This window comes from Pseudophryne corroboree, chromosome 8, assembly GCF_028390025.1.
Source record: "Pseudophryne corroboree isolate aPseCor3 chromosome 8, aPseCor3.hap2, whole genome shotgun sequence".
Lineage (NCBI taxonomy): Eukaryota > Metazoa > Chordata > Amphibia > Anura > Myobatrachidae > Pseudophryne > Pseudophryne corroboree.
Genome location: NC_086451.1, coordinates 371,488,465 through 371,560,553, shown reverse-complemented (window position 1 = coordinate 371,560,553; position 72,089 = coordinate 371,488,465).

Genomic DNA, 72,089 nt, shown 5'->3' with positions numbered 1-72,089 from the left:
GCTCTCACCACAGCGTGGCCGTACAGCCTCATGTATCTATTTCCACCATTTCCGCTGCTTCCTTGGTTGCTAAAGCGGATCAAACGAGAGTCCACGACCGTCATACTAGTGGCGCTTCATTGGCCTCGGAGAGCGTGGTTCTTGGATCTCCGAGGTTTACTCGCAGAAGATCCATGGCCGCTTCCGCTACGTCCAGACCTACTACAACAGGGTCCGTTCCTTTACCCCGATTTAGCGCGGCTGCGTTTGACCGGGTAGTTGTTGAAACAGCTGTCTAAAGACGCCCATACCAACCATGTTACGTGCTAGAAAGCCAGTTACAGCAGCTCATTATCACAGGATTTGGTGAGCTTATATAGGTTGGTGTGAAGCTCTGAAGTTTCCGACATCTTTCAAGTTATCCAGTCGTTTGCTATTCTTACAGGCGGGGTTAGATGGAGGTCTACGTTTGGCTACACTAAAGGTACAGGTCTATGCCTTCTCCATTTTCTTTCAAAGGCGTTTGGCTCTTTTGCCAACAGTTCACACCTTCCTGCAAGGTGTCCCCAGAGTTCAACCTCCATTTATACCACCTACAGCGCCATGGGACGTTAATCTAGTTTGGATTTTTTGCAGTCTTTAATTTTTGATCCCTTGCAATACGTGGATGTTAAGTTTCTTGCTTGGAAAACAGTTTTTCTCCTAGCCTTAACTTTGCCAAGGCGTGTTCAGAATTGGGTGCCTTGTCATGCAAGCCACCGTATCTGGTGTTTCATGATGACAGAGCATAACTTCGGACAAATCCCGCTTTTCTACCAAAGGTAGTATCTTCTTTTCATGTTAATCAACCAATCGTAGTTCCTGTTTTTTTTTGAAGGTTCAGGAACTCCAGCTACTTTTGGATGTGGTACGCGCACTTTGCGTTTATGTAGCCTGAACATCAACAGTACGTAAAACAGATACATGGTTTGTTCTCTATGATGCAGTCACAATAGGTTGGCCAGCTTCCAAACAAACCTTGGCTAGATGGATTAAGCTGACTATTCGTCAGGCTTACTTTCATGCTAGTCTCCAACCGCCTGCATCCATTTCAGCATATTCCACACGTTCTGTGGGAACGTCATGGGCAGCAGTTCGTGGAGCTTCTACGACACAGCTTTGCCGTGCAGCTACATGGTCATCAGTGCACACGTTTGTGTGCTTTTACAAGTTTGATACGTTTGCAGCATCATCATCTAGCTTTGGCCATCTAGTGTTACAGGTGCCAAACAGCTCTCCTGCCCAAGGGGGAAACTTTGGTATGTCCCAAGAGTACTGCAGTGACCCCTAGTGGATGAAAAAGAAAAGAGGATTTTATCACTTACCAGATAAATTCTTTTATTTTAATCCACAGGGGCACTGGATGCCCACCCAGAGCAGTTTCGCTTGGCTTGTGGTAAGTTCAGTAGATATTATGGTAACACATTCTCACCGACTTGTTCAAATGTTAAGATGATTGTTATGTAGTGTCGTGTCATCTTTCTAGTTGTCCGTTATGTTATGTGTCAACTTTATAGTTGTCTGTTATGTTATACTTTTATATGTAATTCTCAATTGTTCATCCTCTCTAATGCTCCTATTCGGCTCAGTAAAAAACACTGAGGTACCTTTGGGAGTATGGAGGGGGTGGAGGGTTACTAATTTAAATATTTAAATGTGCCTATCCCTGCTAATGCCCCATCCATATCCCAAGAGTACTCCAGTGCATCCTGTGGATTCAAAGAAAAAGGATTTATCTGGTACTGTAAGTACCAAAATCCTATTTTTATTCATTTTCTGATCAGTTTTCATGTGTCCAAACTTTTGTACTGCACCTCTGAGGATAAATGCATTTTTCTTGTGCTAAGCATGACTCAATTCAGTTTAACTAACGGGATCTTACTTGACACATAACAGGAAATAAAAAAGATATAAAAAATAATAAATTTCTGCAGCAGTGTACACTGTATTCCACAGGAAATGCATCGGGGTGTAGAGTGGATCTTGATCTAGAGGCACTTGCAGGCTAAAGCTTTAGGTTGTCTCAGGATGCATTGGGGCCTCCTCTGTAACCCCGCCTCCAGGTACTGTAAGCTCAGTTTTTCAGTTTGTGCTGCAGCAGCAGGTCACCATAACAGGAGGGCTACACTGGGCAGCCCTGAAAAAGCTTTTTCTGACCGAAAACTTCTTCAAAACTGGGCTGTATGTCATTTTGACACTTCAGCGCTGCAGCTCCATCACCTCCCAAGCGGTGTTGCATACTCCCGCGGCCTGTTCCCGGGTACTTGTGGCGGAGACTCTCCGGCTTTAGGCACACGGTCGCAGATGCTCTCCTGGTTCGTGTGGCTGCTACGGATAGGAGGTAAGAGGGTTCCCCAGGCGTGACCCGCCATTTAATCGCTTTCCGATTGCATGTCTAGGGAGATGGACTGCGACGCTGGTGTGGACACTGTCACCGAGCAGGGACCCCACTATATCCGCCAGGGTATAGGAGTACAGGTTGGGTGTACTAACGCCCCTGTTAATAAGGCTCCGTAGTACCGGCGGTGAGGCCCTGGACCTGTAGCCCCTCCCTGGCCCAGGGTGACATCTACTGCAGATTTTCCCGCCCTGGAGCTTCCTCACACTCTCCCTCACTCCCTGACTGAGACACTGTGCGCCATCTTAGGTATAGCTGCGGCTGGTCTCTGGGACTGCAGGTCAAGGTCTCCCTTGTAAAGCCGCCTGTATACAGCGCTATGACTTTACAAACACTTGAGTATTCTACATGTCTTTATACAGACAGCGTCAGTTAACAAAAAGTGTACCGATTACAGAATATATTGTACGAGTATTCTGATATATAACTCCGGTCTAGGACCGCGCTGTGTTTTATATATATATATATATATATATATATATATATATATATAAGCTCAGTGCAGTTTTATTGTAATTGTCTGCATTGCTAATGTGACTGTGTGCCTGTATCTGCTGTGAGGTTTCACTTTCAGTGTTTCCCGGAGAATCATCACTATATTCTGTACCCTAAAGGGACTAGGTGCGTCAGGGTCGTTTATATACTGCGTCACAGTATTTACCTATTACATATATTCTACTGTATACTCAATCTTATAATTGCAGATTTATTTGCAGGTGTTGTGTACTGGGGACTCCGTCACATACTATAACCGGATTTATTCGCAGGTATTATACTCTGTCTGGCTTCATCGTACTAAACCGGTCTGTGTTGCATTTGTGTACAGTGTCTAACAGAAAGGGCAGTAAGCCTGTGGACGCTCCTGCATCATGCAGAGCATGCGCAAAGGATTTAGCAGAGGCGGAAGCTGTGTATGATGGTCTGTGTACTATGGGGGGCCATTCTGACCCGATCGCACATTGCAGTTTTTTGCAGTGTAGCGATCGGGTCAGAACTGCGTATGCACCGGCGCCGCAGTGCGCCGGCGCATGGCCGCCTGTCGCTGCACTACGATTGCCTCTGCCTGATTGACAGGCAGAGGCGGTCGATGGGCGGGAAGGGGCGAAACAGCTGCGTTTGGCCGGCGTTTCATGGGCGCGGTCCGGCCAACGCAGGCGTGGCCAGACTTTGCAGGGAGTGCCCTGCAGCGGCTGCGTGACGTCACATGCAGCCACTGAAGGCCGGGGAACGAAGAGTAGCTCCCGGCCAGCACGCTAAAGCTGCGCTGGCTGGGAGCTACTCTTGAAGTGCCTTGGGCTGACAAGCTGTCTAACCAGTTACAGCAGTTGACTCATTCCTTGATCAGACAAAAATCTACCCCAGGTCAATTTTGTGTCTCTTGGTCATCTAAGCAGGCTGCTTTCTCCTCACAATCCACAAATCTCTCAGATGTTTCATCTGAAGAGAAGGGGGAACATACTGTCCTGTCAGACACTGAATCAGGCATTTCTGACGAGGATTCTACATTGCAAGTTGACGTCCCTGCTCTGATGGTTGCTATTAAGCAAATCCTACAAATCACTGATGAGGATTCCACTGTCACCAAGAAAACTGACACGTTTAAACGGCAGAAGGTGGCTAAAAATCTATTACCCCATTCTGACCATTTTGGTAGACATCAGGCAGGAACCCTGGTCTAATCCAGGGAAGAAATTCCCTCTCTCCAAATGGGCCTTAGCTCGCTATCCTCTCCCGGAAGAGTTATGTAACAAGTGGGAAAATTCACCGCCGGTGGATTCTCATGTCACCTGCCTAGTGGTGTCATCCACTCTGTCCATCACCACTGTCACTTCACTGAAAGAACTGACAGATAAGCGGGTGGAGGGATGCCTGAAATCTATTTACTCCCTGACAGGTGCTGTACATAGACCTACTATTGCTGCCTCTTGGGCTGCTAAAGGTATTGAAGCATGGGTTCAGGCATTAGAGGGAGAGCTGCCCAAGGATATATCTGACAATGCAAGACAATACCTGTCTCACATCACCACTGCCTCTTATTATATTCAAGATGTGTCCTCTGAGGCAGGTATGTTGGCGGCCAAGGCGTCAACTACATCTGTCCTGGCTCGCCATATTCTGTGGTTTAGGTCATGGAAGGTGGACCTGGACTGCAAAAAGACCTTGGAGGTACTCCCTTTGGGGAAGACTTAAATAAAATTGTGTCTGGACTGGCGGCTGCTGAGATTGACTTTCTCCCAAATACTAATCCTTCTGCACAGAAGGCAAAATATACCACTTTTCGTTCCTTTCAAACTCAAGGGAAAGCAATAGGTCAGGCATACCCGAGACAATCTCGTGCTTCCAAAACCACTAAGCTCAAGGCAAAGCAGTCCTGGGCGACCCATCAACCTGCTTCTAAACAAGACAAGCCTGCCGCATGACGGGGCAGCCTCCCCCTGGGGGACCCCAGGGTGGGAGGCCGACTTCTGCAGTTCACCCAGGTCTGGTTAAAGACTACTTCAGACGCATGGGTGCGAGAAGTTGTCTCTCACGGGTACGCTGTCTCTTTCAAGAGAAGTCTCCCTCGCCAGCTTTGCACCATGGTCATACCTTCGGATCCACTAAAGGCGCAAACTCTACAACAGGTTGTGAGTTCCCTCTTGGATACTGGAGTGTTAGTAACGGTACCTTTGTCCCAAAGGGGCAGTGGTTACTACTCTACATGTTTCTAGTCCCGAAACCCAATGGATCATTCCGGCCTATACTCAACCTCAAATCACTAAACAAGTTTGTGAGAGTGTCCAAGTTTCGTATGGAGACGCTGCACTCAATTGTGCTGGCAATGGAACCCGGAGACTATATGGCATCCCTGGATATTCAGGATGCATATCTGCATATACCTATTGCCAAGTCACATCAGCAGTATCTGCGGTTTGCTATTGGCAACCTACACTATCAGTTCCAGGCTCCGCCATTTGGACTGGCTACGGCTCCTCTGCTCTTCACCAAGGTCATGGCCGTAATGACGGCATATCTCCGTCGCCAGGGAGACAGAATCCCGCCGTATCTTGCGACTTGCTGATCCTGGCAAACTCCCACAATGTCCTCCTTCGTCATCTACAACTGACGATTAGCTTCCTACAATCCCACGGATGCCTCATCAATTGGAAGAAGTCCTCGCTGGTCCCAGCTCAGAGCATGGTGCACCTGGGGGCACTCCTGGACACACAGTCAAGGGGGTTTATTTACTAATATTCGTGTTTTGACCGTTTTGAAGGGTGTTTGAACTCGAATAGTATCGGGTGCATTTTACTGCAACTTTTTGAATCCTGATACGATCATTCACTAAGCTGCCGGGTTTTGCACAATCGTTTTTTCCGATGTCGATGTGATTCGTAATATCAGGCAGTGTTTTACGGGAGTGATGAGTAAAACACTGCCTGAAAAAACGCAAGGAATCCCAGCCGGAGCTGTGAGATCCGTGCAGGGCTTCATTGTGTACCTTAAAAAGTTCATTAAAGTCTTTAAAATTCTGAAAAAAATTGCGTGGGGTCCCCCCTCCTAAGCATAACCAGCCTCGGGCTCTTTGAGCCGGCCCTGGTTGAAAAAATATGGGCAAAAAAATGACAGGGGTCCCCCCATATTTAATCAACCAGCACCGGCTCTGCGCCTGGTCCTGGTTCCAAAAATACGGGGGACAAAAAGCGTAGGGGTCCCCCGTACTTCTGAAACCAGCACCGGGCTCCACTAGCTGGGGAGATAATGCCACAGCCGGGGGACACTTTGATATCGGTCCCTGCGGCCGTGCCATTAAAACCCCAACTAGTCACCCCTGGCCGGGGTACCCTGGAGGAGTGGGGACCCCTTCAATCAAGGGGTCCCCCCCCTCCAGCCACCCAAGGGCCAGGGGTGAAGCTCGAGGCTGTCCCCCCCATCCAAGGGCGGCGGATGGGGGCTGATAGCCATGTGTAAAAAATGTGAATATTGTTTTTAGTAGCAGTACTACAAGTCCCAGCAAGCCTCCCCCGCAAGCTGGTACTTGGAGAAACACATGGGACCCCTTTCCCCGACTGCCAGGACCCCCCCTGACTCATGTCAAAGAGGTCCCTTCAGCCAATCAGGGAGCGCCACGTCGTGGCACCCTCCTGATTGGCTGTGTGCTCCTGTAGTGTCTGTCAGGCAGCACACGGCAGTGATACAATGTAGCGCCTATGCGCTCCATTGTAGCCAATGGTGGGAACTTTGCGGTCAGCGGTTGACCGAAAGTAACCTCACCGCTGACCGCAAAGTACAGGTACCAGCGGGCCCGGTTTTCCACCGCATGCTGGTACTTGTGGTTCTCCAAGTACCAGCTTGCGGGGAAGGCTTGCTGGGACTTGTAGTACTGCTACTAAAAACAATATTCACATTTTTTACACATGGCTATCAGCCCCCCATCCGCCGCCCTTGGATGGGGGGACAGCCTCGGGCTTCACCCCTGGCCCTTGGGTGGCTGGAGGGGGGGACCCCTTGATTGAAGGGGTCCCCACTCCTCCAGGGTACCCCGGCCAGGGGTGACTAGTTGGGGTTTTAATGGCACGGCCGCAGGGACCGATATCAAAGTGTCCCCCGGCTGTGGCATTATCTCCCCAGCTAGTGGAGCCCGGTGCTGGTTTCAGAAATACGGGGGACCCCTACGCTTTTTGTCCCCCGTATTTTTGGAACCAGGACCAGGCGCAGAGCCCGGTGCTGGTTGATTAAATATGGGGGGACCCCTGTCATTTTTTTCTCCCCATATTTTTTCAACCAGGACCGGCTCAAAGAGCCCGAGGCTGGTTATGCTTAGGAGGGGGACCCCACGCAATTTTTTTTTCTGATTTTACACTAAACAGACCCTTTCCCATAGATAACCATGCACAGATCTCACTGATCCGTGCATGGTTATCCAAACTCGACTGGAAAAAGCAGGTCTATTTTATTGCTGCTTTTTTTAATGAATCGAAAAAAAACAGACCCGCACTTGAGCACTCAGAAACTAACACCCAAATACGAATGAATAGTGAATGCCCGTATTCTATGAAATAACAGCCGCGTTTGACCGATGGTCTATTCATTCGTATTTCGGAAGGCTGTCATTCAAACCAATACGAATAGACCAGACACTGCCGAGATTGGTGCTTAGTAAATTCCCGGATTGGGACTTAGAAAAAAAAACACAAATCGGCCAAACTCGGATTTTTAGTAAATACTGGCCAAGGTCTGTTCCTGTCTCCAGAGAAAGTCCAGAAGCTTCAGGACAGGATAAGATTCTTCCTCTGTCGCTCCAGAGTGTCGATACACTCGGTGATGCAAGTACTTGGCCTGATGGTGTCGGCATTCGACATGGTAGAGGTTAATCCTTTCCAAGTGGGACGCCTACCTCATCGGATCAGATCTCATATGATTACCTTGACTCCGGAGGTTCGTCAGTCACTGACCTGGTGGCCCCAGGACCAGCAATTGAGCAGGGGCCATTCCTTTTGGATCCATGACTGGGTCCTGCTGACGACGGATGTCAGTCTGCAGGGATGTGGTGCGGTGTTGGAGCAACACTTTTTCCAGGGTCCCTCCTCCCAATAAACATTCTGGAACTGTGGGCGGTTTTCAATGCGTTAACTGCCTCTGGTACAGAACAGGTCTGTTCAAGTACGATCAGACAACGCCACCACAGTGGCATACATCAACCGTCAAGGTGGCACTCGAAGCCGCATGGCAATGGTGGAAGTGTCAAAAATCATTCAATGGGCGGAACGCCATCTGCCAGCAATATCAGCAGTGTTCATTCAGGGGGTCCTAAACTGGGAAGCGGACTTCCTCAGTCATCAGCACGTTCACGCCGGAGAGTGGAGTCTTCATCCGGAAGTTTTTCAACTCCTAGTGGACATGTGGGGCCTACCAGATGTACAGTAGACCTGATGTCGTCTCGACACAATCACAAAGTTCCGGGCTTCAGATCAAGGACCAGGGATCCTCAAGCAGTGTTCGTGAATGCACTAGCCATTCCATGGAACTTTCAGGTGCCTTACGTGCTCCCTCCAGTGTCACTCCTGCCCAGGGTCCTGCGGAAGTTCAAGCAAGAAAGTGAAATACTACTTCTAGTCGCTCTGGCGTGGCCCAGACGGCATTGGTTCTCAGACCCGCAGGGTCTATCGACAGAGCATCCTCTTCTACTTCCTCAATTTACTCGTACAGGGCCCTTGTCTCTATCCAGACTTGGCCAGACTGGCTTTGACAGTGTGGTTTTGAAGTATCACTCCTGAGAGCCAAAGAATTCTCTGAGGCGGTCATTCAAACTGTTGAAAGCCCATTAGCCGACATCTGCTCAGATCTATTATAGGGTATGTAATTCTTACTTCACTTGGTGTGCTGATGAGAACTATAATGTGTACAGATTCAAAACATCCAGATTCCTGGCTTTCTTGCAGCAAGGCTTGGTCTTAAGCCTTCGTCTGGCCTCCCTCAAGGTTCACATATCTGCCTTGTCGGTGTGGTGTCAGAGAAAAATTGCATCTATATCTGACATTCATACAATTCACTCAGGGTGTGTTGCGAATTCAGCCTCCCTATGTCCCTCCTGTGGCTCCATGGGATCTGTCTGTTGTCCTGAATGCCCTGCAAGAGTCTCCATTTGAAGCTCTTGAGTCAGTGGACCTTAAATGGCTCACAGCCAAGGTCCTGTTTCTGCTGGCTATTGCCTCTGCTAGAAGGGTGTTGGACTTAAGCGCTTTGTCCTGTCATCCACCCTTTCTAATATTCCTTCGTGACCAGGCAGTTCTGAGAACTCGCCCAGGTTACTTACCTAAGGTGGTGTCATCTTTTCACCTTAACCAAGAGATTCTGGTTCCAGCCTTTATCTCTTTTGACTTTTCCCCCAAAGAGCGGTCTTTGGATGTGGTAAGGGCTCTCCATATATATGTGGAGAGAACTGAATAAGCAAACCTTGGCCAGATGGAGTAGAATGGTGATTGCACAAGTTTATGCGCAGGCTGGACTTCCAGCTCTTGCTGCTATTAAAGCCCATTCTGTTCGGTCTGTTGTACCTTCTTGGATGGCCCGCCGTGTCGCGTGCGTAGAACAATTGTGCAAGGCGGCTATGTGGTCCTCAGTGAACATGTTTATTAGGTTCTATGCCTTTGATTTTTCCGCCTCCCAGGATGCTTCCTTTGGACACCAGGTTCCCATACCCGCTAAGGCACGTCTCCTCCTTTGAGGAACTGCTTTAGGAAATCCCCAATATATTTCTTTTTCATCCACTAGGGGTCACTGGAGTACTCTTGGGATATGGACGGTTCCACTGGAACTAGGCACTGAACAGTTAAACTTTGACTATATCTCCCCTCCATATCCCAGAGTACCTCAGTGTTTTTTCGGTGCTCACAGAGCAACTAGGCTTGTGGAAGTGGATCCACAATTATTGATTTTTTCTTTGATTATTTTTTGAAAACATCCCTTTCCCCCTTCCAAGAAGGCGAGTGTTTGGGATAGTGAAAGCTGCTGTTGCAGCTGTGGGTGTCGGACCTCTCTAAAAAGAGCTCCCTCACTACCACGTGCAGGACACCTGCAGTAAAAGGCTGACGGTGCTTACAGAGAAGCCCCGTCATTGCCCTCACCACAGGGTCCAGGTATGTTGTTTGGGACGGTCAGCTCATGCTGCCGCCCCGCTGTGTGGGATTACTGTGTGTGTATTTGTGCCGCGCCGCTGCACGCAGCCGCCCGCCGCCGCTTCCAGCGCCGCTGTGTTAATGTCTCTTCCACTGCGCTGAGCCACGCTGATCTTTGGAAGCCGCTCCACGCGGCATATCGTCTGCTCCGATGCACTTCCGGAGAGCGCACAAGGCCGGTCTCCGTGTACAGAGTAGTAGAGACACCATAGTGCTATTTACTGAGTCGCACAGGTTCTTTGTCTTTGTATTTGTATTGTTTTTTGGTTTTTTTGGGCATAATGAGTAAGACACCAGCAAAGTCCAAGAAGCAGGTTTACTGCAATGTCTGTAAGGGTGTATTACCTGATGGATTTACCACATGTAAAGTATGTGTTGTAAATTCTGAAACAAATACAATTCCTGCTCTGGTTTCAAATCCCATTTTAACCCCGGACCCGCCATGGGCTATATTAGCAGATGTTTTAGCTGGATTGCAATCAGAGTTGGCCGCCTCTCGGCAGGAACGAGAGGCGGCAAGATCTGAATCTAGGGTGAGACCGCTAGAACTTCCTGAGGGGTCTCAGCCTTACCAAAGGTCCAGATCTTCTTTGACTAAAGGGGATAAGTTTCATTTTTCCTATAAGCTACCGGCTGCTATGTTAATGTCTGATGATTCTTCGCCAGACCTCACTTTACAAGATATGGGTGAGGAGGGCGATGTAGACCAGCAGTCAGAGGGTGACGATTTTGACAGGCCAGGTATTGATAATCTCATCAGAGCAGTGCGTCAGTCTCTGAATTTTACAGAAACTGAGGAGCCTCTGACAAATGATGAGGTCGTTTTTACTAAACGACAAAGAACTCCGGTTTGTTTTCCTGTGTCAGAATCTCTTAATAAAATGTTACTAGAAACAAGGAAGAATCCGGATAAACGGTTTTCTGTACCTCACAGAGTTAGGTCTAGCTATCCGTTTCCAGAGTCTATGACAGCTACATGGGAGAATCCGCCGTTGGTGGATTAATCTGTGTCTAAACTTACAAAGAAATTAACCATACCAGTACCAGCTGCAACTACACTCAAGGACTCTTCGGACCGTAAAATAGAGGTTATGCTGAAGTCCATGTATACAGCGGCAGGAGTGCTGCTTAGACCTGGGTTGAGTGGCATTTGGGTAACTAAAGCACTAATGGTATGGATAACAGAACTCAGATCTGCCTTAACTGATGATCATCTTATACTTCTCGCTGATCAAATCTGGGAAGCGGCTGACTATTTATGTACAGCTTCTACTGACGTCTGTCAGCTTACTTCTCGCCTTTCTTCATCACTAGTCACAGCACGACGTGCGCTCTGGCTACGCTCTTGGCGAGCTGAGGCAGAGGTCAAAAAAGGAATAGAAGCATTACCTTATGAGGGCGAGAGGTTATTCGGTCCTGAATTGGACAAATGGATTTCTGAGGCCATGGGAGGAAAGTCGGTTTTCTTACCATTTCCTCCAACAGTGCCTAGAAAAAGATATTCTGGACCGGCGTTCAAATCTTTTACACCTCAGTCCTTTCGCGGGCGTGGCAGGGGAACGGCCACACCAGGTAGACGAGGTCGGGGACGTAGTTTCCAAAGAGCCAATACCACTCGTCAGGATACTAAAGTCACCGGTAAGCCAGTGGCATGACGGGCTCCCAGCCCATCTCGGATCTCCTATTGTAGGAGCACGTCTTCAGTCATTCCAGTTGGCGTGGCTTCAGACGTCCACAGATGGGTGGATCCGCAATCTAGTTTTAACAGGTTACAAAATAGAGTTCGACTGTCTCCCGCCAATGCGGTTTTTCAGGACAGGACTGCCTCGGTCGGACGACAAGAGGGCGATTCTGCAGACTGCCATTCAGTCTTTGCTGGACGCAGCAGTTTTGGTTCCGGTCCCTGTGCACCAACAGGGTCAGGGTTATTATTCCAGTCTGTTTGTAGTACCGAAGCCGGATGGCTCGGTCAGGCCAATATTGAACTTAAAGGGCCTCAACCAGTACGTCACTTACTACAGATTCAAGATGGAATCTCTACGATCAGTAATTGCAGGTCTAGAGCCACAGGAGTTTATGATTGCGCTGGATCTCAAGGATGCGTACTTACACATTCCGATTTGGCCTCCTCATCAAAGGTTTTTGCGGTTTGCAATACGACAGAACCATTATCAGTTTCAGGCTCTACCGTTTGGCCTCTCGTCAGCACCTCGGGTATTCACCAAGGTGATGTCTGTGTTGATAGCTCATCTCAGATCTCTAGGAGTGATAATAGTTCCATACTTGGACAATCTGCTCATCAAAGCTCCGTCTCAACAAATACTCCTTCAACAGGCATTACTGACATACAATGTTCTGGTTCACCACGGTTGGATTGTCAACTTCAAGAAGTCACATCTAGTTCCGTCCCAACGACTTCAATTCCTAGGTATGATTCTCGATACGGTAGACCAAAGGATTTACCTACCCGAACAGAAGGTACAGGTCATTCGTCATCTGGTACAATTAGTGCTCAAGCCACACACAGTCTCGGTTCATTTGTGCATTTGCCTCTTTCGAAGCACTTCAGTTCGGGAGATTTCACTCACGTCCTTTTCAACTGGATGTGCTCGCCCAGTGGTCGGGCTCACACTTACAGATTCACCACAGGGTAAGGTTGTTTCCAAGGACCAGAGTGTCTCTACTCTGGTGGCTCAGGGTACAGAATCTAACCGCAGGGAAACAGTGCGGCACCTGGAATTGGATAATTCTCACGGCAGACGCAAGTCTCAGAGGTTGGGGAGCTGTAGTTCAGAATCTTCACCTCCAGGGTCTCTGGGCGGATCACGAAAGATTGCTGTCCATAAATGTCCTGGAACTCCGGGCAATTTACAATGCATTGCAACAGGCAGTGCACATCCTGCAGGCGGTTCAGGTGCAATCAGACAATGCGACGGCGGTCGCATACATCAACAAACAAGGCGGAACGAGAAGCCGCATGGCAATGCGGGAAGTAGCTCGAATCCTCAATTGGGCAGAATACCACCAGGTCATATTGTCGGCAGTGTTCATTCCGGGAGTGGACAACTGGGAGGCGGATTATCTCAGTCGTCGGGATTTTCATCCAGGAGAATGGGCATTAAATCCAGAAGTATTTCTCATGCTGGTCCAGAGGTGGGGTTACCTGCAGGTGGACTTGATGGCATCTCGCCACAATCATCAAATGCCCCAGTATGTATCCAGAATGAGAGATCCAGAGGCAGTGGCGGTGGATGCTCTCACAGTCCGGTGGCCATACAGTCTAGTGTATCTGTTTCCACCGTTTCCGCTGCTCCCGCTATTGCTAAAACGGATCAAAAGAGAGTTCGTCACAGTCATACTAGTGGCGCCTCATTGGCCACGGAGAGCTTGGTTCTCGGATCTTCGTGGATTACTCGCAGACGATCCTTGGCCGCTCCCACTATGTCCGGACCTGTTACAACAGGGTCCGTTTCTTTACCCCGATTTAGTGCAGCTGCGTTTGACGGGGTGGCTGTTGAGACCGCCCTCTTAAGAAGAGAGGGCATTCCAGAATCAGTCATTCCAACCATGTTACGAGCTAGAAAGCCGGTTACGGCAGCTCATTATTACAGAATTTGGCGTGCCTATATAGGTTGGTGTGAAACTCGCAAATTTCCGACATCTTCTTTCAAGTTATCCCGTCTTTTGTTATTTCTACAGATGGGGTTAGATGGAGGTCTACGTCTATCCACACTAAAAGTGCAGATATCTGCTTTGTCAATTTACTTTCAAAGACGATTGGCTCTTATGCCATCAGTACACACCTTTATGCAGGGTGTCCTCAGAGTACAGCCTCCATTCATTCCACCTACAGCGCCATGGGACTTGAATCTGGTTTTAGATTTCTTACAGTCTTTTCATTTTGAACCCTTACAACAAGTGGATATTAAATTTCTCACTTGGAAAACAATTTTTCTTCTAGCCTTGGCTTCGGCAAGGCGGGTTTCAGATTTGGGTGCCTTGTCATGCAAGCCGCCATATTTGGTGTTTCATGATGACAGAGCGGAAATTCGGACGAATTCCGCTTTCTTACCAAAGGTAGTGTTATCTTTTCACATCAACCAACCAATAGTAGTTCCTGTGTTATCAGGACATTCTGAAACTCTGGATGTGGTACGCGCATTACGCGTTTATGTGTCTCGAACGTCCACGGTTCGTAAGACGGATACGTTGTTTGTTCTCTATGATGCTGCCAAGAGGGGTTGGCCAGGCTCTAAGCAGACCTTATCCAGATGGATAAAACTGACCATACGTCAGGCTTATCTTTAGGCTAGGTTACAGCCGCCTACTTCGGTAACAGCTCATTCCACACTTTCTGTGGGAACTTCATGGGCAGCTGGTCGGGGAGTTTCTACGACACAGCTTTGCCGGGCGGCTACATGGTCGTCAGTGCACACGTTTGTGCGCTTTTATAAGTTTGATACTTTTGCGGCATCAGCATCTAGCTTTGGCCGTTTAGTGTTACAGGTACCAAATAGCTCTCCCGCCCACGGGGGAAACTTTGGTACGTCCCAAGAGTACTCCAGTGACCCCTAGTGGATAAAAAAGAAAATAGGATTTTGGTACTTACCAGATAAATCCTTTTCTTTGAATCCATAGGGGGCACTGGACGCCCACCCAGAGCAGTTGTTACCTGGTTGTGGTAAGTGCAGGGAATATTATGGTAACACACTCTTACCGACTGTTTCAAATTAGAAATTCTGTCGGGTTGGTGTCAACTATTAGTTGTCATTTTTTGTTTGTGTCAACTTTATTGTTGTCCATTTTTTTTGTTATATGTATGTCTCCATTGTCAACCTCTATAGCTCCAGTTCGGCTCAGTAAAAAAACACTGAGGTACTCTGGGATATGGAGGGGAGATATAGTCAAAGATTAACTGTTCAGTGCCTAGTTCCAGTGGAACCGTCCATATCCCAAGAGTACTCCAGTGCCCCCTATGGATTCAAAGAAAAGGATTTATCTGGTAAGTACCAAAATCCTATTTTCCTGAGGAACACAGTGTACCCCGCTGCAGAAAAGGACAGTTATGGTAGACTTACCATGATTAACTCTCTTTCTGCGAGGTACACTGGGTTCCACAGGGAGCCCACCTTAACGCACCTAGCTTCTATGGGTTTGTATAGCATTAGCCGCTTATCCCTTCTCCTGTCGTGAGAATGTGGTTCTATGTGACTAACATCTGCCTTCTCTCTTACCTGCTCCTACATTGGACTGGTTAATAAAACTGAGCTCACAGTGCCTGAAGGCGGGGTTACAGAGGAAGCCCCAATGCATCCTGGGACAGCCTAAAGCTTTAGCCTGTTGGTGCCCCTGGATCAATATCCACTCTACACCCCGATGTATTTCCTGTGGAACCCAGTGTACCTCACAGAAAGAGAGTTAACCATGGTAAGTCTACTATAACTCTCCTTATTTGCATTGGCCTTTGCTGTGCCCACCTCCATATATCGGGTGTGGTTCATAGGGTCGACCACACTTAGGTCAACAGTGTCTAGGTCGACCACTATTGGTCGACAGTAACCAGGTCGACACACAAAATAGGTCAACACAAGCAATAGGTCGACATGGGCATGGTTGACATGACAAAATGTCAACATGAGGATTTGTTTTGTTTTTCTAGTGTCGTTTCGTAGAGTGACCGGGAACCCAAGTCAGTGCACCGTGTCCCCTTGCATGGCGCGCTTCGCTCGCAATGCTTCGGGAAGGTTACCGTTCCCAATTGTAGTCTACGTGGATTGTAAAGTATGAAAAGTAAAAAAAAAAAAAAAAATTGTGAAAAAAACTCATGTCGACCATTTGTCATGTCGACTTAGTGACCATGTTGACCCAATGCATGTCGACCAATAGTGGTCGACCTAGAGACCGGATACCCCATATATCATCACATGGAGTATGAACGTCACTGCATGTAGGGTAACGTTGCACACCTCTATGAGAGAGAGATTCACACAGGCAATGTGCTTTTGGCTTCACTGTTGAGATGTGTCTGCGTAGAGACATTTAGGGTTCTATGTACTAAACCTTCAACAGAGATAAAGTGGATGGAGATAAACTACCAGTCAATCCGCTCCATGTGCAACTTCCCCACTTTTATCACTTCTAAGTTAGTACATGTCCCCCAAAATAATTTCCACAAAACTATATATCTGCTATTATACACTGGGCTTGTGTCTGAAGTCATGCATGGTACAGTGAATACTTTCTCTGTGTCAAACAACACTTGGGAAAGCATTGCCAGACAATGTAGTGTGAGCATAGCTTATCCCTTCATCTCTCAGAGGAGCATGTTTATCTTTATGTTGACTGTACATGTGTTCCTCTTAACTTTTTGATGTTCGCTGTATTGCCTGAGGCAGTGCAGAAGTCCAGGTGATTTTGCTTTTTCTGCAAGGATTTGTCTCACACATTCCTATCTTCTGAGTGCCAGGCAGATGTTATTGTCTTGTCTGTGCAGAAACAACTGCCATCTGATCCTGGGTGGCTACAGTTTATTTCATGTGCCATTATATGTTAATCATATTGGGGGTCATTCCGAATTGATCGCTCGCTAGCAGTTTTTAGCAGCCATGCAAACGCATAGTCGCCGCCCACTGGGGAGTGTATTTTCGCTTTGCAGAAATGCGAACGCCTGTGCAGCAGAGCACCTGCAAAAACATTTTTTCAAAACAATACCAGCCCTGTAGTTACTGTTCGTGTGCATTGATTCTAATGTTGGAGGGTTGGCTTTTGATGTCACACACCCGCCCAACATTCGCCCAGCCACACCTGCGTTTTCCCTGGCACGCTTGCGTTTTTCTAAGCACTCCTTGAAAACGGTCAGATGACACCCAGAAACGCCCCTTTCCTGTCAATCTTCTTGTGGCCGCCAGTGCGAATGAAAACGTCGCTAGAACCTGTGCAAAACCACAAAAGCCTTTGTACCCGTACGTCGCGTGTGCGCATTGCGGTGCCTACGCATGCACAGAAATGCCAGTTCTTAGCCTGATCGCTGCGCTGCGAACAACGGCAGCTAACGATCAACTCGGAATGACCCCCATTGTGTTAGATGGTGAGATAATTAAATTGACTTCAGCACCATGTACAGCAGAGGCGGTCTATGGACACTGAATAGATGATACCAGAAATCACAGGGGTTCAGCAAGCAACCTGCAATTACAGTTGATGTTACATTGAATAGATACTGTAGCATTGGACACTTATCTTTTAAATACCTTACTAACTTTGGACCTTGGCCCTCATTCCGAGTTGTTCGCTCGGTATTTTTCATCGCATCGCAATGAAAATCCGCTTAGTACGCATGCGCAATGTTCGCACTGCGACTGCGCCAAGTAACTTTGCTATGTAGAAAGTAATTTTACTCACGGCTTTTTCATCGCTCCGGCGAACGTAATGTGATTGACAGGAAATGGGTGTTACTGGGCGGAAACACGGCGTTTCAGGGGCGTGTGGCTGAAAACGCTACCGTTTCCGGAAAAAACGCAGGAGTGGCCGGAGAAACGGTGGGAGTGCCTGGGCGAACGCTGGGTGTGTTTGTGACGTCAACCAGGAACGACAAGCACTGAACTGATCGCACAGGCAGAGTAAGTCTGGAGCTACTCTGAAACTGCTAAGTAGTTAGTAATCGCAATATTGCGAATACATCGGTCGCAATTTTAAGAAGCTAAGATTCACTCCCAGTAGGCGGCGGCTTAGCGTGTGTAACTCTGCTAAATTCGCCTTGCGACCGATCAACTCGGAATGAGGGCCCTAATTCAGACCTGATCGCAGCAGCAAAATTGTTCTCTAATGGACAAACCGTGGGCCTAATTCAGACCTGATCACATCAGCAAAATTGTTCTCTAATGGGCAGATCCGTAGGCCTAATTCAGACCTGATCGCAACAGCAAATATGTTAGCTAATGGGCAAAACCATGGGGGTCATTCCGAGTTGATCGCTAAATTTAGCACAGCTACGATCATTCACACTGACATGCTGGGGGATGCCCAGCACAGGGCTAGTCCGCCCCGCATGTCAGTGCCGCCCCCCCCTCCCGCTGAAGTGCAAAGGCATCGCACAGCAGCGATGCCTTTGCACTTCAAGAGTAGCTCCCGACCAGCGCAGCTTTAGCGTGCTGGCTGCGAGCTACTCTTCGCTCCCCGGCCCGCAGCGGCCGCGTGTGACGTCAAGCAGCCGCCACGGCCCGCGCCCCCAACGGTCCGGCCACGCATGGGTTGGCTGGACCGCTCCCCCTAAACGGCGGCTTAACGCTGCCGTCCAGCCCTCTCCCGCCCAGCGACCACCTCTGCCTCAGAGATGATCGCTAGGCAACAACGGCTGACATGCGCCGGCACACTGCGACGCCGGCACATGTGCAGTTCCTAACCGATCACTGCGCTGCGACAAACTGCAGCGAGCGATCGGGTCGGAATGACCCCCCCATGTGCAGTGCATGGAAGCAGTTATAACATGCAGAGAAAGTTAGATCTGAGTGAGGTGTGTTCAAACTGAATGTTTCTGTGCAGGGTAAATACTGGCTGCTTTATTTTCACACTGCAATTTAGATTTCAGTTTGAACACACCCCACCCAAATCTAGCTTTCTCTGCACATGTTACATCTGCCCCCCTGCAGTGCACATGGGGCCTAATTCAGGTCTTATTGCAGCAGCAATTTGTTAGCAGTTGGGCAGAACAATGGGGGTCATTCCGAGTTGATCGTAGCTGTGCTAAATTTAGCACAGCTACGATCTTTCACACTGACATGTGGAGGACGCCCAGCACAGGGCTAGTCCACCCCGCAGAGCCGGCCTTAGGTATAGGCAAACTATGCAATTGCCTAGGGCATTTGGTATACCTAGGGGCACAAGCAGCTTCTGCTGATTAAAATGATATGCAGCATGCCTATATTCTGTGTGTAGCATTTCATATGCAGACACAGCCGCAGTCGCACACAGTATATAGACAATCAGCAGAAGCTGCTTGTGCATCCTAACCACATAGCAATGCAAATAAGATGCATTTTTATCAGAAATAGGTGCCCGACGATAGCAGAGCTGACAGCTGACTCACGCCTGGTATCTCCTGCTACATTGTGCATTGAGGCAAGATTTATGAGGACACATCTGTAACCAGAGGCAGAGGTCACAGTGTTAGCGGCCATGTGAGTGCTGTGTGTGAGTGGATTGGTTGTGCAATAGTGTTCGGCATATGTGTAAGGGGCATTATTCGTGTCATCTGTGTAAATGCATTAATAATGTGCGCCAAATGTGTAAGGGGCACTATGTAGGTCATTATGTGTATAAGGGCATTAATAATGTATGACATATGTGTAAGAGGCACTATGTGTGTCATTATGTATATAAGGGCACTAATTATGTGCAACATATGTGTAAGGGACATTATGTGTATAAGGGCATCAATAAAAGTTGGCATAATGTGTAACGTTCATTATGTTTATAAGGACACTAAATATGTGTGTCATATGTGTAAGGGGTATTACTGTGTGGTATTATGTGTATAAATGCATTACTAATGTGTAGCATTATGTGTATAAGGTGCTCTACTGTGTGGCATAACATATAGAAAGGGCACTACTGTGTGGTCTAATGTGAATAAAGAGCAATATGGTGTGGTGTAATGTGAATAAGGGGCAATAAAGTGTGATGTAATGTGAATAAGGGGCACTACTGTGAGGAGTGACTTGTATAAGGTAAAGTGGTACTACAGTGTGATGTAAAGTGAATTAGGGACACTATTGCATGATAAAATGTGAATAAAATTGCAGTACTGTGTGGTGTAATTTGAATTGGGGGTACTATTGTGTGGTCATGCCCTTTGCCAGCAAAAACGCACACCTTTTTTGCTGTGCGACGAATGTGCGCACTGTTGCTATTTAAATTATAGGAGGTAGGAACACCAAAATAAGGATTGCTATGGGTGAGGGGTGATGCTGCTGAGAAAGGGGTGGTGGGTCAGAGGCGGAACTAGCGGTGGTGCTAGGGGGCACCAGCCAAAATCTTGCCTAGGGCATTATGTTTGTTAGGCCCAGCTCTGCCGCCCCGCAAGTCAGTGCCGGCCCCCCTGCAGAAGTGCAAAGGCATCGCACAGCGGCGATGCCTTTGCACTTCGAGAGTAGATCTGGACCAGCGCAGCTTTAGCGTGCTGACCGGGAGATACTCATCACTCCCTGGCCTGCAGCGGCTGCGTGTGACGTCACACAGCCGTCGCGACTCGCCGCAGCCCATCCCCTCTTAACGCCGCCGTCCATCCCCCTCCCGCCCAGCGACTGCCTCAGAGGCGATCGCAAGGCAACGACGGCTGCCATGCGCCGGCGCACTGCGGCGCATGCGCAGTTCCGACCTGATCGCTGCTCTGCAACAAATTGCAGAGAGCAATCGAGTCGGAATGACCCCCCATGTGCACTGCAGGTGGGGCAAATATAACATGTGCAGAGAGAGTTAGATTTCAGTGGGTTATTTTGTTTTTGTGCAGGGTAAATAGCTCATTAGCTAACAAATTTGCTGCTGTGATCAGATCTGAATTAGGCCCTTTAACTACTGTATTACTATAGTTGTAAATTGGATTGATTCATGGGCAAAAGCAACGTTTATTTCTTCTACGTCCTAGAGGATGCTGGGGTCCACATTAGTACCATGGGGTACAGACAGGTTCACTAGGAGCCATTGGCACTTTCAAAGTTTGAGAGTGTGGGCTGGCTCCTCCCTCTATGTCCCTCCTACATGTGCCCGGAGGAGCCGGTCACAGCTAGGGGAGCTCTACAGAGCTTCTTTAGTAAAAGTTTATTTTTAGAGTTTATTATTTTACAAGGTGGCTGCTGGCAACAGCCTCCCTGCTTCGTGGGACTAAGGGGGGGAGTAGTGCCCGCCTGCAGGGTCTGAGCCACTATCTCCGCTGACAGGACACTGAGCTCCTGAGGGGATCGAACGTTTCCCGCCACAGGGGATCGCTCACCCCGGCAGCATGCCGCCACCCCCTTACAGAGCCAGAAGATCAGTGGCGAGTCAGTAACCGACCCCCTAGCAAGCGGGGAGCCGGTGTGAATATGGCGGCAACAGGGTGTGGAGCGCAGTACTAACTGTGCTCTGGGGCTCATCAGTACATAGTGTGGCGCTGTGAGGGGCGCCCTGAGCCAGCACCCATACCCTACACTGACTTCTCAGCCTGTCAGGGTCCCAGGATCGCTGCCAGCATATTTCCTCAGGCCAGTATAATTTCCAGAAGAGCGGGAAGACCGCACCATTAAGGGGGCGGAGCTTCTCCTCAGAGCGGACCCAGCAGCATTCAGCGCCATTTTCCTGCCTGCAGAAACGCTGTCAGTGAAGAGCAGTCCCTCCATATCAACTCCAGCTATCTCTCACGGTACCAGGGGGTTGTAGAAGGGGTGGGGGCGGAGGCTGTGTACAGACTGTGTAACCTATTAAGGTGCACAGTCAACGCTGGTTGGGATCTCCCTAAACCTTGTGTGGGTTGGTTCCAATCTCTGTGTCTCTCTTGCCATTCTTGGGGGTGAAACTCTGTCTATTTTCTCCTGTGTGTGTGGAGTGGCTGGGGTCTCCATATGTCCAGGGACTCTGTGTCATATGCTGCAGAGGATATGTCCTCTCAGGATGATCTCATTCCATGTAATCAGGATTGCGCTGTTTTAGCGCAGATATCAGCAAGGGAGCCTGAATGGTTATCCTCTATCAAATCTATGATTTCTCACATTTCTACTAGGGTTGCACAGAATGAATCTGCAACTCAGGTTTTACAGAACTCTATGGCAGTTTGGTCCAGTTGTTACCTCAGGGCCCACCTCTGCAGGTTCCCACAAACGTGCTCTTGCCCAAATAATGCAAGATGACACGGATACCGATTCTGATACGGCAGACGGTGATGGGGATGTGCTCAGGGGGGCCGCATCTCTTGCTAAAGGGGTGCAGTTGATGATAGAGGTTATTAGGGATGTGTTGAATTTTGCTGATACAACACCTGAGCAGGTTAAGGAAGCTTACTTCACTGACAATAAGAAAGCCTCGCTAACCTTCCCTGCGTCCAAAGAATTAAATGCTATTTTTGAGAAATCATGGGAAAACCCGGAGAAAAAATTCCAGATCCCTAGAAGGGTTCTGGTTGCTTTCCCCTTCCCTGAGAAGGATAAGAAAAAAATGGGAAAACCCACCCATAGTGGACGCGTCTGTATCCAGACTCTCGAAACAGATGGTTTTTAACTGTTCCAGGATCTACCGCCTTAAAGGAGCCGGCTGAGTGCAAGGTTGATACTATGCTCAAATCCATATACATGGCTTCAGGGGCGATTCTACGTCCCACTATTGCCTGTGCATGGATTTCCAAAGCTATAGTAAAGTGGTCAGGCACGTTACTTGAGGATTTGGATAATATGGATAAAAGTGATGTTGAATTGTTTTTACGTAACATTCAGGATTCTGAAGGATTTATGGTGGAATCCATGAAAAACCTGGGTTCCATGGCTGCAGGGATATCTTCCATGTCTGTCTCAGCTCGTAGGGGACTTTGGCTGCGCCAGTGGTCTGCCGACGCGGAATCCAGGAGAGGTGTGGAGACTTTACCCTACACAGGTCAGGCTCTCTTTGGGGAAGCGTTAGATGCGTGGATCTTCACGGCTACAGCGGGTAAGTCACCTTTTCTTCCCTCAGCTGCACCTGCACGAAGAAACCTTTTTCTTCAGCTGCATCACAGTCCTTTTGGGTTGCTTAAACAAGAAAGGCCAAACTGTCCAACACCTTCTTTAGAGGAGGTCGACCAAAATCCAAGAAACCTGCTGCTGCGGGTTCCCAGGAAGAGAAGCCTGCTTCAGGTACGCCAAAGTCCTCAGCATGCCGGTGGACCGATCGGACTAGAGGTGGGCCCGGTGGGGGCGAGACTCAGACATTTCAGTCACGTCTGGGTGTCGTCCGGCCTGTATCCCTGGGTACAAGATATTGTGTCCCAGGGGTACCAGCTGGAATTTCAAGATCTCCCTCTTCACCAGTTATTCAAATCAGGCCTTGCCGGCAGACAGGGCTATCCTACAGGGAGCCATCCAGAAGTTGGTGGAGGCACAGGTTATTGTACCAGTTCCTCCCAAGATGCAAAACAAGGGTTACTATTCGAACCTTTTCGTGGTACCGAAACCGGATGGTTCGGTCAGGCCCATTCTTAACTTAAAATCACTAATGGGCCCTACTCACTGGCCGAGGTGCCCGATGGCCGATACGGCCGACGAGCGACCCGGCGGCGGGGGGGGCAGTGACGGGGGAGTGAAGCTTCTTCACTCCCCCCGTCACCCGGCTCCATAGACGTGCAGGCAAATATGGACGAGATCGTCCATATTGGCCTGCATGCACAGCCGACAGGAGACCAGCGATGAACGAGCGCGGGGACGCGCATCGTTCATCGCTTAAGTCTCCACACTGAAAGATATGAACGAGATCTCGTTCATTTATGAACGAGATCGTTCATATCTTTCAAAATATCGGCCAGTGTGTAGGGCCCATAAACCCCTTTCTGAGGGAGTTCAAGTTCAAAATGGAGTCTCTAATGGCATTGAAGTCAGGTCTGGAGGAGTAGGAATTGTTATGCACACCAGTGCCCGCAGGAAAGTACTGGTGTCAGAACTGTTATGCACTCAAGTGTCTGCAGGAATGTACTGGTGTTTGAACTGTTATGCAAAACAAATGGACTCACAGACAAACTGGGGAATATGACATAACGTACACAGAAGGTAATAGGGTAACAAAATACACACAAAGTGAACAGAGAAGCCCAGAGGCTAAGGAACTGGGTATCTCCCTTGTATTAGAACTGCACAGATGGAAAAAGCAAGATGTTGTGTTTTAATACGTAGAGAACCCGAAATGCTGTTGCTAAGGGCAACAGCAAAACCCTAAAGGGTTACCAACGGGTGTGGCAGTAAACTCCTTGGTCAGAGATGGAATGATAGACACAAGGAGAGTCTCCACAATCCTATTTCTCACTTGCAGTGCACAGGTTTTAGCTTACTGCCACTAAACTGACCCCTGACACCTAGCACAGTGAGACAGGATTAGACAGGCAAGTCTTAGAATACAGCCGCAAACTTGCTAAGTTCACAGAGTAGTAACAGAACCCCAGCAAGCTAAACGACTGACTCCAGTCTTACTGCTAGGTCTGGATTGGCAGAGTGTAATACCAAATCCCCAGGCCTATTTGCAGTAAGCAACAAACAAATACAAAGCTACACAGTACTGGCTAACTTTCATGAACTGACTAACCAACAAAGATTCAGCAGCATCTGCTTACCCAGAAAAGAGGCCTTATAAAGCAGGTGCTGTCCACGCCCCACTCAGACCTCACAGACTGTGAGCACAAAAACCAGCACCGGATCCCCTGCCGTGCACAGAGCCTATAACCACTGCACAGCAAAAGACCCGAACCGGAGTATCAGCTGCGCTCAGGTTACTCCACTAGCACTTGTCTCCCGGTTGCCATGACGACGTGGCAGCACAGGGCAGGAGACCCTAACAGTACCCCCCCTCTGACGAGGGGTCAAAGAACCCCTACCACCGGGTTTATCGGGGAACTGCGAGAAGAAAGAGCGTATCAGTCTGGGGGCATGAAGATCACAACTGCGCACCCACGACCGCTCCTCCGGGCCATACCCCTTCCAGTGCACCAAAAATGACAGCCGACCCCGAACCACCTTGGAGTCAAGAATCCTTTCAACAACAAACTCCCTCTGGCCACGTATCAGAAGAGGGGAAGGTCTTCCACTGGAAGAAGGATTACTAATCGCCCGTTTTAAAAGGGAACAATGAAATGTTTTATTGATACCCAAAGAATGGGGCAGATCTAACTGAAATGCCACCGGATTGATAACCCTGGTGATCTTATAAGGGCCGATGAACCGGGGCCCTAACTTATGAGATGGCTGTCTCAACTTCAAATTCTTGGTAGACAACCAGACGAAGTCTCCTAATTTGAAGCTGCAGGGTCTTTTCCGCTTATCAAAAACCCTTTTGGTCACTAATGACACAGACACAAGGGCTTTCTTCACTTTCCGCCAAATACCTCTAAGGACCGAAACCACAGAGGAACCACCAGGCGTGGAGTCCAGGGGGTCAAAAGAATTGGCCTTAGGATGATGCCCATACACACAAAGGAAGGGAGAGATCCCTGTGGCAGAGTGAGCCGCGTTGTTATAGGCAAACTCCGCCATGGACAGATGAGCAACCCAGTCAGTCTGACACTTGGAGACATAACACCTGAGGAACTGCTCCAAGGACTGGTTCACCCTTTCAGTCTGCCCATTAGACTGCGGATGGTAGCCTGACGACAAGCTGACAGAAATCTGGAGATCGGAACAAAATGCCCTCCAGAATTTGGCCACAAACTGGGATCCGCGGTCAGAGACCACATCAAGTGGCAACCCGTGGAGACGCACAACATGCAGCATAAATAATTCAGACAGGCGTCTGGCTGATGGCAGCCCAACCAGTGGAACGAAGTGCGCCATCTTTGAAAACCTGTCAACGACAACCCAGATGGCTGTCATCCCCGAGGATTTGGGCAAGTCCACCACAAAATCCATTGAAATGTGGGTCCATGGCTTAGATGGGATAGAGAGTGGATGTAATGGGCCAACAGGAACCCCTCTAGGAGTCTTATTTCGGGCACAGATGTCACATGCCCGAACCCACTGATCCACATCCTTAGCCACCGAGGGCCGCCACACCGCCCTAGATAGCAACTCCCGAGTTCTGGCAATACCCGGGTGACCTGCCGACTTCTTGGCATGGAATTCCAGGAACACTCGCTGTCTTAACCTAGGAGGCACAAACAAAAGACCTACCGGAAGGTCTGGAGGAGCCTGCTCCTGTGCTCTAAGGACTAATGATAAGAGGTCCTGGGTAATGCCCACTTTAATACATGATGGGGAAACAATGGGCAACGGCTCCTCGGTGGTCTCCTGGATTGGAGCAAAACTCCGCGAGAGCGCATCAGCCTTGATGTTTTTTGACCCAGGGCGATATGTTATCAAAAAATTAAAGCGAGCAAAAAACAAAGCCCACCGTGCCTGCCTGGCATTGAGACGCTTCGCTGACTCTAAATATGCCAGATTCTTATGGTCAGTGAGAATTGAGACCACAAACTTAGCCCCCTCAAGCCAGTGTCTCCACTCCTCGAGTGCATCCTTAATAGCCAACAATTCCCGGTTACCCACGTCATAATTCATCTCGGCAGGCGAAAATTTACGGGAAAAGTAAGCACAGGGATGAAGGCGATTATCAGACACTCCCATCTGAGAAAGCACTGCCCCAATACCCATCTCAGAGGCATCCACCTCCACCACAAAAGGACGCTCTGGATCTGGGTGTCGCAGCACCTTGGCCGAAACAAATGCCCTTTTGAGACGGGCAAAAGCCGCTTTAGCCTCACAAGACCAGTGAGCAACATCCGCCCCTTTCTTAGTGAGTGCCACCAAGGGCGCCACTATAGACGAAAATCCAGCGATAAATCGTCTATAAAAATTCGCAAAGCCCAGGAAACGCTGAAGCGCCTTCAAACTAGTGGGCTGCACCCAATCCAGGACTGCCTGTACCTTGGAACCCTCCATTTGGAAACCTTCTGGGGAGATAATATATCCTAGAAATGCGATTTGCTGAACTTCAAATTCGCACTTCTCCAGCTTCGCCCCAAGCCGGTGGTCTCTGAGTTTCTGGAGGACTAAGCGCACATGCTTCCGATGTTCCTCCAGGGAATGGGAGAAGATTAGGATGTCATCTAAGTATACAACTAAGAATCTATCCAAATATTCCCTGAGCACATCATTCATGAAATCCTGGAAGACTGCCGGGGCATTACAGAGCCCAAAAGGCATCACCAAATATTCATAATGCCCTGAGTGGGTATTAAAGGCAGTCTTCCATTCATCCCCCTCTCTTATTCGGATTAGATTGTACGCACCGCGTAGGTCAATCTTAGAAAAAATGGTGGCAGTACGAAGCTGGTCAAACAAGACCGAAATGAGAGGCAGTGGGTATGAGTTTTTAATCGTGATACGGTTCAATTCCCTGAAGTCGATGCAGGGTCGCAACGAACCGTCCTTTTTACCCACGAAGAAGAACCCCGACCCAACTGGAGACTGTGAAGGTCTGATAAATCCCTTAGCCAAGTTCTCCTGAATGTACTCTGCCATAGCCTGAGTCTCAGGACGTGACAGGGAGTACAACCAGCTCTTGGGAAGCTTAGCATTTGGCAACAAATCAATGGCACAGTCATAGGGGCGATGGGGAGGTAGTACCTCTGCAACTTGTTTGGAGAACACATCCGCAAAATCTGCATAACACCCTGGCAATCCTGGCAAACTTAGCTGCAAGAGCCTGACTGGAAGGCTCAAGCAACTCCTGAAACAATCAGTACCCCAACTAAGAATCTCCCCAGAGACCCAGTCAAATTGAGGATTGTGGGCCCTTAACCAGGGTAACCCCAACACCAATGGGGCAAAAGTACAGACAGTCACATAAAAGGACAATTTTTCAGAGTGTGTGGCTCCAATAAACAAAGAAATCTGGCTAGTGCAAGAGGTAATTTTACCTTGGGATAATGGTTCCCCGTTTAACCCACAAATCTCAATTTCCGATGCCAAGGGTACTAAGGGAACAGAGTGTTTAAGGGCGAATTGGCGGTCCATAAAAACCCCGTCGGCCCCACTGTCCACAAAGGCCTCAGTCTTGACAGTTTGACCGAGGATCTTCAAGGTCACCGGAATGATAAAAGTCTTCTTGGGAAATTCTGACTTCTGGCCTGACAGGATATTTCCCATCACCCTCAGGCCCTGAAGTTTTCCGGCTTTTCTGGGCATGATACTACCACATGACCTTTATTCCCACAGTACAAACACAACCCCTGCTGTCTCCTCCGCGTCTTCTCACGCGAGGAGAGGCGGGTAGCCCCAATCTGCATAGGCTCCTCAGAAAATTCCTCAGAGTCTGAGGTTCCCTTGGGAAGGAAGGAAATCTCAGTCTCCCTTTCAAGCCTACGCTCTCTCAGCCGTCTATCCACCCGGATGAATAACTGCATGAGCTGATCCAAGCTATCAGGCAAGGGATATTGTACCAGTTGGTCCTTTATCTGGTTAGAAAGACCTCTTCGGTACTGGTGTCTCAGGGCTGGGTCATTCCACTGGGTATCATGGGCCAACCTCCGAAACTCCGTACAGTAAACCTCAACTGGCCTTCGCCCTTGCTTAAGGATCGAAATCTGAGCCTCGGCTGAGGCCGTCTTGTCAGGGTCATCATACAACATGCCCAGTGCCGTAAAAAAAGCATCAACACTTTTAAGCGACGGACAGTCAGGCTGCAACCCATATGCCCAGACCTGTGGGTCTCCTTGTAGCAAGGAAATCACTATGCCCACCCGCTGAATCTCCGACCCAGAAAACTGAGGCCTAAGCCGGAAGTATAGCTTGCAGCTCTCCTTGAAACAAAAGAACTGCGAGCGATCTCCAGAAAAACGATCCGGGAGATTTACTTTCGGCTCCTTAACCCCTGCAGGTGCTGCTGCTGCGGGAGCTCCGCAAGCAGCCTGGGAGGTGTGCATTTTAATGGACAAATCATTAAATTGTCGAGTCAGGACCTGCACCTGATCGACCACCTGTTGCAACGTATTTTGAGGGGTATGCTCCATATTCCCACAAAATTTCAACAGGAGTATTAGGCTGCTGAATATGTTATGCACACCAGTGCCCGCAGGAAAGTACTGGTGTCAGAACTGTTATGCACTCAAGTGTCTGCAGGAATGTACTGGTGTTTGAACTGTTATGCAAAACAAATGGACTCACAGACAAACTGGGGAATATGACATAACGTACACAGAAGGTAATAGGGTAACAAAATACACACAAAGTGAACAGAGAAGCCCAGAGGCTAAGGAACTGGGTATCTCCCTTGTATTAGAACTGCACAGATGGAAAAAGCAAGATGTTGTGTTTTAATACGTAGAGAACCCGAAATGCTGTTGCTAAGGGCAACAGCAAAACCCTAAAGGGTTACCAACGGGTGTGGCAGTAAACTCCTTGGTCAGAGATGGAATGATAGACACAAGGAGAGTCTCCACAATCCTATTTCTCACTTGCAGTGCACAGGTTTTAGCTTACTGCCACTAAACTGACCCCTGACACCTAGCACAGTGAGACAGGATTAGACAGGCAAGTCTTAGAATACAGCCGCAAACTTGCTAAGTTCACAGAGTAGTAACAGAACCCCAGCAAGCTAAACGACTGACTCCAGTCTTACTGCTAGGTCTGGATTGGCAGAGTGTAATACCAAATCCCCAGGCCTATTTGCAGTAAGCAACAAACAAATACAAAGCTACACAGTACTGGCTAACTTTCATGAACTGACTAACCAACAAAGATTCAGCAGCATCTGCTTACCCAGAAAAGAGGCCTTATAAAGCAGGTGCTGTCCACGCCCCACTCAGACCTCACAGACTGTGAGCACAAAAACCAGCACCGGATCCCCTGCCGTGCACAGAGCCTATAACCACTGCACAGCAAAAGACCCGAACCGGAGTATCAGCTGCGCTCAGGTTACTCCACTAGCACTTGTCTCCCGGTTGCCATGACGACGTGGCAGCACAGGGCAGGAGACCCTAACAGGAATTCCTGGTATCTCTGGATATCAAGGATGCGTACCTCCTTATTCCGATTTGGCCGCTGCATCAAGCTTATCTCCGATTCGCACCGTTGGTCTGTCATTTTCAATTCCAGGCCCTACCATTCGGCCTCTGAACAGCACCGAGGGTTTTCACCAAGGTGATGGCGGAAATGATGGTTCTCCTCCGCAGATAGGGGGTGGGCATAATTCCATATCTGGACGATCTGCTGATAAAGGATTAGCTGTTACTGTCCATAATTCTCACGACCCAGCCTCTCAGGGAACATGATTGGATCCTGAATCTTCCAAAATCACATTTGGAACCAACCAGGAGGTTGTCATTTCTGGGAATGATCCTCAACACGGAAGTGCAGAGGGTGTTTCTTCCAGAGGAAGAAGCGTTGGTGATACAAACAATGATCTGGGATGTCCTGAAGCCAACTGTAAAAAAAGGGAACAAGTGGTTCTATGTGCGCACCGTGCTGCTAGTAATGCTAAAACTCACAATGAGGTATTTCCAACCCTCCACCACAAGTGAATAGACAAAAAATAGAGAGATAGCTCCACCAGCGCAGACAATAATATGAAATGGATACTTATTCCAATATGATAGATGGTATTTGCAACTTTGTTCCTCTCTCCCAGTCAGATGTCATATAAATTACAGGAGAGAAGATAAAAATACCATAGTGTAATCCATTTTTTAATCAAAACATATAATACATAAAACATAAAATATCCCTGCAAGGATATCAGATAAAAATGGAAGTTTCTTCGACACAGGTAACAATAAAATAATACGTGGCTGTGAATGTGTTGTAATTACCGATGTAATATGAGAACTATATCACAAGTTCTCAAATAGGCATAAAACAATCTCCATTCCATGCATAACAGCACCATGTGAAAATACTTTAAAAGAAGCTTGAGTATCCAAAACAGATCCGTAGATGGATAATTACCAGTTCCAAGTGAAGAACTGGCAGCGCTCAGTTCTTAAACGCTTTGGGAATCAGAGGCAAAGTCCTTGGCTGCAGTCCCAGGTTCCTCTGCTCCTATCCAAACTCCGGATCGTCTGGTCCCCAGCTGCGGCACCCACGCGTTCCGACCCTCCACCGGGGTCTTTCTCAAGGTAAGCCGTAAAGCAGAATGAGTCCATACATCAACATGAGGTGTTTAAAAACCTCCCGCTGTCCCGTGATTGGTCCCGGCGCGTGAGTCTCTAATCAATTTGAAACTACATGTCCCATGACTCCTTGCGCAAGGACCGTCACATCCTGTTTCCTGTACATCGCGTCTCGTTGTCATAGTAACGCGTGACTGGAAGCGTATCAACTGTTATAGGATGACAAATACAACAACTTAGTACTATATCATAAATCCAGCTATAAGATATGTGAGGTGGGTTTATCCATTGTATTCCACCACCAATTAGCAATAGATATAGAGCTAAATTAATATAGCCAAAATAGAAAAGATAGAGACATTGTGAATTATTAGAGATAGGTTTTAGAGGGTAAAAGATTCCTATTTAAAAACCTCCCGCTGATCCGTGATTGGTCCCGGCGCGTGAGTCTCTAATCAGTTTGAGACTACATGTCCCATGACGCCTTGCGCAAGGACCGTCACATCCTGTTTCCCGTACATCGCGTCTTGTTGTCATAGTAACGCGTGACGAGAAACATGCCAGCTGTTATAGGATGACAAATCCAACCGCTTAATGCTATATCATAAAACCAGCTATAAGATATATGAGGTGGATTTATCTATTGTATTCCACCACCAATTAGCAATAGATATAAAAACAAATTGATATAGCCAAAATAGAAAAGATAGAGACGTTATGGATTATTAAAGATGGGTTTTAGAGGGTAAAAGATTCCTTAAAGGAACCATTTAATTTCGAAGTCGGTATTCAAACCGCCTGGTTTTAGTGTTCCAAACCCATATATCCGTTTCATCTCTGTTTTCGCCAATTGGGTGTTGCTATCCTTTTTTCTCCAGTGTCCCTTAACACACTGGATCCCCATGAAGTGTTTAATATCTTTTGTGGAACAATCATGATGTCTGCGGAAGTGATCCGACAGGGCATGGCTTTCCAAGCCATTCCTAATATTCCTTAAATGTTCCCCTATACGGACCTTTTGGGGCCTGGAAGTTCTACCTATATAAGATAAACCACAGCTACATTCAATGTTATAGATAACGTTTTTTGTGTGGCAAGTAATGAACTGGTTGATTTCCCAGGTGTTGTTGTTAATTATCACCTGGGAAATCTTACCAGTACTTTTCGTTTTGATAGCTTTGCATCCCAAGCAGGTACCGCACCTGAAAAAGCCTTTCGATTTTATCCCTACCATAGGTTTTAAAGAGGGAAGGGCACTCCTTACTAGGTTTGTACCAATGTTGGGAGCTCGCCTATATATGTATTTGGGTCTTTCTGGAAGGTGTTTTCCTATGACCGGGTCCTGCTTAAGGATTTTCCAATTTTTGTTGATGGATTTTTCCACTCGTTTGTGCTGTTTGTTAAAGGTGGTGATAAATGCCCACTCATGATCCTTTGATTTTCCTATTTTCTCTTTAGTTTTTAATAGATCACTTCTGGGGATGTTACTAACTTCCTCCTTTATCTTGCTAAGTTTTGAGACTTCATAACCACTTGCCTCAAATTTCTCACATAATTGGTCTGCTTGTTCCAGAAACACTTCTTTTTGGGAACAATTTCTCCTTATCCTCCTAATCTGACCACCAGGAATCGATCCCAACCAATTATTATGATGACAACTGTCTGTCCCTATATAACATAGGGAGTCGGTTGGTTTAGTGTAATTTTTTGTTTGAAGAAAACCATTCTCTACATAAATGGAAATATCTAGAAAATTAACTGATTGTTTACTACTATGGAAGGTAAATTCGATATTGGAAGTATTACTATTCAAATAAGTACAGAACTCCAACAGGGAGGCCTCCCCCCCTTCCAAATGAATAATACATCATCTATATACCTGGACCAGGACACCAGGTTCGCTCCATGGGGATGGTCCCCCCAAATATGGGCTTCCTCCCATTGCCCCAAAAAGATGTTAGCGTAACTTGGAGCGAACCTGGTGCCCATGGCGGTCCCCACTTTTTGTATATAGAACTGTTCATTGAACACGAAGTAATTGTTTGTAAGAATAAACTTCACCGCTTCCACAAGAAATTCTTGTAGGCCATGCTTTAAAGCACTCTTCTTCAAGCAATTACTAATGGCTAAAATCCCTTCTTGATGGTCTATAATAGTATAAAGTGCCCTTATATCCGCTGTCACTAATGTATAATTGTCCTGCCATTCTATCCCCTCCACTAAATTAAGCACTGCCATGGTGTCCTTCAAATGGGATTTATTACCAACCACTAAGGGTTGCAAATAGAAGTCTATGAACTCAGACATGTTGGAAGTAACTGAATTTATACCCGATACAATGGGTCTGCCCGGAGGATTCAAAGGGTCTTTGTGGATTTTGGGTAAAACGTACAGCACAGGGATATCTGGTTCTGTGTTAATCAGGAATTTTTCCTCTTTTTCCTCTAGAATACCCAGTTTGCTGTATTTCTCCACCAGGAGTTGCAGCCTACCAATGGTATTATCTGTGGGGTCTGCTCTCAATTTATGATACGTACTCCTGTCTTCTAATTGTTTGAATACCTCTGTCTCGTATTGGGCTCTATTCATCAGGACCACCCCCCCGCCTTTATCGGCCGGTTTGATGACAACATCAGTGAGATCTTTCAAATCTTTTAACGCTTGCCTTTCTTTGTAGGTTAGGTTACATTTCCCTTTATTGCCTTCTATTTTTTTAATGTCGTTGTGTACAAGATTAAAGAAGGTATCCAAAAAATTTCCTTTGATATATGTCGGATAAAAGATGGATTTGGGCCTAAAAGGGGTGGCGGAGATGTTAGTACTCTCTGTTGGTATTCCCTCTTTACTCAAAAAGAACTTTTTTATAGTTAATTTCCGCATGTATTTGTGGAGGTCTACAAACGTTTCAAATTTGTTTAGGTCGTTTGTTGGGGCGTACTTTAAACCCTTTTCTAGCACAGAAGACTCTTCTTTAGTCAGTGTATGATTGCTCAGGTTGAAAATTTTTACTTTACCCATTTCTTGAAGTTTTGTGGAATCTATCCCTTCTTTATTTTTAGGTACACCCTGAACTCTTTTTTTGTTTATCTTTTTATTTCTCCTGTTCTTTTGCTTTATTTTGATTTTGTCCCCCCCTCTTTTACCCCTAGTTCTTTTTAGCGTAAGTGATACTGGGGCCGGCCCCGATCTAAAAAATGTGGAGAGGAATTATTTTGATTGAATACTTCATATCTATTTCTATGCCTCATGGGTGTATCTTGTTTGTACCCTCTATTTTCCCTTTCTGGGGACCCTCTCCTACCATTTCTTCGCTCATCCCTCCAAGTTTTTAAATCCCTTTCGGGGGGTCTAGAGTCGAAATTCCTTCTTTGGGTGGTCTCTTCCCTATTGGGTCTCCATGTTTCCCTATGGTTCACTCTCTGTATTCTTAAATCTTGTCCACCTATCTCGTTGGTGTAATATTCTCGATTCTTCCATTTAGGATTTTTTGTCCAGGTTTTCGGTCTAACCACTGGAGTCTCCCGCGTATCTATATTCTCTACTTCCGTATCAGATCTACCTGTCCTAATGATGTTTCTGTCTCTATGAAATTTCTTCTTTTTGCGTTCCACTATTATTTTCTCTGTTCTTTTAATGTTTGACTCAATCTTTGTTTCCCAGTCTTTATAGACACGGGTATCCAAAAATGGTGTAGTAAGGTCTTTATAGTTATTGATTTTCTCCTCAAGTAAGAGAAGGTTCTTCTTTCTATCCTTAATTATTAATTTCATCAATGAAAGAGAGCACCCTCTCAGAATGTCATTCCATTCATTGGTGAAATTCTCATCAGCATTTGTAAAAGAGGCGGTTTTACTCATTAGAAGACCCTTTGGAATCATATCATTAGCGATATATTTCTCTAGGGTCACAACTTCCCACCAAGTGTTGTTCTCTTTTAAAAGAACACTTTCTAATTTCCTCATAATGCTGTCAAGGTCGTCGTCTACGACCTCAATAGGCTCGCCCTCCTGTTTGAAAGCATTATCAAAAATAGCCTTTCTCTTATCTCTGTAGTTATACATAACTGCTGCACTAAAAACCAATATGTAATGGAAATTTCAATGGACAACTGTAAAAAAAGGGAACAAGTGGTTCTATGTGCGCACCGTGCTGCTAGTAATGCTAAAACTCACAATGAGGTATTTCCAACCCTCCACCACAAGTGAATAGACAAAAAATAGAGAGATAGCTCCACCAGCGCAGACAATAATATGAAATGGATACTTATTCCAATATGATAGATGGTATTTGCAACTTTGTTCCTCTCTCCCAGTCAGATGTCATATAAATTACAGGAGAGAAGATAAAAATACCATAGTGTAATCCATTTTTTAATCAAAACATATAATACATAAAACATAAAATATCCCTGCAAGGATATCAGATAAAAATGGAAGTTTCTTCGACACAGGTAACAATAAAATAATACGTGGCTGTGAATGTGTTGTAATTACCGATGTAATATGAGAACTATATCACAAGTTCTCAAATAGGCATAAAACAATCTCCATTCCATGCATAACAGCACCATGTGAAAATACTTTAAAAGAAGCTTGAGTATCCAAAACAGATCCGTAGATGGATAATTACCAGTTCCAAGTGAAGAACTGGCAGCGCTCAGTTCTTAAACGCTTTGGGAATCAGAGGCAAAGTCCTTGGCTGCAGTCCCAGGTTCCTCTGCTCCTATCCAAACTCCGGATCGTCTGGTCCCCAGCTGCGGCACCCACGCGTTCCGACCCTCCACCGGGGTCTTTCTCAAGGTAAGCCGTAAAGCAGAATGAGTCCATACATCAACATGAGGTGTTTAAAAACCTCCCGCTGTCCCGTGATTGGTCCCGGCGCGTGAGTCTCTAATCAATTTGAAACTACATGTCCCATGACTCCTTGCGCAAGGACCGTCACATCCTGTTTCCTGTACATCGCGTCTCGTTGTCATAGTAACGCGTGACTGGAAGCGTATCAACTGTTATAGGATGACAAATACAACAACTTAGTACTATATCATAAATCCAGCTATAAGATATGTGAGGTGGGTTTATCCATTGTATTCCACCACCAATTAGCAATAGATATAGAGCTAAATTAATATAGCCAAAATAGAAAAGATAGAGACATTGTGAATTATTAGAGATAGGTTTTAGAGGGTAAAAGATTCCTATTTAAAAACCTCCCGCTGATCCGTGATTGGTCCCGGCGCGTGAGTCTCTAATCAGTTTGAGACTACATGTCCCATGACGCCTTGCGCAAGGACCGTCACATCCTGTTTCCCGTACATCGCGTCTTGTTGTCATAGTAACGCGTGACGAGAAACATGCCAGCTGTTATAGGATGACAAATCCAACCGCTTAATGCTATATCATAAAACCAGCTATAAGATATATGAGGTGGATTTATCTATTGTATTCCACCACCAATTAGCAATAGATATAAAAACAAATTGATATAGCCAAAATAGAAAAGATAGAGACGTTATGGATTATTAAAGATGGGTTTTAGAGGGTAAAAGATTCCTTAAAGGAACCATTTAATTTCGAAGTCGGTATTCAAACCGCCTGGTTTTAGTGTTCCAAACCCATATATCCGTTTCATCTCTGTTTTCGCCAATTGGGTGTTGCTATCCTTTTTTCTCCAGTGTCCCTTAACACACTGGATCCCCATGAAGTGTTTAATATCTTTTGTGGAACAATCATGATGTCTGCGGAAGTGATCCGACAGGGCATGGCTTTCCAAGCCATTCCTAATATTCCTTAAATGTTCCCCTATACGGACCTTTAGGGGCCTGGAAGTTCTACCTATATAAGATAAACCACAGCTACATTCAATGTTATAGATAACGTTTTTTGTGTGGCATCTGGGATGTCCTGAAGCCAGCCCGGGTGTCAGTTCATCAGTGCATTCGCCTTCTGGGGAAGATGGTGGCCTCTTACGAGGCTCTGCAGTACAGGAGATTTCATGCGCGGTCCTTCCAACTGGATCTCCTGGACAAATGGTCGGGATCTCATGTACACATGCAACAGAGAATATGTCTGTCGCCAAAGGCCAGGATCTCACTCTGGTGGCTGCAATTACCTCACATTTCTGGTGGGCCGCAGGTTCGGGATTCAGGACTGGATCCTTCTAACCATGGATGCAAGTCTTCGGGGCTGGGGCGCAGTCACTCAAAGGGAAAACTTCCAAGGAAGGTGGTCAAGTCTAGAAGCCAGCCTGCCGAAACTAAGAGCCGTCTACAACGATCTCCTCCAAGTGGCCCATCTTCTGAGAAATCGGGCCATTCAAGTGCTGTCGGACAATGTAACGACAGTGGCTTGCATAAACCGACAGGTTGGAATGAAGAGCAGAGCTGCAATGTCAGAGGTAACAAGAATCATCCTCTGGGCTGAAAAACACGCGTTGGCACTGTCGGCAATCTTCATTCCGGGAGTAGACAACTGGGAAGCGGACTTCCTCAGCAGACACGATCTCCATCCAGGAGAGTGGGGTCTCCATCTGGAGGTGTTCAAGGAGGTAACAGATCTTTGGGGTGTACCCAAAATAGACACGATGGCCTCTCGTCTCAACAAGAAGCTTTGGTGATATTGTTTCGCAAGCAGTGGCGGTGGACACCCTAGTGACTCCGTGGGTGTTCCAGGCGGTATACGTGTTTCCTCCGCTTCCACTCATTCCAAGAGTTCTAAAACTCATAAGGAGAACAAGAGTTCTGGCAATCCTCATTGCTCCAGACTGGCCAAGGAGGGCTTGGTATGCGGATCTTCTGGATCTACTGCTAGAAGAACCGAGGCCTCTTCCTCTTCGGGAGGACCTGCTGCAGCAGGGGCCGTTCACTTATCAAGATTTACTGCGGCTACGTTTGACGGCATGGAGGTTGTACGCCAGATAATAGCTCGGAAGGGCATTCCGAAGAAAGTTATTCCTACCCTGATACAGGCTAGGAAAGGAGTAACGTCTGAACATTACTGTCGTATTTGGAAGAAATATATCTCTTGGTGTGAGTCCAAGAAGTTTCCTATAGCGGTGTTTCAACTGGGACGTTTCCTCCGCTTCAAGCAGGTGTGGATATGAGTCTGGGGTTGGGATCTTTGAAGGTCCAGATTTCAGCCCTATCCAGTTTCTTTCAGAAACAATTGGCTGTCCTCCCTGAGTTTCAGACCTTTTTGAAGGGAGTGCTGCATATCCAACCTCCCTTTGTACCGCCTACGGCGCCTTGGGACCTTTACGTGGTGTTGCAGTTCCTCCAGTCGGATTGCTTTGAGCCTCTACAGGAGGTGGAGGTCAAATTTCTTACATGGAAGGCGGTCACTCTGTTGGCCTTGGCTTCTGCTAGCCGTGTGTCCGAACTAGGGGCTTTATCCTGTAAAAGTCCTTATTTGATCTTCCACGAAGATAGAGCTGAGCTCCGGACACGTCAGCAGTTTCTTCCGAAGGTTGTGTCGGCATTTCATATCAACCAACCTATTGTGGTGCCAGTGGCTACTGACTCCTCAATTACTTCAAAGTCTTTGGATGTTGTGAGGGCTCTGAAGATATACGTGAAGAGAACTTCTCGTCATTGAAAGTCGGACTCTGTTTGTCCTGTATGATCCCAAGAAGATTGGGTGTCCTGCTTCTAAGCAGACGATCTCTCGCTGGATCAGGTTCACTATCCAGCACGCTTATTCCACGGCAGTACTGCCGTGTTCAAAATCTGTTAAGGCCCACTCTACTCGTAAGGTGGGGTCTTCCTGGGTGGCTGCCCGGGGTGTCTCGGCAGTGCAACTTTGCCGAGCTGCAACTTGGTCTGGGTCGAACACGTTTGCAAAGTTCTACAAGTTCGATACTTCGGCCTCTGATGATCTGAAGTTCAGTCAATCAGTTCTGCAGGAGCCTCCACGCTCTCCCTCCCGTTCTGGGAGCTTTGGTACATCCCCATGGTACTAATGTGGACCCCAGCATCCTCTAGGACGTAAGAGAAAATAGGATTTTGGTTACCTACCGGTAAATCCTTTTTTCGTAGTACGTAGAGGATGCTGGGTCCGTGCCCAGCGCTACGTTATCCTGCTTGTGGTTAATTCAGTACTGCTTTATTCTTGGTTTAGTACTGTTGTTACTTGGTTAAGTAATGTTGTTCAGCTGTTGCTGAGTTTTCAAGCTGGTTAGCTTGGTTTGCCTTGTATGTGTGAGCTGGTGTGAATCTCACCATTATCTGTGTAAATTCCTTCTCTCGATGTTGTCCGTCTCCTCGGGCACAGTTTCTAGACTGGGTCTGGTAGGAGGAACATAGAGGGAGGAGCCAGCCCACACTGTTAAACTCTTAAAGTGACCATGGCTCCTAGTGGACCCGTCTATACCCCATGGTACTAACGTGGACCCCAGCATCCTCTACAGACTACGAGAAAAGGATTTACCGGTAGGTAAATTAAAATCCTATTTTTCCAGTGGTCCATTCCACCCCTGATGCTGCCTATTAACCTTTCAGACTTTAACTATAATTATATAGAATGTACTAGATCATAGGTTCTCAAACTCTGTCCTCAGGACCCCACACAGTGCGTGTATTTATTACTCACTGACCCATTTTAAAAGATCCACAGGTGGGGCTAATTACTTCACTTGTAATTCTGTGAGGAGACCTGTAAAACATGCACCGTGTGGGGTCCTGAGGACCCAGTTTGAAAACCTGTCTACTAGATAAATGATATTTAGAATTTGGTTGCTATAAATAATTTCATTTGTCCTCTTTAGAAGTTTTGATACATCTCCCCCTGTCAGATTCACGGAAAGTGAAGGCATACCTAATAAACTTTTATTCAGTGTATATTGCCAGGAAAGTGATAGTTGCCCCTAGCACATTCAATAACCCTAGGTCGGGTATGCTTCAACCATGACAAGGTTGGAGACTAATGCTAGTCATACATCAGACCAACTTTCCTCCAACCATCCAACGTTTTGGCTGAAGAATTCCTTTTTGCCGTATATGTGTATGCTGGACAGAAGGGGTGAAACTGGTGAGAATTGATGGCAATACTAAGTAATATGTATTTTATGGGTCTGATTCTGCGTTGGACGGGATGAAAAATATCTGCAAACTGTGAAAGCAATAGACTGCACATGTGTCGCAACATGTATAAACACATGGGGGGTAATTCCATGTTGATCGCAGCAGGAATTTTTTTAGCAGTTGGGCAAAACCATGTGCGGTGCAGGGGGGGCAGATATAACATGTGCAGAGAGAGTTAGATTTGGGTGTGGTGTGTTCAATCTGCAATCTAAATTGCAGTGTAAAAATAAAGCAGCCAGTATTTACCCTGCACAGAAACAATATAACCCACCCAAATCTAACTCTTTCTGCACATGTTATACTGTATCTGCCACACCTGCAGTGCACATGGGTTGTCATTCCGAGTTGTTCGCTCTGTAATTTTCTTTGCATCGCAGCGATTTTCCACTAATTGCGCATGCGCAATGTTCGCACAGCGACTGCGCCAAGTAAATTTGCTAAGAAGGTTGGTATTTTACTCACGGCATTACAAGGTTTTTTCTTCGTTCTGGTGATCGTAATGTGATTGACAGGAAGTGGGTGTTTCTGGGCGGAAACTGGCCGTTTTATGGGAGTGTGTGAAAAAACGCTGCCGTTTCTGGGAAAAACGCGGGAGTGTCTGGAGAAACGGGGGAGTGTCTAGGCGAACACTGGGTGTGTTTGTGACGTCAAACCAGGAACGAAACTGACTGAACTGATCGCAGTGGCAGAGTAAGTGTCGAGCTACTCAGAAAGTCAGAAACTGCTAAGAAATTTCTATTCGCAATTTAGAGAATCTTTCGTTCGCAATTTTGCTAAGCTAAGATTCACTCCAAGTAGGCGGCGGCTTAGCGTATGCAATGCTGCTAAAAGCAGCTTGCGAGCGAACAACTCGGAATGAGGGCCATGGTTTTGCCCAACTGCTAAAAAATTTCCTGCTGCGATCAACTTGGAATTACCCCCATGGACAGAGATTGGAAGAGCCGACAGTCTCCTCTGTGAAATGGGCCTTTTTGGGCAGTGATATGCAATACCACGGAACAGAATGGGTGTGTCATGGGAGTGTATGGACGTTTATGTTGCCTTCCATTTGTAGTGAGCGGACTGAGAATGAGATGCCTTTTTCAGATGGGTCTTTTGCACCCAACACGGAGTGGATATATGTTCAGTATTGATGACAGAAAAACTGAGGGCCAGCTGCATAGAGCTGGATGGCTGTTCAGCATAGATTGACAGGTATTCCCACAAGATAGTAAGCAGGTTGTCAGGGACGTACGGAAGAGCTGCAGGTGTGTCTGACTCAGATTGAGGTCCTATGTCTCCATCTCTTGGTAACTAGCCAGCCCACAAAGCCTGTAGTGTGATATATATATATATATATATATATATATATATATATATATATACCAATTCAACTCATTGCAGAAGTGTAAAACTTAGAGTAGAGATGCATTGTTTTTGGTCCAATATCCCCCCCAAACATTAGACAGGTGCCAGTCGATGTATTTTAGTCGCACTGCACAGTGTAGCCGCCATCTAGGTTACCATAGGCAGTGTGTCTATAGTCACTGGACGTAGATAATCCCCCTTTCCAGCTACTCCCCCATCTCCCTCAAGACAGCTCTTTTCTGTTCACCTCCTGTACCTCCCCCCCCCCCCCCCCTGCACCTAGCTCCTCCCCCAACAGTGTGTAATTAGTTACTGTGAGCAGGCCCCTTCTCTGGGACCAGCCCTGCATCCTGTTCACCTCCCACTTCATATGTTCCTTTACTCTCAGCTCCCCCCTCATCCTTTCAGTCTCGCAACCTTGGCCCAAAATTATCCCAACCCCCCCCCCTCCCCCATCCATGGGCAGTTCAGCTCAAAATAGTGTTTAGTAATAACAGGGCCAGTAGTCAATTTCTGATCTTACCATGGATTTCCGGACTACCACTAAAGAGTTGAAGGGGTTCAGTAATGGCAGTGTGCATTGGATCATAGATAGATAGATAAATAGATAGATAGATATGTGTGTGTATGTGTGTGCGTGTGTTGCTGGAGAGATCGGGAGATCCAGACCGTGTTTTGGTTAGGTGCAGATCCACAAAATTCGGATGGATTCGGATCTCTGGAGAACCAAATCGCACATCTCACCTTGAGAGGGAGATTAAATAAATATATTTCTGTTGCGGGGTACACTGGGCTCCACAAGGAATGGACAATGGGTGTAGAGTACCAACAGGCTCAAAGCTTTGACTGTTCCCAAAATGCATAGCGCCGCCTCCTATATCACCCCGCCTCCCTGCACAGGATCTCAGTTTTGTAGTTGGTGCTGCAGTAGCAGGCACTTAACAGAGGGGCTGCTCCAGGCAGCCCTAAGAAGAGCTTTTTTTCTGAGGAAAAAAGTGAAGACTTCAAGGGCAGCAGCAGTGTTACATGTCAGTGGACATTCACGGCTGCAGCTCCGGCTCTCCCCAGCGGCGCTGTACACTCCCGAGCCCTGGTTGCCGGGTAACTACAGCAGGAGGCTCCGGTTTTCTTCTTGTCAGGCACACACGACGGGGGCTCTCTGGGATCGCGTGGCCGCGCTTCGGGAGGTGGTAAGTGGGTCCCGCTTGCGGGACCCGGTCTTTATCACGATCCGGCGCGGTCTGTGGGATTCGGGCCGCGCGCGCTGGCAGTGGACACTGTGGCAGTACAGGCGATCCCACTAGATCACCAGGGCATGGGACAGGTCAGGTTTTCTCTATAAACCGTTTTATTAGAGCCCGCAGTACCCGGTGGTTTTGCCAGCAGGGGGATAGAGCTTGGACCTGAAGCCCCTCCCCCAGCCCCAGGGCGCCATTTTCTGCAAATGTTCCCGCCCTGGAGCTGCATATCTGTCTCTCCCTCACTCCCTGGCGCCATTATCCCTCAGCTCACTGTTCCTGGGAATGCTTGGGCAAATCCTCCTATGTAAAGCCGCCTGGTTGTCAGTGCTGTGACTTTACAAGACACTTAAGTATTCTACCTGCCTTTTTTAGTCAGTGTTAGTTAAGAAAGAGTGTACTTAGTCAGGGTTTCCTAGTACAATTACCCTGTGATATACATCCAGTTCTTACTGTGTACTGTTAGATCTATTGTTATATAGCTGTGTAAGCTAGTCCAGTGCAGTATTATTGTTAGTAATAACCTCTGCATTGTACAGACTGTGACTATTTGTGTGTGCATTTGATAGCTGAGTGGTGTCCATTTCGTGTCTTTCACTCAACCTGCTATCCCTATATTCTATTCCCTGAGGGGGCTTGGTGCGTCAGGTTTTATCTAATATAGGATTTTCACAAAGATATACTGTATTACGTATTTTTCTCTGTGATTTAGTCACCATATCTCTCCTTTATCTCTGCTGGTGCTGACTACACTGCGCAGGGGTTTGGGCTAGAGGTATTGTGCTGCTGACAAATTGTACTGTGTTACCTGATACTGGAAGTAATATCATGTCTGCTTCTGGGGGTAACGGTTTTGGGGCTGACCACACTGCCGGTGTCGCTGAAGCCGCAGATACCTATGAGGAGAATATAGCAGCTTTGGGCTCTGGTTCTGGAGGCTCCTTGCCCCCCAGTGGGACGGTGGCAACGGGGGCAAATAATGACCCGCCGTGGGACGCTTTTTCCACGCTTCTGCATACGCTAGTTCATAAACTAACACCCCCTATGGGACCCCCAATGCCGGTGCAACCGTTTGTGGTCCCTGCAGCTAACCCGCCGTGGGCGGATGATTTATCTACTCAAATAAAGAAGTTGAACCAGTCCCTGACTACTAAAAAGTCTGACCGTCGCTCGCCCATTCTCAACCTCAAGGCATTGAACAGGTTTGTGAAGGTTTCCAAGTTCCGAATGGAAACCCTTTGCTCTATAGTTCTGGCCTTGGTACCTGGGGACTTCATGGTCTCCCTGGATATACAGGATGCTTACCTGCATATTCCTATACAGTGTCTCATCAGCAATGCCTGAGATTTGCGATTGGCAATTGCCATTACCAGTTTCGGGCGTTACCTTTTGGTTTAACAACGGCTCCGCGAGTCTTTACAAAAGTCATGGCGGTGATGACGGTGGTACTCCGCCGTCAAGGGGTCAGGATACTGCCGTATTTGGACGACTTGTTAATCCTGGCAAATTCCCCAGAACTTCTCCTGCGTCATCTAGATGTGATGGTCTGGTTTTTGCAAGCCCACGGATGGCTCATCAACTGGAAGAAGTCATCCCTGATCCCTGCTCAGAGATCATCTGGTGCATCTGGGAGCACTATTGGACACTCACAACCAACGGTTGTTCCTGTCTCAGGAGCAAGTCCTGAAACTTCAGGACAGGATTCGTTGCTTCCTATCTCGTCCGCAAGTGTCGATACATTCGGCGATGCAGGTGCTGGGCCTCATGGTGTCAGCATTCGACATGGTGGAGTACCCTCAATTTCACTCTCGCCCTCTCCAGAGGATGATTCTAGTCAAATGGGACAGCCTGCCTCACCAGATCAGGTCTCGAATGATCTCATTGACTCCGGAGGTCCGTCTGTCGCTGCTCTGGTGGCTCCGGGACCAACAACTGTGCAGGGGCCGTCTGTTCTGGATATCCGACTGGGTCCTGTTGACGACAGATGCCAGTCTAAGAGGTTGGGGCGCGGTGTTGGAGCAACACTCCCTTCAGGGGCGGTGAACCAAGGAGGAGTCCCTCCTCTCGATCAATATTCTGGAGTTGCGGGCGGTCTTCAATGCCTTGAACCTAGCCCAGCATTTAATTCAGAACCGTCCTGTTCAAGTACAGTCGGACACCGCCACCACAGTGGCTTACATAAATCATCAAGGCGGCACTCGAAGCCTTTTGGCAATGAAGGAAGTCTCACGGATTCTACATTGGGCGGAACGCCATCTACCAGCCATATCGGCAATATTCATTCCGGGAGTCCTGAATTGGGAAGCGGACTTTCTCAGTCGTCAGGACGTGCATGCCGGCGAGTGGGGCCTCCATCCAGAAGTGTTTCAACTCCTAGTGGAAAGGTGGGGCCTTCCAGACGTAGATCTGGTGGCGTCTCGACACAATCACAAGGTTCCGGTCTTCGGAGAAGGAACGAGGGATCCTCAGGCAGCATTCGTGGATGCGCTGGTGGTACCGTGGAGGTTTCGGCTGCCGTACGTGTTCCCTTCGGTGTCACTCCTGCCCAGGGTAATTCGGAAGTTCAAGCAAGAAAAAGGAATTCTGCTTCTCATAGCTCCAGCATGGCCCAGACGGCACTGGTTCTCAGACCTGCAATGCCTATCGTCAGAGCGTCCAATTCTACTTCCACAACACCCAGACCTCCTCGTTCAGGGCCCCTATGTCTACCAGGACCTAGCCCGGCTGTCTTTGACGGCGTGGCTCTTGAAGCTTCCGTCTTAAGGGCTAAAGGGTTTTCTGAGGCGGTCATTCAAACTATGTTGCGGGCACGGAAACCGGCTTCAGCTCGGATTTACTATAGGGTCTGGCATTCTTACTTTGTTTGGTGCGCATCTAACGACTATGACGCTTCCAAGTTTAGTATAGCCAAGTTATTTTCTTCAGCAGGGCCTGGACTTAGGCCTGCGTCTGGCCTCCCTCAAGGTTCAAATATCTGCCTTGTCGGTGTGGTTTCAGAGAAAAATTGCGACCTTACCTGATGTGCATACCTTTACTCAGGGCGTGTTGCGTATCCAACCTCCCTATGTCCCGCCTGTTACTCCTTGGGACTTGTCAGTGGTTTTGGAGGCGTTACAAGAGTCTCCGTTTGAACCTCTTGGTTCAGCTGACCTTAAGTGGCTTTCCCTTAAGGTGGTGTTTCTGCCGGCTATTGCTTCAGCTAGAAAAGTGTCGGCCTTGTCCTGTAGTTCACCATATCTGATATTTCACAGTGACCGGGCGGTTCTTAGGACTCGTCCCGGCTATCTACCTAAGGGGGTTTCTTCGTTCCACCTTAATCAGGAGATTGTAGTTCCGGCACTCGTTTCTCCTTATTTGTCTCCCAAAGAGCGGTCTTTGGATGTGGTAGGGCTCTCCGTATCTATGTGAAGAGAACTGCTCCTATTAGGAAATCTGATTCTCTTTTTTGTTGTGTTTGGGTTTCACAAACAGGGCTGGCCTGCTCACAAGCAAACTCTGGCCAGATGGATTAGAATGGTGATTGCACATGCTTATGTGAAGGCTGGTCTCTCTGCTCCTGATCACATTAAGGCCCACTCTACTCGGTCTGTTGGACCTTCTTGGGCGGCCCAACGTGGTGCGACCCTTGAAAAATTGTGCCAGGCGGCTACGTAGTCCTCTGTGAACACGTTCATAAGGTTCTGTGCCTTCGATACTGCCGCTTCCCAGGATGCTTCCTTTGGACGCCGGGTTCTTGTGCCCGCTACAGTGCATCCCCTCCCATAAGGAACTGCTTTAGGACATCCCCATTGTCCATTCCTTGTGGAGCCCAGTGTACCCCGCAGCAGAAAACGAGTTTTATGGTAAGAACTTACCTTTGTTAAAACTCTTTCTGTGAGGTACACTGGGCTCCACAAGGCACCCACCCTGGCGCACTTAGCTTCTTTGGGTTGGTATGGCATTAGCCGCTGACACGTCTCCTGTCGTGAGAATGCGGTGTTGTGGCTACTAACCGTTGTCGTCTCTTTTCCTGCTACTGCATTGGACTGGTTAATTAAAATCTGAGCTCCTGTGCAGGGAGGCGGGGTGATATAGGAGGCGGCGCTATGCATTCTGGGAACAGTCAAAGCTTTGAGCCTGTTGGTGCCTCGGATCAAGATCCTACTCTACACCCATTGTCCATTACTTGTGGAGCCCAGTGTACCTCGCAGAAAGAGTTTTAACAAAGGTAAGTTCTTACCATAAAACTTGTTTTTTTATTAAACACATGTTTAATGATAATGTGATTTTAGGCTATTTTTGATACATTGGCCCTCATTCCGAGTTGTTCGCTCTGTATTTTTCATCGCATCGCAATGAAAATCCGCTTAGTACGCATGCGCAATGTTCGCACTGCGACTGCGCCAAGTAACTTTGCTATGTAGAAAGTAATTTTACTCACGGCTTTTTCATCGCTCCGGCGATCGTAATGTGATTGACAGGAAATGGGTGTTACTGGGCGGAAACACGGCGTTTCAGGGGCGTGTGGCTGAAAACGCTACCGTTTCCGGAAAAAACGCAGGAGTGGCCGGAGAAACGGTGGGAGTGCCTGGCCGAACGCTGGGTGTGTTTGTGACGTCAACCAGGAACGACAAGCACTGAACTGATCGCACAGGCAGAGTAAGTCTGGAGCTACTCTGAAACTGCTAAGTAGTTAGTAATCGCAATATTGCGAATACATCGGTCGCAATTTTAAGAAGCTAAGATTCACTCCCAGTAGGCGGCGGCTTAGCGTGTGTAACTCTGCTAAATTCGCCTTGCGACCGATCAACTCGGAATGAGGGCCTTTGTTTTTGGACACGTGCATTTTGTAGAAAAACTTTCTTGGACAGTCATGTTTATTCATACTTGCCTACTCTTCTGGGACATCTGGAAGACTTACGAATCTTGGGTGACTCTCCCATCAGCAAATATTTGATTTACTGTTACCTGTAGATAATAACGACAGTTTAACATTGAATTTATTTCTGCAAACTTCACTGCTCTCTTATTCAGCCACCACTCCTCCTCCTACTCTCATTTTGCTACCACTATTTACCCCATCCACACTATGGCCAGGCTGGCAACATCCCTCATTAATCCTCGTCTTCCTATTCCTTTTTTCTGTCCCCTGTTACCACCTCTATCCCTCTCTCCCAGTCTCCTACATCTCATTCTGTCTCCTCTCCTCTGTCTGCCTCCCTTCCCCTCCTCTTCTGTTTCCCCACTGCAATTCACTTCTGCCCCTTCACACCATTTATACCCCAGCACTCAACCCTGCTCTCTCCCTCCTCTGCCTGTCTCCTCACCTCTCCTCCACCAGTATCATACTGCACTCCCTCCCTGCCTCACTCCTGCAGTCTCCCTTCCTAGCCAAGGCCCCAGCACCATCAATTCACCCTCTTTATCCCTTCCTTCCCCATCAAGCTTACCTCAACGCCATAGCAATCCAGATAATCTCATTCACATCTCTCCAACAAACTCATACCCCCTATCCTGTGCACTCTGGAATGCCAGATCTGTTTGCAACAAATTGACCCCCACTCACGACCTCTTCATATCCAACTCCCTGCACCTCCTGGCCATTACTGAAACCTGGATTACACCCTATGACACCGCTTCTCCTGCTTCTCTCTCGGCTGGGGGCCTTACATTCTCACACACACCCCGACCTGGGGGTCGTCATGGGGGTGGTGTTGGGATCCTTTTACCCTCAAGCTACACATACCAACTTATACCTCCAGAACCATCTCTTACATTCTCTACATTTGAGGTCCATGCAATTCGCCTCTACCAACCCACTAATCTTCGAGTTGCTGTCATTTACCGTCCACCTGGCATTTCCTCTAAATTCCTCAACAACTTTGCTTCCTGGCTACCTCACTTCCTCTCTTCTGACATTCCCACCATTATCCTAGGTGATTTCAACATCCCTATCGATAACCCCACAAAACCACCTGCCTCTAAACTCCTTAACCTCACATCTTCACTTGGTCTCTCCCAGTGGACCAGCTCACCCTCCCATGTGAACGGGAGCTCACTGGATCTGGTTTTCACTCACCGCTGTGTTATTTCTGATTTCTCCAATTCCCCTTTTCCCCTCTCTGACCACCACTTGCTCTCATTCAACTTATCTATCTCTGCTCCCCCATCTCTCCCTCCTAAGGCTACCATCACTAAGCGTAATATTGAGGCTATTGACACCTCATCCCTATCCTCCCTGTTTGACTCGCTTCTCTCTCCTCTTCTCTCTCTCACATACCCTGAACAAGCCACATCTCTATACAATGCATCTCTTACTTCAGCCCTTGACTCTGTTGCTCCGCCAACCACTATTCACCCTTGCAGATCAACACCTCAACCCTGGCACACCAAATGCACCAGATATCTACAAAAATGCTCACGTACTGCCGAGCGACACTGGAGGAAATCACGCTCTCAAGCAGACTTCCTCCATTTCAAATTCATGCTCTCATCCTTCAGTGCTGCCCTTTCCCTTGCTAAACAATCATACTTCAAAATCCTCATCTCTACCCACTCTTCCAACCCCCGGTGCCTCTTTGCCACTGTTAACTCCCTCCTCTGCCCACCACCACCTCCTCTCCCTTCCTCATTGTCTGCTCTTGACTTTGCCACTTACTTCACATCCAAGATTGACTCCATACGTCAGGACATCACATCCCACCAGTCCAGCAACCAGCCACCACCCATCCTTTGCCACCCCTCCCCTACCCTCTTACCAACTCTGACATCTTTCTCCCTAGTATCTGGTGAGGAAGTCATGGCCCTCATACACTCCTCCCCCCCCCCCACAACCTCCCCACTTGACCCTATCCCCTCCCACCTCCTTCGCTACCTCTCCCCTTCTGCCTGTTCCCATCTTGCCCACCTTCTCAATCTCTCCCTCTCATCAGGCACTGTCCCCTCTGCCTTCAAGCATGCTCTTGTCTCCCCTATTCTTAAAAAACCTACCCTTGATCCTAACACTCTCTCCATCTATCGACCGATCTCTCTCCTCCCCTTTGCCTCCAAACTTCTTGAGCGTATTGTCTATAATCGCCTTACTGCCTTTCTTTCCTCTCACTCACTGCTTGACCCATACCAGTCTGGTTTCCGCTCTCTCCACTCCACTGAAACTGCCCTCACAAAAGTCTGCAATGACCTCCATGCCGCCAAATCTAAGGGCAACTACTCTCTGCTTATTCTTCTTGACCTCTCTGCTGCTTTTGACACTGTGGACCACCCTCTTCTTCTGCAAATCCTTCACTCTCTTGGTCTACGTGATACTGCCCTCTCCTGGCTGTCCTCCTACCTCTCCGATCGTTCCTTCTCTGTCTCCTCTCATGATGCTACCTCGCCCCCACTTCCACTAACTGTTGGTGTCCCCCAAGGTTCTGTTCTTGGGCCTCTCCTTTTCTCTCTCTATACGTCCTCTTTAGGTGAACTCATTAGTTCTTTTAATTTCCAGTATCACCTCTATGCTGATGACACTCAAATCTACCTCTCCTCCCCTGATCTCTCCACGGCTCTCCTCACTCGTGCCTCTAACTGTCTTTCTGCTATCTCTTCCTGGATGTCCCAGCGCTTTCTTAAACTCAACATGTCTAAGACTGAGCTGATCATCTTCCCACCCTCCCGCACAACCTCACCTCCCACAATCTCATTATCCATTGATGGCACGACTATCTCCTCTAGCCCCCAAGTACGCTGTCTTGGTGTAATCCTTGACTCCTCCCTCTCCTTCAAACCACACATTCAGCACCTCTCACAAACCTGTCATTTTCATCTCAAAAACATTTCCAGGATCAGACCTTTTCTCACCCAGGATGCCACTAAGATCATTATTCACTCACTGATTATTTCCAGACTGGACTACTGTAATCTCCTCCTAACTGGCCTCCCTGACAATTACCTCTCTCCACTCCAGTCTATCCTCAATGCTGCTGCTCGGTTCATCTTCCTGACCAAACGCACTACATCCACCTCCCCTCTCCTACTAGCCCTTCACTGGCTTCCCTTCCCCTTCAGAATCCAATTCAAACTTCTCACTCTCACTTACAAAGCTCTCACCCAATCCTCTCCCATTTACATCTCTGACCTTATCTCCCTTTACTCTCCCACCCGTCCTCTTCGCTCTGCTAATGCACGCCGCCTCTCCTGTCTCCTGATTACTTCCTCCCACTCCTATCTCCAAGATTTTTCACGTGCTGCTCCCTTCCTTTGGAATTCTTTACCTCTCCCCCTCAGACTCTCCACCTCTCTACAAAACTTCAAACGGGCTCTCAAGACCCATTTCTTTACCAAACCCAGCCAAATCTCATCCTAACCCCCTGTTCCATGCTCTCTATGTACCCCATCTGTGTCACCCCTGTCTGTCTACCCCTACCCCTAGAATGTAAGCTCTCACGAGTAGGGCCCTCTTCCCTCATGTGCTCACCCTTTTCTTCTTTAATAATTCTCAACTGCCCAAATCACAGTTTTTGGGCCACCTGGAACTTATCTCTGTCATTTACTGGTGTAGTTATGCTTAGTTACCCTGTACTTGTCCAAAATTGATTTCAACTGTAAGTCACTGTTTTGATTATGTGCATATGTACTCTGTAATTGGGCGCTGCGGAACCCTTGTGGCGCCATATAAATAAATGATGATAATAATAATAATAATAATAATAATAATAATAATGTCCGTAAAAGTAGACAAGTCAACCAGAGGCCCCATGTGACCGCCCACTCACCATGTGAAGTGGTCGGGGACAAGGGCTTGAAGATGCTATTTGGGCTGAATCACATCATTGTTTTACAATGACAGTAATCGTGACATTGTATATATAGGGATGGGCCCACTTTGCTGTGAACAGAAGACCTGACTGCTTCCTCGCTACTGTATGTTATATTGTATAACGTACAGTACAGTTCTATATAGACATAATCATAAGACAGATCCCTAAAGGGTACTGCCATCTGTATGCAACAATATTTTAGTCTGAGACATGGAAGCCAACTGCTGTATTTTAAATTATATGGGGTGCATACTAGAGATGAGCGGGTTCGGTTTCTCTGAATCCGAACCCGCACGAACTTCATGTTTTTTTCACGGGTCCGAGCAGACTCGGATCCTCCCGCCTTGCTCGGTTAACCCGAGCGCGCCCGAACGTCATCATGACGCTGTCGGATTCTCGCGAGACTCGGATTCTATATAAGGAGCCGCGCGTCGCCGCCATTTTCACACGTGCATTGAGATTGATAGGGAGAGGACGTGGCTGGCGTCCTCTCCATTTAGATTAGGGTTGAGAGAGAGAGAGAGAGATTGACCTGAGGCTGTGATACTGTAGAAGAGAGTGCAGAGTTTAGTGACTGACGACCACAGTGACCACCAGACAGTGCAGTTGTTTGTTTTATTTAATATATCCGTTCTCTGCCTGAAAAAAACGATACACACAGTGACTCAGTCACATACCATATCTGTGTGCACTGCTCAGCCCAGTGTGCTGCATCAATGTATATATATATCTGACTGTGCTCAGCTCACACAGCTTATAATTGTGGGGGAGACTGGGGAGCACTGCAGTGCCAGTTATAGGTTATAGCAGGAGCCAGGAGTACATAATATTATATTAAAATTAAACAGTGCACACTTTTGCTGCAGGAGTGCCACTGCCAGTGTGACTAGTGACCAGTGACCTGACCACCAGTATATATAATATTAGTAGTATACTATCTCTTTATCAACCAGTCTATATTAGCAGCAGACACAGTACAGTGCGGTAGTTCACGGCTGTGGCTACCTCTGTGTCGGCACTCGGCAGCCCGTCCATAATTGTATATACCACCTAACCGTGGTTTTTTTTTCTTTCTTTATAGTCATACTAGTTACGAGTATACTATCTCTTTATCAACCAGTCTATATTAGCAGCAGACACAGTACAGTGCGGTAGTTCACGGCTGTGGCTACTTCTGTGTCTGCACTCGGCAGGCAGTCCGTCCATAATTGTATACCACCTAACCGTGGTTTTTTTTTCTTTCTTCTTTATACATACATAGTTACATAGACATCTCTTTATCAACCAGTCTATATTAGCAGCAGACACAGTACAGTACGGTAGTTCACGGCTGTGGCTACCTCTGTGTCTGCACTCGGCAGGCAGTCCATAATTGTATACTAGTATCCATCTCCATTGTTTACCTGAGGTGCCTTTTAGTTGTGCCTATTAAAATATGGAGAACAAAAATGTTGAGGTTCCAAAATTAGGGAAAGATCAAGATCCACTTCCACCTCATGCTGAAGCTGCTGCCACTAGTCATGGCCGAGACGATGAAATGCCAGCAACGTCGTCTGCCAAGGCCGATGCCCAATGTCATAGTACAGAGCATGTCAAATCCAAAACACCAAATATCAGAAAAAAAAGGACTCCAAAACCTAAAATAAAATTGTCGGAGGAGAAGCGTAAACTTGCCAATATGCCATTTACGACACGGAGTGGCAAGGAACGGCTGAGGCCCTGGCCTATGTTCATGGCTAGTGGTTCAGCTTCACATGAGGATGGAAGCACTCAGCCTCTCGCTAGAAAAATGAAAAGACTCAAGCTGGCAAAAGCAGCACAGCAAAGAACTGTGCATTCTTCGAAATCCCAAATCCACAAGGAGAGTCCAATTGTGTCGGTTGCGATGCCTGACCTTCCCAACACTGGACGTGAAGAGCATGCGCCTTCCACCATTTGCACGCCCCCTGCAAGTGCTGGAAGGAGCACCCGCAGTCCAGTTCCTGATAGTCAGATTGAAGATGTCAGTGTTGAAGTACACCAGGATGAGGAGGATATGGGTGTTGCTGGCGCTGGGGAGGAAATTGACCAGGAGGATTCTGATGGTGAGGTGGTTTGTTTAAGTCAGGCACCCGGGGAGACACCTGTTGTCCGTGGGAGGAATATGGCCGTTGACATGCCAGGTGAAAATACCAAAAAAATCAGCTCTTCGGTGTGGAGGTATTTCACCAGAAATGCGGACAACAGGTGTCAAGCCGTGTGTTCCCTTTGTCAAGCTGTAATAAGTAGGGGTAAGGACGTTAACCACCTCGGAACATCCTCCCTTATACGTCACCTGCAGCGCATTCATAATAAGTCAGTGACAAGTTCAAAAACTTTGGGTGACAGCGGAAGCAGTCCACTGACCAGTAAATCCCTTCCTCTTGTAACCAAGCTCACGCAAACCACCCCACCAACTCCCTCAGTGTCAATTTCCTCCTTCCCCAGGAATGCCAATAGTCCTGCAGGCCATGTCACTGGCAATTCTGACGATTCCTCTCCTGCCTGGGATTCCTCCGATGCATCCTTGCGTGTAACGCCTACTGCTGCTGGCGCTGCTGTTGTTGCTGCTGGGAGTCGATGGTCATCCCAGAGGGGAAGTCGTAAGCCCACTTGTACTACTTCCAGTAAGCAATTGACTGTTCAACAGTCCTTTGCGAGGAAGATGAAATATCACAGCAGTCATCCTGCTGCAAAGCGGATAACTGAGGCCTTGACAACTATGTTGGTGTTAGACGTGCGTCCGGTATCCGCCGTTAGTTCACAGGGAACTAGACAATTTATTGAGGCAGTGTGCCCCCGTTACCAAATACCATCTAGGTTCCGCTTCTCTAGGCAGGCGATACCGAGAATGTACACGGACGTCAGAAAAAGACTCACCAGTGTCCTAAAAAATGCAGTTGTACCCAATGTCCACTTAACCACGGACATGTGGACAAGTGGAGCAGGGCAGGGTCAGGACTATATGACTGTGACAGCCCACTGGGTAGATGTATGGACTCCCGCCGCAAGAACAGCAGCGGCGGCACCAGTAGCAGCATCTCGCAAACGCCAACTCTTTCCTAGGCAGGCTACGCTTTGTATCACCGCTTTCCAGAATACGCACACAGCTGAAAACCTCTTACGGCAACTGAGGAAGATCATCGCGGAATGGCTTACCCCAATTGGACTCTCCTGTGGATTTGTGGCATCGGACAACGCCAGCAATATTGTGTGTGCATTAAATATGGGCAAATTCCAGCACGTCCCATGTTTTGCACATACCTTGAATTTGGTGGTGCAGAATTTTTTAAAAAACGACAGGGGCGTGCAAGAGATGCTGTCGGTGGCCAGAAGAATTGCGGGACACTTTCGGCGTACAGGCACCACGTACAGAAGACTGGAGCACCACCAAAAACTACTGAACCTGCCCTGCCATCATCTGAAGCAAGAAGTGGTAACGAGGTGGAATTCAACCCTCTATATGCTTCAGAGGTTGGAGGAGCAGCAAAAGGCCATTCAAGCCTATACAATTGAGCACGATATAGTAGGTGGAATGCACCTGTCTCAGGCGCAGTGGAGAATGATTTCAACGTTGTGCAAGGTTCTGATGCCCTTTGAACTTGCCACACGTGAAGTCAGTTCAGACACTGCCAGCCTGAGTCAGGTCATTCCCCTCATCAGGCTTTTGCAGAAGAAGCTGGAGACATTGAAGGAGGAGCTAACACGGAGCGATTCCGCTAGGCATGTGGGACTTGTGGATGGAGCCCTTAATTCGCTTAACAAGGATTCACGGGTGGTCAATCTGTTGAAATCAGAGCACTACATTTTGGCCACCGTGCTCGATCCTAGATTTAAAGCCTACCTTGGATCTCTCTTTCCGGCAGACACAAGTCTGCTGGGGTTGAAAGACCTGCTGGTGACAAAATTGTCAAGTCAAGCGGAACGCGACCTGTCAACATCTCCTCCTTCACATTCTCCCGCAACTGGGGGTGCGAGGAAAAGGCTCAGAATTCCGAGCCCACCCGCTGGCGGTGATGCAGGGCAGTCTGGAGCGACTGCTGATGCTGACATCTGGTCCGGACTGAAGGACCTGACAACGATTACGGACATGTCGTCTACTGTCACTGCATATGATTCTCTCAACATTGATAGAATGGTGGAGGATTATATGAGTGACCGCATCCAAGTAGGCACGTCACACAGTCCGTACTTATACTGGCAGGAAAAAGAGGCAATTTGGAGGCCCTTGCACAAACTGGCTTTATTCTACCTAAGTTGCCCTCCCACAAGTGTGTACTCCGAAAGAGTGTTTAGTGCCGCCGCTCACCTTGTCAGCAATCGGCGTACGAGGTTACATCCAGAAAATGTGGAGAAGATGATGTTCATTAAAATGAATTATAATCAATTCCTCCGCGGAGACATTGACCAGCAGCAATTGCCTCCACAAAGTACACAGGGAGCTGTGATGGTGGATTCCAGTGGGGACGAATTGATAATCTGTGAGGAGGGGGATGTACACGGTGATATATCGGAGGGTGATGATGAGGTGGACATCTTGCCTCTGTAGAGCCAGTTTGTGCAAGGAGAGATTAATTGCTTCTTTTTTGGGGGGGGTCCAAACCAACCCGTCATATCAGTCACAGTCGTGTGGCAGACCCTGTCACTGAAATGATGGGTTGGTTAAAGTGTGCATGTCCTGTTTTGTTTATACAACATAAGGGTGGGTGGGAGGGCCCAAGGACAATTCCATCTTGCACCTCTTTTTTCTTTTCTTTTTCTTTGCATCATGTGCTGATTGGGGAGGGTTTTTTGGAAGGGACATCCTGCGTGACACTGCAGTGCCACTCCTAAATGGGCCCGGTGTTTGTGTCGGCCACTAGGGTCGCTAATCTTACTCACACAGTCAGCTACCTCATTGCGCCTCTTTTTTTCTTTGCGTCATGTGCTGTTTGGGGAGGGTTTTTTGGAAGGGACATCCTGCGTGACACTGCAGTGCCACTCCTAGATGGGCCCGGTGTTTGTGTCGGCCACTAGGGTCGCTAATCTTACTCACACAGCTACCTCATTGCACCTCTTTTTTTCTTTGCGTCATGTGCTGTTTGGGGAGGGTTTTTTGGAAGGGACATCCTGCGTGACACTGCAGTGCCACTCCTAGATGGGCCCGGTGTTTGTGTCGGCCACTAGGGTCGCTAATCTTACTCACACAGCTACCTCATTGCGCCTCTTTTTTTCTTTGCGTCATGTGCTGTTTGGGGAGGGTTTTTTGGAAGGGCCATCCTGCGTGACACTGCAGTGCCACTCCTAGATGGGCCCGGTGTTTGTGTCGGCCACTAGGGTCGCTAATCTTACTCACACAGCTACCTCATTGCGCCTCTTTTTTTCTTTGCGTCATGTGCTGTTTGGGGAGGGTTTTTTGGAAGGGACATCCTGCGTGACACTGCAGTGCCACTCCTAGATGGGCCCGGTGTTTGTGTCGGCCACTAGGGTCGCTTATCTTACTCACACAGCGACCTCGGTGCAAATTTTAGGACTAAAAATAATATTGTGAGGTGTGAGGTATTCAGAATAGACTGAAAATGAGTGTAAATTATGGTTTTTGAGGTTAATAATACTTTGGGATCAAAATGACCCCCAAATTCTATGATTTAAGCTGTTTTTTAGTGTTTTTTGAAAAAAACACCCGAATCCAAAACACACCCGAATCCGACAAAAAAAATTCGGTGAGGTTTTGCCAAAACGCGTTCGAACCCAAAACACGGCCGCGGAACCGAACCCAAAACCAAAACACAAAACCCGAAAAATTTCAGGCGCTCATCTACATTACATACACCAAATGCTATATACTGTATAGACATGGCTTGGGGCAGTATAAGTATTGGGGATGCTCAAGCACCCACAGAGCTGGATCCTACAGACTAATCCAATGTTCATCTAGCCATACTAGCCAGTATAAGTGTATGAATCCTAGTCATAATGTGCCTAAGTAGCTTGGTCTATGGTAAATCATTATGCTTCACGCTCGGGAATACTAGATTAGCACACAAAGGGACGGATTCAAATGTGCGCTCCCCCCTCTCGGCCGCAAACGTGCCCGCCTGCGGTATTCTGACGTTAACGGGGGACATTTGAGTATCTCCCACCGATCTCCCGTCACTTTAGAGTGACGGGAGATAGGGGGCGCGTTAACATTTAATTCCGGCCCAAAGACTTCCATAGATGTACAATATGCAGGTGACAGATGTATTAAATATAGGCTAGAATATCTAGGAGGCAGTAACGTTCTATCCGGTAAAAAGCCTTATGTTTGCTTACATTGCATATGTTTACATTTTGATAGTTCTATGCAGATCTTAGATCTGCCCATTACTGTATACTGTATGTCATTATAGTAAAGAAGCCACCTGTAGGCCGTTGAAAGGTACTGCATAAGATGAAATCCACACGTCAGTACAAACTTGAATAATGATTCTCCCAAAAATGGAAGCATTCACTTTTTATTCTACATGATAACTCTTATATTTTGCAATGTAACAATTTACACTATAGATATGTGTAAAAACAAGTTTAAATTAATCTGCTGTACAACTGGAAAGGTTCAACTTCAAATCTATAAAGAAGTAGTCAGACATATCACGAACAGTATGTTCTTCAGGCTTGCATTCCCATCATTCAGTTCATTTATTAGGTTGGAACTTCGTGGTCACAACTTGGTTACTGGCAATCTGAGATGAAGAAGAAATAATATTCAGGCAGCTTTCAATCATCATAAACAGGTGTAGACCTACAGTATGAGATCCTATGCACAGAATCACATATCCTTATTTTGTGCTGAACACTGTACAAGGGAAATCTCACTTACTCCTCTTTTCGACCAAACTTTTAACCTGGGTTATTGCCAGGGCAACTTGGGTCGAGGTGTGGTGTGAAACAGTCAGATAAAAATTACCCAGGTCCCGTTAGTCTGTTATCCCACCCTGACAGCTACCGGGGTCAAACCCTGCACCCAGCCGGGTAATGGTGCTGTGTGAACGGCACAACCTGCGTCATCCAACCTGGATCACACAATGGCCCAGATTTATCAAGCCTTGGAGAGTGATAAATTGCACGGTGATAAAGTACCAGCCAATCAGCTCCTAACTGTCATTTTTCAAACAGAGCCTGTAACATGTCAGTTAGGAGCTAGTTGGTTGGTACTTTATCACCGTGCTATTTATCACTCTCCAAGGCTTGATAAATCTGGGCTTAAAAGTATACAGAGAGCCAACTCACTGGCTCTTGGAGATGATGTCATCTCCAAGCGCCGGCCGAACAGGCAGACTGCACACGGATGCAGTCTTAAAAGGGTATACAAGCAAATATGCCAGGTTGCCAGGTCCAGCCTGCGATGTGAATGGGCTGTGACACAGGTGTACAAAAACCTTGGTCGGACCCAGCATTTTGATGGAAAAGGGCATATTAATAGACTATTTTTATCATTTAAATGCAGTTAGCATTCTTTTCAATGTGAATTGTAAAGTGCACCCAGTGCTAAAAGTAGGGTGGTACTGAGTACCATTAAGAAATGTGGTGGTGGTGCTCAGTACCACCCGCCCACAGCTGGGGCATAATTTATAAGGGGCATTTTTGTGTGTGGGACATAAAATGGTGTCAGTGGCATAATATGTAATAGGCATTACGGAGTGTGATATAATATGTAAGGAATTACAGTATGTGGCATAATGTTTAATGGGCATTACGGTGCGTGCCATATGTGTAATGGGTGTTTCAGTGTCTGGCATATTGTGTAATGGGCATTAGTGTTTGGCATAATGTGTAAGGGGATTTACGGTGTGTGTCCTAGTTTGTGTGACCACGCCCCCTTATGACACGTAACCATGCCCATTTTTACTATCGGTACCACTAAGAAAACATTTCTACTTGAACCACTGAGTGCACCTCTCATTAACCTAGCATTTTGGATATTTTTGACTAGATTGAGAGCGTCTTCATTCATTCTGCCCTTCCTCACATAACTAGATTTGAATATAGCGCCCCTTTCCCCGATTTTATAGATTTGAATAGGGTCAGGCTAAAATAATCTGTAGTCAGTCAAATAATCAGAGTGTTCACAGCAGCACAGAGTATTTTGCAAGATGAGTGCTTATTTCATCGTTGATTATATAGGATGGGAGGCTGCATCTATTGACTGAAACCTAAAAATATTATTTGAGAATCTTTTCCTTGACATGGATATTTGTGCCTGTAATGTCGTTTATTGCTCTATATACTGTAGCACTACAACATGCATCTTCTGGGTTTTTTTTAGGAAACATTTCTTATGTAATTATGAAGATCGGATTCTCCAAGCACTAAATTAATATTATGTGCGAAATTGAGAATGTAAGAACATTTATATTTAGAAAAACAGTAGATACACAGAATTTTTAAGCTCCAAAGTCAGCTACAGTCATAATCCATGTTTCAATTCAGACCTTCTGCTTTTATCTATATTTTAAACCCCACACAAGGTATACAAGGCGAATAGTGCTGTTACCGTCTCAGGGACTTAAATAATATATGAAGAACAGAAGTTGCTCAGAAAAAAAAAGGACAGAGAGAGAAAATAATAGAATTTTTTTTTATGTGTATTGGGAAAGTCCTTAGTTCCACGGACACTACACACTGCACAAACTTATGATCCCCATACACCAGCGGTAGACTGCAGCAATCCCCCATTCCCGCGGCAGTCACGTTGGGGGATTGGGAATATTAATCATGTTTAAAAATCCCGATCCCGACCGTTTTTGGTCATGATCATGGAATCGGGCATCTTTAACATGTTTCACATCCTGGATCGCCCGACAGATCGATGACCATCGATGGCGGACGATCATCTGATCCGGTCGGTGGATCGTCGCTTCTGTCGGGTCAGGTGATCAGGGGGGATCAGTATGATTTACCGGCGGCCGGGATGCTGGCCGTCAGTATACCGACAGCCGCATACCGGCCGACAGTATGCCAGCAGCGGGGCAAGCACAGAGTCCCCTTGCGGGCTCGGTGGCTCACCACAGGTTCTATTCTCACTCTTTGGGTGTTGTGGACACACACGAGTGGGAATAGGCCTTTTTACACCGGTATTCCGGCTGACAGCTTTGCCAGCTGTTGGGATGTCGGTATCCTGAACGCCGGGATCCCGACAGCCGGCAAATTAAACGTATACTGGTCAGGGCCTGATGTACAGTATGGGCACCTTAACTTTCGCAGAGGTTGCTAATTGTTAGGAAGAACAATTATAACGAGGAATGATTAGTGAGATAGATTATAACGTTAACGTCTTGCAGATATTTAGATTACTCAGTGACTCCCTTTATTGATTTTTTATCATACTTGCAGGCATATATTTTTATGAAGTGCATTCACCTCCTGTTACAGTATAATACCAATATTAAACGTGACTCAAGTTAACTGAATGTTTATGTGTACATGGAATAATTTCGTTATGCTTCCACTACTAAAGCAGGGTATTGCATAATAACAGTACTATGGACCTGATTCAGAGATGGACGCAGATCGCTGTATACGCAACCAGATCTGCGTCCATCTCCTCCTATGCTTGGGACGCCCGGCACCAGGCAAGACCGCCCAGCATGTGTAGCACCGCCTCACAATGCGTCTGCAATTAAAATGTCCCGTTGCTATTCTTTTAATCAGAGCATGTGACGTCACGCAGCCGCCCCGAAAACACTCCCAGAATGCCCCCGTTCAACCCATAACTCCCACACAACGGTGCATCGCTGCAGCACGAACACCCGCCGCTGTCAATCAGACTGCGACCACATCCTTTCAATGTGTAAGGTCACACCTGCGCAGACCACCCGAATGCAGCCGCTGCGTAGAGGTGCGCGGCTGCGTTCGGTTCTGAATGACCCCCTAAGTGTGTTGTTACAAGTTAAGCCAGAAGGTGTACTAAGCTTTGGAGAGTTATCAAGTCGAGAGAGAGAAAGGGGGTAATTCTGAGTTGATCGCAGCAGCAAGTTTGTTAGCAATTGGGCAAAACCATGTGCACTGCAGGGGGGGCAGATATAACATGTGCAGAGAGAGTTAGATTTGGGTGGGTTATTTTGTTTCTGTGCAGGGTAAATACTGACTGATTTATTTTTACACTGCAATTTAGATTTCAGTTTGAATACACCACACCCAAATCTAACTCTCTCTGCACATGTTATATCTGCTCCCCCTGCAGTGCACATGGGGGGTCATTCCGAGTTGTTCGCTCGGTAAGTTTTATCGCATCGCAGCGATTTTCCGCTTAATGCGCATGCGCAATGTCCGCACTGCGACTGCGCCAAGTAAATTTGCTATGCTGTTAGGATTTTTACTCACGGCTTTTTCATCGTTCTGGCGATCGTAGTGTGATTGACAGGAAATGGGTGTTACTGGGCGGAAACAGGCCGTTTTATGGGCGTGTGGGAAGAAACGCTACCGTTTCCGGAAAAAACGCAGGAGTGGCCGGAGAAACGGGGGAGTGTCTGGGCGAACGCTGGGTGTGTTTGTGACGTCAAACCAGGAACGACAAGCACTGAACTGATCGCAGATGCCGAGTAAGGTTGAAGTTACTCAGAAACTGCTACGAGGTGTGTAATCGCAATATTGCGAATACATCGTTCGCAATTTTAAGATGCTAAGATTCACTCCCAGTAGGCGGCGGCTTAGCATGAGCAAACCTGCTAAAATCCGCTTGCGAGCGAACAACTCGGAATGACCCCCCTGGTTTTGCCCAACTGCTAACAAAATTGCTGCTGCGATCAACTCAGAATTAGGCCCAAAGTACCAACCTATCAGCTCCTGTCATTTTGTTTTATCCACAGCCTGTAACATGGCAGTTAGGAGCTGTTTGGCTGGTACTTTATCCAGGGCCAAAACTAGGATTTTTGTCACATGGGGCAAGGGAGTAATGAGGCTATCCTCCCCTGTTTTAACATTTTTATTAGTAATTCATAACTGTTGGTGACGCTATCAACCCCAATCTGGCCTCCTCATTCATCTGCCAACGACCCTCTCACCCATAATACAAAAGTAAACAAGCTATTTAACAGCCACACTTAGGGCCTGATTCCGTTTTCTATGTAAACCCGATGGCTTCCGTACAAATCCGATGGTGGAGTATTCGGAGGGTGGTGACCGGTTCTACAAAATGGTAGTGTAATGCCACCGTTTTGTAGGCATGTCAAGCCCAGGGACTTAGACTCCCTGTATTCGGCTGACCGTTTCGGCTTTCGCAGGTGGCCGGGCTGCAACTGATGGTTGAGATTATGATCTGATATATTCGGACACAACACTCGGATCGCAGATGCTGTCTATTTCCTACAAATTCCTCCTCCTGCATTTGCATATAAGTTGTACAGTATTGCACAGCCACTTCCCTGCGGCTGTGCAATATTGTACAAATCGGAATCAGGCACATTGGTGTAACTATAGTGGGTGCAAGGGTCTCCAATGCTATGGGGCCTGGATCCAGGTTATAAAGTCACCAGATTTGCCTGCTAAGCAATTGGGGGCCTAATTCAGATCTGATCGCAGCAGCAAATTTGTTAGCTAACAGGCAAAACCTTGGGCGCAGTTCAAACCTGATCACTGCTGTGCGAAAACGCACAGCAGCGATCAGGTCTGAATTAGCCCCCATGTGCACTGCAGGGGGCGTGGGGGGCAGATATAAGATGTGCAGAGAGAATTAAATTTGGGTGGGGTGTGTTCAAACTGAAATCTAAATTGCAGTGTAATAATAAAGCAGCCAGTATTTACCCTGCACAGAAACAATATAACCCACCCCAATCTAACTGTCTCTGCAAATGTTATCTCCCACACCTGTAGTGCACATGGACCTAATTCAGACCTGGTCGCACGCAAGCTATTTTTTGTACTGCTGCGACCAGGTAATCGCCGCCTAGAGGGGAGGAGGTAAACGCTTTGCAGGGGTGCGATCGGCTGTGCAGTTTCTGCACAGCACAGGACTTATTCAGCTGCTGCGATGATCCGGGATGTTGCTGACGTCAGGAACCCTCCCTGGAAACGGCCGGTTACGCCTGCGTTTTTCCAGACACTCCCAGAAAACGGTGAGTTGCCGCCCACGAACCCTTCTACCTGTCTATCTTCTTGTGATCGCCAGTGCAATCGCTTTCTTCGTAAGATCCCTCGCTGCTTGGCGACGGCCGTCGCCAGCGGCCGACGTGCCTGCACATTGCGAGTCACACGCATGCGCAGTTCAGACCCGATTGCACGGCTGCAGAAAAATGCAGCGTGCGATCGGGTCTGAATGACTCCCATGGTTTTGCCAAACTGCTAACAAATTTGCAGCAGCGATAAACTCTGAATTAGGCCCATGGTTTTGTCCATTAACTAACAAATTTGTTGCTGCAATCAGATCTGAATTAGGCCCTGGGTTTGATCCACTGCCCAGCCTGAATTGTGTACAGTACTGTATATTACATTTACGCTGAGAGGAGTGTGTACAATGGTTCATAAAATAAACTAGTGTACTACTATGGGGCGTAATATTAACTAGGGCACTACTATGGTTCAGAAAATGAACTAGGGCACTATTATTGTACATGAAATCAATAACTGCTGCAGAGAGGTGTCTCTCAAGATGCATTTGCACAGGGGCCCTTTCAGTATGTTTCTATTGGGCACACAAAGTTTTGGTTACGCCCCTGATCAGGCCTCTTATTTACAGTTATTTACAGTATATAGCACACACACCTTTCGCGTCACACGTTATTTCTTCTTCTATCCTGAATTCTTTCCTGTTGGTCTGTTACAATCCTGAGCACTCATGTTTTGTTATTGATATAAATTACCTTTGCTTCAGTTTGTGGAACTACAGGTTACAGCTAGCTCCTGCATAGTTGTCTCCCAGTGCCTTTGCTCCTGCACTCAGCAACTGACTTCACAGGTGTCTGGATTCTGTAATTACAGCTCGTTACCTGAAAACTACTATTCAGCTTGTCAGCCTGCTCAGTCTGCATTGCAGCTGCATGTTATATCAATTACTGGGGGCCTGTCTGGTGCTCACAACTGATTGGTCCAGCCTGTTCTTTTAAGCCTCTCAATCCCAAGAGGCTTTGCCAGTTATAGCTACTCCATGTGGTGTTCTGCTCTCTGGTTCCTCTCTGGTCTCAGTTCATCTGTCCAGTGGGTATTGCCTTGTTCCAGTATTGAATTCCAGCTTCAACATCTTGCTGACGACTTTAGTCTGCCGACTGCCGTTACCCTGTCTCCAAGTGTCTGCACCCCAGTCCGTCCGTGTGCCGCTACCTCCTGTGTCACCCCTGGAGTGCCTGCTGCTGTTCCATCTCCACGGCCCCAGCGTACCATCTGGCCGTGTGCACCCTGCCACCTTCTCCAGTTCCTGTTGTTCCTGTGAATCCTTGCGGTTGATCATATACAACACCTCTACCATAACTCTAGTCCAGTTCAGGTATCAAGTGACCCAGACAGGGGGCCGCGACCTGCACGTCGGAAGCCGCGAAGCCCATATCCCCTTGCGGGGTTCCCTGGTGAAAACCTTCCAGCGTGTTAGACTCCGCGCCTCTGTTCTGGGTAACGTCAACCACTTGGTACCTGATCCCGAATTCCGGATTCTGCACCAGTTCCTGACATTATAACTGGCCCACCACTTCCTGGGCATGGACCCGTCACAGCAAAATCCGGCTCAAATCTTGGCTGGTCAAATACAAAATTTGACGAAGCAACTGCAAGATCTAAAGCTCCGAGTTTCCACCCAGGAAGAAACTAGCAGGTCATTGGTTGTAACCAGAGCTCCTGGGCCTGAACCAAAGCTGCATCATCCAGATCGGTTTACAGGTGACCGGAAACAGTTTCAGAATTTCCGTGATAGCTGTAAGCTATATTTCAGACTCCGGCCATTATCGTCTGGTTCTGAGGCTCAGCGAGTAGGTATCATCTCCCTCCTGCAGGGGGAACCCCAGTCCTGGGCGTTCGGATTAAAAACGGAGAATCCCGCCTTGCACACAGTGGATGCCTTTTTTAGCGCCCTAGGAATTCTTTATGATGACTCGGACCGAGCAGCTTCTGCAGAGGCTCACTTACGAGCCCTGAAACAAGGGAAAAACACGGCCGAGGTATACTGCACTGAGTTTCGCAGATGGGCAGGTGATAGTGGTTGGAATGACCCAGCCCTCCGAAGTCAGTTCCGCTTAGGCCTCACTGAGCAAATTAAAGACTACCTTGTCCAGTATCCTACTCCTGAAACCCTGGACAAGCTCATGCAGTTAGCAATTTGAGTAGATCGTCGGATCAGGGAACGGAGGATGGAGAAAGGTGGAGGGTCACCATCTCCCTCAGCAGTAACCTTGGAAGAAGCCGAAGATTCCAGTGAACCCATGCAGATTGGGGCCTTTCGTCTTTCTGCTCAGGAAAAATCTCGTAGGCGTTCGATGGGCCTATGCTTATATTGTGGAGCAAAGGGTCATTTTGCTAATGTTTGCACCCTGAAGTCGGGAAAAGACAAGACCCAGGGGTAAAAGGGGAGTTACTCCTGGGTCTGGCTGGAATATCTCCAAAAAAATCAGTCTTGCTTCCAGTTCAAATTAGTCTACCTACTCAGCAAGTTGCAGTCAAGGCTTTTGTTGATTGTGGTGCAGCTGCCAACTTTATGGATATCTCTTTCGCCCGGTCCTGGAACATTCCTATACTAAAGATGAAGCCTTCTGTGACTATTTGTGGCCTTGACGGTAACCCACTCCTCAGTGGGCAAGTGTCTCAGCAAACTCCTCCTGTTCATTTAACTAATTGTCTTCTGCATTCGGAGAAGATTATTTTCCTCCTTGTCAATTGCCACATGGCCTCCATAGTCCTAGGGCTTCCATGGTTGAAATCCCATAATCCATCCATCTGCTGGAAGACAGGAGAACTCTTACAGTGGGGAACAGAATGTACAGGAAGATGTCTGTCCTTGCCAGTGCGATGCTCTCAAGTTATACCAGAGGGGCTACCGACTCCATATCATTCATTTGCGGATGTCTTCTCCAAGAAAGAGGCGGATACTCTTCCCCCCCATCGACCTTACGACTGTGCCATCAGTCTGGTATCTGAAGATAAATTACCTAAGGGTAGATTATATGCTCTTTCTTTGCCAGAAACTAAAGCCATGGAAGACTATATTCAGGAGAACCTAAGCAAAGGGTTTATTCGTCCCTGAAAATCACCAGTAGGAGCAGGATTCTTCTTTGTGGCAAAAAAGGACGGCTCCTTACGTCCATGCATTGATTATAGAGAACTCAACAAAATCACTGTTAAGAATTCTTATCCTTTGCCTTTGATTTCTGTGTTGTTTGATCAACTCCGGATGGCGGAAATCTTCTCTAAAATTGATCTTCAGGGGGCACATAACCTCATACGAATTAAGGCCGGTGACGAGTGGAAGACGGCCTTCAACACTCATTCTGGGCATTATGAATACCTTGTTATGCCATTTGGATTGTCAAATGCTCCTGCCGTCTTCCAAGATTTTATCAATGATGTGCTCCGAGAATTCCTGAGAAAATTTGTTGTGGTCTACTTGGATGACATCCTGATATATTCACGGTCACTTGAGCAGCATCGAGTCCATGTCCAGATGGTGTTGCAAAAGCTCCGGGAGCACCATCTATACACCAAGTTAGAAAAATGTGAATTCGAAGTGAAGGAAGTCGCTTTCTTAGGATACATCATCTCTCCCAAGGGGTTCTCCATGGATCCCAGTAAGCTTCAAGCAATTCAAGATTGGGCACAACCTACTAACCTTAAAGCTATACACCCCTGGAGTGCCTGCTGCTGTTCCATCTCCACGGCCCCAGCGTACCATCTGGCCGTGTGCACCCTGCCACCTTCTCCAGTTCCTGTTGTTCCTGTGTATCCCTGCGGTTGATCATATACAACACCTCTACCATAACTCTAGTCTAGTGCAGGTATCAAGTGATCAAGTGACCCAGACAGGGGGCCGCGACCTGCACGTCGGAAGCCGCGAAGCCCATATCCCCTTGCGGGGTTCCCTGGTGAAAACCTTCCGGCGTGTTAGACTCCGCGCCTCTGTTCTAGGTAACGTCAACCACTTGGTACCTGATCCCGAATTCCGGATTCTGCACCAGTTCCTGACATGGTGTTGGAGGAGAAGGTTTGAATATATTTTATTTTTTATTTTATAAATTTTATAAGTTTGATATATTTTTACAACATAAGTTTCTCTTATTATATATAATGAGAACTTCGCCCCTGCAAGGGAGGAAAGAGTTAACATATACAAAACGGGACACCATAGTAAGGACCAATCACTGGAAAGCTCCAGGCATATAAGACATCCTCTATGGCATGGCATCTATCCCTGACGAAGCCCTGTATGGGAGAAACGCGTTGGTTCGCTGCATGCTAATCACAGGAGCTGGAGCCCAACCTGACCTGCCGCTGACCTGCTGATGAGACGTATCCCCGGAAGCCGCGAAACCGGAAGCCACTGGCCTGCGTTCCACGCTTGCGGGCCAGGCGATACAAGGTGTATCGAAGCTCTGGGAATCGGCTGGCCGGCCCCACCGGAGGTCCACGAGGTACAACAAGGTACAGACCCGGGAGAGGAGGGGACGGAGGACTCAAAACGCAATAATCTACAGGTACCATCACCTAACAAGCGCCAGCTCACACATTTATAGTGGGCAATATAGGAGAGGGCTGGGAGCTACCTGTACATTAAAAACGGCCGCAGTAGTAGGGTGAAGTGACCCGTAACCGTTTTAAAAGGTTTGTGAGTCACCAAATTGAGCTGCGGGGACAAGGCGGCACACGGCTATATATATATATAAAAAAAGTCCACACAAATAGAGACTGTTCTTCTAAGGGACATTGAGTGTCATCTACGTGGGATGAGCAGGTCTCAGGACTTCTTTCTACGCCTTTGGGGCGATTATTGAATTATGTCAGTATAAGGCATTGATACACTAACACCAATGTATGATTATCTGTGAAAGGCAGTAAATTGACATAATTACTACACCACTTTGTTTATCAGATTATGCTAAGACAAAATCATGTTAACTCTCTGAATGGAATTTCATGATCTTTTAATATGTTTTAATACATAAATAAATTTAGATTCAATCAGTCTGACCTATTCTTTCTGGTACTCTCTCTGTAACCCCTGGTGCGCCAAGGTATTTTCTTGTTTTTGACTCCAGTTTATGCTAGTAAGGGCACTAGTTTATCTGTCGGCTGCACCATTTCGGCAAACCATTGCACCTGACCACTACGGTCTCTCTCACTATCCATTCTTTATAACTTTTCCATTTTTCTCTGTCCTTCACACTATCCCCTTCCCCACTTTTTCCAAACCAACGTTCTCCTAAACAAAAGGGGTCTGCGCAGATAGTATTTGTCCCTACAATTTATTTTTTCTTTTTGTTATTTTCAGACAGCGCTGTTTGGCAACAGCCTGTCTGCATCGGGGGGGGGGGGGGGGGGGGAGTGGGCCAACCTCCTCCAGGGTTAATGGTCCCGTTCCCCGCTGACAGGACACTGAGCTCCCGAGGGTTCTATTCGCAAGCCCCACCACGGCGGGTGTACGGTCCCGCAGCACGCCGCCACCCCTAACAGAGCCAGAAGTAAGAACCCACACTGGCAAAATAGCTTACAAGGGTTCTAACCCAGAGCCGTCTTAACAGCAGTGTAGGCCCCTGGGCACAGCAATGCACTGGGGCCCCTACCCACTCATCAGGGGTGGGGGGTGCTATCAGTGGCAGCTTTGATGTCCCGGGGGCGGTAGAAGGTGTTCTGTCTTCTGCTCATCATGTAAGACCTGGAGCAATAATTTCTGCTAATTATTCCTTTACTGCACAGATGGAGCGCAAGGGAGAACACTAAACTGTAGAAGGGGGCATTGGGCTGAATGAAAGGGCCCCGGTACATGACTTCCAGGGTGGTATGGGGTGTTTAATACATAGGGGAGGTTCGATAGTGGAGTGGGCTTAATATTCATCATTTTCTGGTGGGAGGGCAGCTTGCTTGACTGCAGATATCTCCAGTTCCTGGAAACAGATTTCTTAGTTTTAATGGGATAAAAAAAATTAGAGAGTCCCACCTTTCAGGAGGTACTGGGGACACCTTTCAGGAGGTACTAGGGACTTGGGGATCAGAGGTCAGGAGCCAGACCATTCCACCAACGAAAATATAGAACTACATATTAGGTGTGTGGAGCTGGAGCAGGGACCAGCTGCTTGAAGGGTGATATCTCTGGTTCTGGGCATAATAGAGACAAGCTGCCAGTGCTTTCCAAAAGGGGAGAGTCTCAGCTTTTGAAATATACCCTCAGAAAAACTAAGTCAGACAGAACCGGAGATGTCTTGTTGGGAAGAAAAATTAACAGGCTTGGATGGGGACCACTCCTTTGAAGTCGGATATCTTTGGTTCCCTAGGGCCGATTTTAAAAAATCTGGTACCCCTGGAAAGAGAAGACCCTCAGCTATCAGCCTAGGGCCCTTTTACCCCTGGGGCCCTTGGGCAAGAGCCCATTGAGCCCATACGAAAAGACGGCCCTGTTCTAACCCACTGTTAATCACCATGAATGCCTCAGCCAGTATAAAAAAAACTGGGAAGACCGCACCCATTACAGGGGCGGGGCTTTACTATGAGCGTATCCAACAGCTCACCAGTGCCATTTTCCTTCTGCAGCTTTACACAGACGGACTGGGAGGGGATGCAGCTTTGTCACAGGGAATACAGGCCCTGATATAAGCTATTAGAGATGTCCTACACACAGAGCCGTCTTAACAGCAGTGTAGGCCCCTGGGCACAGCAATGCACTGGGGCCCCTACCCACTCATCAGGGGTGGGGGGTGCTATCAGTGGCAGCTTTGATGTCCCAGGGGCGGTAGAAGGTGTTCTGTCTTCTGCTCATCATGTAAGACCTGGAGCAATAATTTCTGCTAATTATTCCTTTACTGCACAGATGGAGCGCAAGGGAGAACACTAAACTGTAGAAGGGGGCATTGGGCTGAATGAAAGGGCCCCGGTACATGACTTCCAGGGTGGTATGGGGTGTTTAATACATAGGGGAGGTTCGATAGTGGAGTGGGCTTAATATTCATCATTTTCTGGTGGGAGGGCAGCTTGCTTGACTGCAGATATCTCCAGTTCCTGGAAACAGATTTCTTAGTTTTAATGGGATAAAAAAAATTAGAGAGTCCCACCTTTCAGGAGGTACTGGGGACACCTTTCAGGAGGTACTAGGGACTTGGGGATCAGAGGTCAGGAGCCAGACCATTCCACCAACGAAAATATAGAACTACATATTAGGTGTGTGGAGCTGGAGCAGGGACCAGCTGCTTGAAGGGTGATATCTCTGGTTCTGGGCATAATAGAGACAAGCTGCCAGTGCTTTCCAAAAGGGGAGAGTCTCAGCTTTTGAAATATACCCTCAGAAAAACTAAGTCAGACAGAACCGGAGATGTCTTGTTGGGAAGAAAAATTAACAGGCTTGGATGGGGACCACTACTTTGAAGTCGGATATCTTTGGTTCCCTAGGGCCGATTTTAAAAAATCTGGTACCCCTGGAAAGAGAAGACCCTCAGCTATCAGCCTAGGGCCCTTTTACCCCTGGGGCCCTTGGGCAAGAGCCCATTGAGCCCATACGAAAAGACGGCCCTGCCTACACATTCCTGACAAAGCGACAGAGGATGATGAGGAATCTTATTTTAATGTAAAAAATCCTCTGCTACTTTCCCTGCATCTAAGGAATTAAATTCCCTATTTGAAGAAACTTGGACTAATCCTGACAAGAAGTTTCAGATCCCTAAAAGGTTACTGACATCCTTCCCTTTTCCTCAGGATGATAGAAAAAAAAATGGGAAAACCCACCGATTGTTGACGCATCGGTATCTAGATTGTCACGTAAGCTAGTCTTACGGGGTCAGCCTCCTTAAAGGATGCGGCAGACCGCAAGATTGACACCACTCTCAAATCTCTGTACACAGCTGCAGGGGTGGTCCAGAGACCCACCACTGCTTATGCTTGGATCACTAGGGCCATTGCAAAAGGGTCAGGTTACCTAATTGTGTGGTTAGATTCCTTACCAAGAGGTGAGATGATTTTACTCCTGCAATATATACAGGACTCTGCAAATATTATGGTGGAAGCCATAAAAGAAATTGGATTGCTCAATGCACGCATCACGGCCATGGTAGTATCAGCATGCAGGGGTCTATGGCTACGTCAGTGGATGGCAGATGCGGATTCCAGAAAGGGTGTGGAAAGCCTACCCTTCACAGGCGAGGCCCTGTTTGGCGACAAACTGGATACGTGGATATCCAAGGCTACGGTGGGTAAGTCTACATATCTTCCTTCCGCAGCCCCACCAGCTAGGAAGGCCTCTGCTACGACTCTGCAGTCCTTTCAGACAGCAAAATTTAAAACTAAAGCCAAGGGTTTTTCTACAGCCTTCAAAGGCAATAGAGGTAAACCCCGAAAACAAGCAATTGCAAGTTCACAGGAACAGAACTCCGGTTCTGCTTCCTCAAAGTCTTCAGCATGACGGTGGACCTCTCTGCCTGGAAGACAGGCAGGTGGGAGCCCGATTAAGAGATTTCAGTCACATGTGGACGACATCATGCCAGGATCCCTGGGTCAAAGAGGTCATCGCCCAGGGGTACAGACTGGAGTTTCAGGAAATCCCACCTCACAGATTCTTCAAGTCAGGCTTTCCAGCTTCTCAGGATGCAAGTATAAATTTACAGGATGCAATTCTGAAACTGGTACAGACT